Source organism: Callospermophilus lateralis, chromosome X, assembly GCF_048772815.1.
Source record: "Callospermophilus lateralis isolate mCalLat2 chromosome X, mCalLat2.hap1, whole genome shotgun sequence".
Classification (NCBI taxonomy): Eukaryota; Metazoa; Chordata; class Mammalia; order Rodentia; family Sciuridae; genus Callospermophilus; species Callospermophilus lateralis.
The window spans coordinates 104,755,545-104,827,633 of record NC_135325.1 but is presented as its reverse complement, the minus strand read 5'-3'; positions in this window follow the sequence as shown (position 1 = coordinate 104,827,633).

The window sequence follows — 72,089 nt, the reverse complement described above, 5'->3', positions numbered from 1 at the left end:
ACTGATGGACCTGAGTTGACAAAGGCCTGTTCTCAGGGTCCTATACCGGAGCATCCTTCTCAGGAACAATAGAACAGGCATCATGATAGGCCCAAGTCCCAAATAGAGTAGGTCAGGATTAGACCTGCAAAACCAAGTATAGAAATGAAGGGAAGTTGTTTTATGTAAGCAGATACCTGAGAGTAGGAGCTGAGGGGCAGTGGCATCTAAGATAGACTTGCTTATTGACTGATTCTGTTAGGACCAGCCATGCTCATAAGAGTCCCTTTCCTCATCTCAACTTTCTCTCCAAATGTGCTCAAGAAATGCCATCTAATTAGAATGAAAATGACAAAAATAATGAATTTAGATTAATTTGGGAGGCCCAGTTCCAACACAAGAACATGATATAGCAACATATCTGAGATAAGAAGAAAGTGGAGGAAAGGAAATAGAGAACATGAGAGAGGGAGGGAGAGAGACATGAAAGTATTTCACAGGCAAGCTATAAACATATAACAGAGAGAAGTAAAAAGCAGGCAGCTATATGAGAACAAAAAAAAATATTCTTCTGTTCCTTATTCTGCTTGCTGCCCAGATTCTTCAATTGCAGCTCCTACTAAATAATAATGTGGCCTCTCTCTTTGCTTCCAGCTCAAAGAGAATAATAAAATGGCAAAATACTCAAAGTTACAGTACAGCCACAGATAAAAGTCGATGACACAGATTCCCCTCCACCCACCCTCACTTTGGCAATCTTTACTACAGAAGCACAATGATACTAAATATATTGAACAAAGAAAGAGAAGACTATTGAGCTAAGATGGGGAAGGAAGCCTTTCTTTGGTTCCCTAATGGGGTGTTTTGATAACTGCTAATGTTAGTGGTGCTCAATTTTGCAGCAGAAAGTAGGAGTGGAAAAGAGGATGGTAACTCTGGTGTCTCAATTCTCAATCATCTTAGATGTGAAAATCACACACTGGATAGAATCAGATATTAACTTCTGGATTCTTCTACAGATTAGGAAAGTTAAAAAAACTGGATTCTGAATTTCCATTTATAGGAAGACATGAAATTGTGAAATGGTATTCCAGTTTTTAGAAAGGAAGTAACGAAGGATTATATGAGCAACAGATTGACAAGCTTCATGTCAACCTTAGACAATGATTCTCAAAGATGTTATTAAAAGAATGCTCATAATCAAAGAAAAGTTAGCAGTCAGCAGTTGGACACTTGACATGGGTTTAATGAGATGTGATGTAATACAAACATCATTCATTTACTTGATGCAGGTAGGTGAGTGACAGTCCTGGTGAATGAAGTGCTCATATATGTATGTATGTATGTGTGTATATATGTATAATCTTGTCAATAAGCAAAATGTTTTTTATGATATCTTTGTGGAATACTTGAAGATCTGTGGCCTCACTTATACAATTATGTCAATTAGTAATTTGTTGAATTAACACACTTAAAAAGTATGGGTACATTTCTGGACAGTGTTAATATGGAACTTTGTATTAACAAATAACAAAATTCTGTCTTCAACCCTGTCCTGCTAAATACTTCTATTAATGTCTTGGTTGAAATTATTTAAAATATCTCATCAGATTTGTAGAGAGATAGCAAACATGATGGATACTATTATATAACCTCATATAACAGGGAACTGACTTTGGGAAGAACTGATTTAAGGGATGAATTGATATTGTTTGGCTTGGGTCCTGTTGGCTCTTTGATTTGTTCTGCTCTCTCTATGTGGTGTCCTAGCAACCTCAGCATGAGAATTTTTTTCTGATACTTCTCAAAAAAGTTCTGGGAGAAACACTGATTAGCACAATTCTGAATGGGTGTATGTGGTTAGAAAGAGAGACAGCAAGAGAGCATCTGTGCATGTGTCTATCGGGAGAATAGTTGGGAAACTGAACACAAGAATATGGGCCTCAAGCATTGGATAGAATTGAGTAAGTGAAATACCTCCTGGCCCTGGACTTTTCTTTTTTTTTTTATTGTTGGTTGTTCAAAACATTACATAGTTCTTGATATATCATTTTTCACACTTTGATTCAAGTGGCTTATGAACTCCCATTTTTACCCCGTATACAAATTGCAGAATCACATCAGTTACACTTCCATTGATTTATATATTGCCATACTAGGGTCTGTTGTATTCTGCTGCCTTTCCTATCCTTTACTATCCCCCTCCCCCTGGACTTTTCTTATTCTTTGATAGTGTGGCCAGAATGCAGCAGTAAGAATAGAGCATGATGCTTTCTATGACTCAACAATCATACTTTATTTTCTGTAGTCAGAACCATCCATTCTTCATGTCCTTCCCTGTCTTAACATCTTTGGTTGTGCTGCTTAATTTTTCTGAAAATATTTGCATTTATTATACCCTAACCTAAGGCTTAAGACCCATCTCAAGCCATGCTTCTTCCTCTGTTGTAATTGTGCTAGGATACACTGATATGTTCCTCCTTTGAACTGCTATGTAACTCTGTACAGTTAAATATTTCCTCATATCTGGAGAAGGTAGAGTAGAGGAAGGGGATCGGATGGAGGGAGGAGAGGAAAAGGGGAGGTAATAGGGAATGAAATTCACAAAATATGTGCATGTAAGAAGATATAACAATTAATCCTACTTATGTATAATTGCAATGTACCAATAAAATGTTTCTTATATCATGCCTTTGAATTTTTTCTGTTGCTCAATATGGGTTAGTCTTGTAAACTGTAACTATTATAACTGAGTTTATTGCAAGCAAGGAAAATGACATTATTTTCTGTGTTCCTTGTGCCTAGCATAGAGTTGAGAACACTGTATGGGTTTACTAGAATTTATTAATTTATGATCATTTTGTATATACCCATCCCTTTATATCTGAAATCTGCCATGCAGCTCACAATGGATTGGATGGCAAAGATGAGAGCATTGAAATCAGAGGGGCTTTGTGGACAAAAATGACACTACTGAAGAGGTCATTGGAGCCTGTTTCCATTTGTATAGGCTTTACCTCATGCCCATGAGGCCAAAACATTTTCATGAAGTTTGGACTCTAGAAATGGGTAGGTTTTCTGGCTAGTGCCTTCACTCGTTTTTATCACTGTGACTAAAATATCTGATAAGAACAACTGAGGGGAGGAAAAATTTATCTTGGGGTTCATGGTTTCAGAGTTCTCAGTCCATATATGGCCAACTCCATTCCTCTGAGCCCAACATGAGGCAGCACATCATGGGGGAAGGGCCAAACTTAGAAAAACTGCTCATTTCATGGCAGGATCAGGTCAGGGGCCCCAGGAAAGATGCACCCTTCCAGGGCATGTCCCCAGTGACCCACCTCCTCCAGCCCTGCCCCACCTGCCTACATTTATCAACTAGCCAATCCATTCAAACTAGAATGAATTGATTAGATTATAACTCTCATAATCATTCCACCTCTGAACATTCCCACATTAACATGGGAACTTATAGGACATACCTCATATCCAAACCATAACAGTTTATTATAAAATACCTTATTAATAACAAACGGTATGCCAAACTCTGTTCAAAGTATGGGGTATACATAAGATCCTTGTTGTCAATTAGCTCCCAGGAAAAATAGAAAAGCAAAACTATATAATTATAATACATCATCAAACATGGGGTTCTGGTTCTGGGTTAGAGGGAGTGAGCATATTTTACTGTTTCATTTACTAGATAGAGCTGAAAACCTGATATGAATGAATGGAGCACTGAAGTGTCTGGCAATTAAGTAGTAGCAGATTGAGAAAGAACTAGAATTCAAAAGCACCACTGAATCAGGTACCATTTTTTCCTTTGGTATACCTTGGACTGAACTCAACAAAGTGGAAACCTGGAATTGGCTATCAGGGAGCAAACAGAACCTTCCAGGAGAAATTATTTAATTCTGACTCAAAGAATGGAAAAGGAAACCACTAATATGAGTGTGAAAATCTCTCATTTGTTTCCTCTTCATTTTAAAAATTTCTTGTTCTCTAGCTCCCAAAAGATTCCATGACAATGGTGACAACAGCTGATAATTGGAGCCTGAAGGAGCTAAAACTTTGAAGGCAGAGAACCTTCTCTTTTCAAGAGATTTGTGATTCAAAGAGGGTTGGGCCAATTTCCATTGCTTTTGCCCCCTCTATTTCAGTCCCCTACCACTTGGTTCTAAACAAGGGAACAGATGCAAATTGCATGGCAAAGCAATAAATTAAATTCTGCCTCTTGAAGTAGGGGAGTATCAGAGAATTTATAGATATACAGTTGTTCCTTAGTATCCATGTAGGATTGGTTCCAGGATCCCCAAGTCCTTGGACGCTCAAGTCATTTATATAAAAAGGTACATTATTTGCATATAAGCTACACATATCCTCCCACTTACTTTAAATCATCTCCAGATAAAACATCTCTAGATAAATATACTCTAGATAACAGATCAACACTGCTCAAACAATTAGTGCTAGAGAGAGACTGAGGTTCTGTGAAATGGCAGGAAACTATGGAAGAGTATCAATCAGTTATTCTCCTAGATTCAGCATTGTGCTCAGTGTGATGAATTCAAGTTTTGTACTTTGAAATTTCTGGATATTTTTCCCAAATATTTTTAATTTATAGCTATTTGACTGTGTAGGAGTGGAACCTGCAGATATGGAGAGGTGACTGTAGCTTTGAAACCACCACAGGTTGGGGAGATAATCCTAGGTAGGTAGAATCACTTACACAAAAGCACAAAATCAAGGAAAATAATACAAAGGAATATTTGTGACTATTTCTAACTGTACATTTCAGTCAGGCTGATCATTAAGCACTGGTTGATGTGAAGGTTCTCTAAGTGTCAAATTGCCCTCTGCAGTTTCCTCCTCTTTTTCTCCTTTCTGTGTTTTGTGGGCAGCAGATCCACATCAAGGCTGTCCTGTTTGAGGATGAATAGGACCTGTAGCCACCACAATATTTTGTGTTAGGATCTTGGAACAAAAGGGAAAACACACATAGATAATTTCTTTTACTTGTAGGTATATATACCTTTTATATAACACAGGAAGTTGGCCTGGAGATTTCATTAGAGGTTGAGTTTCCTTCATAATACTTCATTCTGCTGCTCCCTTTCACTTTCTTACTAGCTAAACCACTATAAGTTAGTCCTGCTATAATCTCTGCTTTGAAAATGTGAATTTGTTCCAATGCAATTGATACATTAGGGAACAACTTGAACATGACATGAATTTTATGTTTGCTTGAGCATGGTTTTATCAGCAAGAACCATAAGATGAATGCAGAAAATTGCAACCAGCTCAATAGAGCTATGTGATAATGCATAAAACACACACTCTAAACATCTACCAGCCACACCCATCCAAATTTAGTGTTACAGCTTTCCATCTGATTTCAGATCACTGTCTTTTTACCACTTCATAAAAAATTATAAACTGCAACGCCCATGACTACAAACAAACTTAAGGTCTTTTCAAAGTTTGTCACATAAATTGTTTCATTTATGTATTCTTTAACTATTAACAAATGCAAAACTGTGCTGCCATTCTTATCTGACTTTTAACATGTCATTGAAATTTTTGTTGTTTCCCTAACCCTATTTTCTCCATAAACCCTTGAGTTTTTATTGTGCAATTTTGCATACTGTAGTAAAATTTAAAGGATCAGTGTTTTGTATTATAACCAAACTGTATATGTTTTTGTACTTACCTAGCATAGTGAATTTGGGTGGACTTGGCAATATATGAATATCAAGTCACTGAAGATTCTTCATTGCAGAGGCAAAAAGAACAAGGAAAAGAAATATTCAATTACAGAGGAGATCCTTATATTTGGTGGAAGACCATTCAGAGCCTCTATCTAAGACTGACTGACCTTTAGTAGTATTTCTCACTATTTTCTTTTTGATTCTCTGTTCTGGGTCTCCTGCTTTTCTGAGTTCCATCATCCTCTTCCACAGCAAGACCTTCTGTTCCTTTGGAGCTTAGGGCAGTGAATAGGTAGTCGTGTATTGTTAATTTTTTTTTCTCCTGCTTGTCTGATTTTAAGCAAGGTTACTAGTTCCTACCACTTTCATATCCCCTCTGAGAATATACCTTTATGACCTTTCAGTGGCATGTGTCCTTGTGTCTGTGCTAAGGTGGTCACCATCCAGTTCTAAAGTGGTCTGGGATACATGGGATAGTAAATATCTTTCTTTTGCCACTGGAACCACATTTGACCCCATGGGAGAAAATGGGGGAATAAGCTTATTTATTTATTTATTTTTCTTTTGCTTCCTCAGCATTTTTTTTTTCTTCCTTCCCTTCACTGAAGCAGTGTTACACAGTGGTTGAGAGTTTAGGCCTTGAATCTACCACTAAGTGGAGTGTGATCTTGGGTCACTTGATGTCTCTGTATCTCAGTTCCCTCATCTTTAAAACTGTGAGTGTAACAGCACCTACCTCATAGGCTTGTTGTGGTGATGAATGAGATAATCCATACAAAGTATTTAGAACTGGGCTAGTTGCTTTACACACATCATCACAATCAATACTGAAGTCTGAGAAGTCTGTATCTATTTAAAATTAGGTGAAGATAAAAATAAAATTATTCTGAGTTATTAAATTCTCCTAGTGGGGAAATGTAGTTGCATTTATCCAAAATGTGTTACCACTCAACTATTGCATTAAAAAAGGTGAGACTGTGATTCAGTTTCTATTTATGAAGCTTATAAACATTGACCTACTTCTTCCATGTCTTATCCTTAGGGCCAAGGTTCTCAAGGTAAAGATGCTTCTAGATATCTTTGGGTAAAGATTGAATATTTAGGTTTTACACCTCTAACAACAGAAATGTATTTTAGGCCACCCAACCAGTATATAAATGAATGTTAAATAGGACTATAATTTCACTAAGGACAGAGAGTGTGTCTTTTCTCTAATATCTCCTCAACAGCTAAATCAGTAGTTCTTAATGAGGGGCTGTTTTTACCCCACCCAGGGGACATTTGGCAATGTCTGAAGTTATTTTTGATTGTCTTGACCTGGGAGAGGGATTGCTTCTGAAGTCTACTAGGGAGAGGCCAGGGATGCTGCTAAATTTCCTACAATGCACAGGACACCCACTCCTTACAAAGAATTATTCTCCAAATGTTAGCAGTGCCAAGGCTAAGAAACCCTGCTCTAATACAATTTTTAAACATTGAGGAGTATCAATAAATGTGTGTTGAATGAATGAAGTTTTCAGAATAAAAAGGTGATTCAGTATCAGAGACAGGGCTTGGTAGACACTGATATGGAGAAGGAATTGCAAGAAAGACTTGACATTCAGCTAATTGATGCTAGAAGAATGTAAAGACCAGTGTTTACCCTGTTTAGTCATCCAGTTATACTAGCCTGTGCCTGGACCATATGGTGGTTATATATTTTTAATAACATCCCTGAGAGGTGGTGTATTTTCTCGTTTCTGGAAATAACTTGTCTTAGAAACCACAGGAAGGGAGATAAACTGACTTTGGCCTTGGGGAATAAATAGAAAATGATATAGGGAGTGCCTGGAGATGAATCATATTATGGTAGCAATAGAAAAATGGAGTTCAATATTCTAGTGAAAAAGGGAAAATCAGAGCAGTTTATTTCAAAGTCTCTCAGTCAAGGTAACTGATGGTGAAATGGAGGGATTAGTAGGGAAAAAGCAGAATGTAGAATAAAGCAAATTAACAACTCAGAGGAAACCCCAAATCTATTCAAGAGCATATTATTGGAATATGATTTAAAAATTAAAGCTGTGGGACTGGAAATATAGCTCAGTGGTAGAGCAAATGACTGGTATGATCAAGGCCCTCGGTTCATCCCAGCACCAAAAAAATATGTATATATACATGTGCGTGTATAAATATATACACATATGTGTAAATATATGTGTACACACACACACACAAACTGGCTAGCAAGAATAAGAGGTGTGGGGCTGAGGTTATAGTTCAGTGGTAGAGCACTTGCCTAGCACATGTGAGGCACTGAGTTTTATCCTCAACACCACATAAAAATAAATAAAAAATACAGCTAATTTTTTTTTGAAAAAAATAGTAAGAGGCATTCCAATGGAGTTTTATTAAGCCATAAGTAAAAATGAAATTATGGCATTTGCAGGAAAATGGATGGAACTAGAGACCATCATGTTAAGTGAAATAAGTCAAACTCAAAGGTTAAGGGTCATGTGTGTTCTCTCTCATGTGGAAGCTACAGAGAAAAAGGAAATCAGAGGTGGGGGTGGATCTCCTAAAAATAAAAGGGAGATCAGTAGAGAAAAGCAACCAAGGAGTAGATGGCAGGGAGGGAGTGTTAAGTGCTAGGGAGTGATGTTGGTCAAATTAAATTGTTATATTGTGTGCATGTGCAAATATACAACAACAAATACCATCAATATATACAACTATAATGCACCAATAAAAATGTGGATAAAAAAGAATAAGAGGTATTCTAGGAAAATAAACCACAACTGAACCTATATAACAAAGGAAATTGTTATTTTATATAATAGGACATCTATCAGAAGTTGTAAGTATAGTTCAAGTGAAGAGAACATGATTTCCACAAAATATGACACATTAGATGTAGAATTTGGGGGTGTTAGAATTTCAGGCGCATGTGATAGGGAACTATGGTTCAAATATTGAGGGTTTCCTCCCCAACTTTATAAAAGACAGAAGATAGGGACCATGATAATCACAGAATCATTCTTTCATGCATTTCTCAGGCATAAGTTGTTTCTCAGGGATACTTACCTTTGGACTCTTCCTGACACTTGTATTTTGATGAAATCTGATTAAAATATGTTCAAAGTTTTGGACTTTTGGTTGTAGAGAGTTTGCAAATATAATGGAGGGTGGGTTTTGTCCTTGTCTGCTATAGCATAGGTATCATATACTTTATCTCCTTAGTAGGGCTGAACCTTCCTTTAAGCAAGTAAAACATAAGAGAATATTTACTGACTGCTAATAAGAGAAATGGACAGAAATGGACAGCAGTTAAAGCTCACTAGCTTTATGAAACTATATTAGATTTCAGTGATAATCAAGGAATTGCAAATTTAAAAACTGAGACATTATTTCACGTATCAAGCTGGCAAAAATAGTGTCCAATGTTAGTTGAGAGTGCAGAGAAATGAATTCTCTAGTTTACTGTAGGGGAGTATAAATTGGCCACCTTTTTGGAATATGTTTTCACTATATTAAAATCTAAAGTCTGGGTTTTCATTTCATTATATCAGTTCATATATATATATATATATATATATATATATATATATATATATTATATATATTATATATGTGTGTGTGTGTGTGTCCCCTGAAGAAACATTTAAAAAATATGCCCAACAAGGTATTCATAAGGATGGTTTTGGCAGCATCAGATTGACCCAATTCCCTTTCCTACTAAAGGTACCTAATTCAATAAACAAACAATCTTGCTATGAAATATTATGTAACAGTTTAAATATAAAATCTGTGCCTATTGATGTGGAATATCTCCAAAGCATATTGTTAAAGGGTAAAAGAAAGTGAAAAAAATCTATATAGCTTGACACTATTTCTTTTAAAAATATCAACAAAATAACTTCATAAATTTAGGTATGTACATACCCAAGAACAAAGATGAATAGGAGATGGCCTTGAGGGATGTAGAGAGAAATGATCAGAGTGATTTCCTCTGGGGATAGGAATAGAGTGTGGAGGTCAAGGGGCTCTTTTGCTTTATGTATACTGATTGCATTTTTAAAAGACCATATGCATGCAGTGGTTATATAATTAAAACACACAATAGAAAAATGTGTATTTTCCTCTCATTCTGAATTAATCAAAAAATCCATTATCAATTTCTCAATAATTCAGTCTTATTTTTTAAAATGATCTTCTAAATAGCACCTTCAATAGAGACTTATTGGCTCATTTTATACCTATTTGTTACCTAAACGTCATTTTCACACAACATAGAGTGGAAGCTCTTTGGTGTTCTAGTTGGGGACATGAGTGTAATTAATTGTCCGTGGAGGACAGGACTGATACAGTTATGGACTGAGAGCTATCAAGCTAGATGACTAACCTTGATGTCTCAGAGGTCTCAAGATTCTTTTTGATAGACCATCCAACTTATGGAGACTGACATTCCAATGGGAAATGAGTTCTTACACTTACCTGCCTTTATCTCTCTCCCTCTCCCTATCATTTCCTCTCCCTCCAATACTGAGGATAGATCCAGGGTCTCCTACATTTAGACAAGCGTTCTGTAACTGAGCTACATCCCTAGCTCCACTCTGCTCCCTTGACTTTGCTTGGACCCACATTGCTCCAGGTCAACTTTTACTTGTCTTTGATATGCTTAGGAAAACATCATTCAAGGAACAAGCATAGGAAATGTAGATTTTTTCATAGAGGCTACAGATTTTTCATGTACTTTATCATTGATGTATTTTAAGCACCTACATAAGTTCCTTTTACAAAGTAGGTACTCAACAAATATTCATTGAATAAACAAATGAAATCACCAGCCATACATATTATAATGTGTGGTGTATTCTAGTGACTGCAAAGAGACCAATGAATATAGAATGAATTAAGCATGGAAAGAAAAATAGGAAGTGAAATCAGAAGGTATATACGGTCTTATTGTGCATAGAAGGAACTTGGATTTTATCCTAAGCATGAAGGGAATCCTTTGGAGACTTTTGAGGAGGTGAATGACATAACTATAGCTAATATTTATGGTTCCAGGCACTATTTTAGGTGTTTGGGTATATCACTCATATAATCTTCAAACGTATTTATAATGTAACTACTAATAGTCACTTCATAGTAAAGATGAAGACAAATTATGTAAAGAGATGAATAAGTTCCTTGGCCAAGATTACATAGCCAGTAAAAGGTAGAGCTGGAATTTGAACTGCTGCAGTCTTGTTTCTAATGCTGCATTCTTAGCAGTTGCATTATACTGCTATTTTGTACTTGTAAATTGTGTGATCTATATCTTCCTCTGATTGTGTTTGGAGCAGATCACTGGGAGGCCCAAGTGGAGTCAGATAGATCAATTGGGAGGTTGCTGTAGTTGACTTGGCAAGAGATAATGATAGGCCAGGCATGGTGGTACATGCAAGTAATCCCAGGTGCTTGGGAGGCTGAGGCAGGAGTATGGCAAGTTGAAGACAGTCTAGGCAACTCAGTGAGGTCCTGGTTCAAAATAAAAAAATACAACAGTTACTATTATGGTATTATGTAAAAATGTGGATGTGTAACCGATGTGATTCTGAAATCTTTGTAATGTTTTGAATAAAAAATAAATAAAAAAAAAATAAAAAAAAATAAAAACACTGGGTGTAACTTAGTGTTAGAGTGTCCCTGAGTTTATTCTTCAGTCTGATGGAGGGAGGGAGGGACAGAAAAGGGAGAGGATGAGAATGATGCTTGGACTAGGGTGATTTCAAACAAGATGGAGAATAGAGAGGTTCTGAGTATATTTTAAGGCAGAGTCTTGAAGTCCTGGATATGGGGTATAAGGAAGAAAGAGATTTCATGGTTGACAATGAGATTTATAAATAATATACACATTATTTAGAAATGTTTACCTATTGTCAACATAAAAATTTCCTGTGCCTGGAAGCACTAACTTTTTACAAACTGGATTCCCACGGGAATGAGAACCGTCTAGTTCTTGAGAATGAGGAAAACTTCTCTGGTGATTCAGGCTGGTGTTGTGATTCACTCTTAATTATCCTCATGTACGTTTGCTGTTTCTTTATTTTTGGTAGTGGGGATTTAACACACAAGTGTTTAACCATGAGCCACATCCACAGCCCTTTATATTTTTTATTTTTGGAGAAGATCTAAGTTTCTTAGGGCCTTACTAAGTTGCTGAGGCTGGCCTTGAACTTGTGATCCTCCCAATTCAGCCTCCTGAGTTGCTGGGATTACAGGAGTGGGCCACTATACCTGACTTTTATTTGCTGTTTTGAGAGTAGCACTTTCCTCTCTTCTCTAGTGACTTTCTGGACTACAAACACTTTTATCTAAAATTAGGATTTTTTTTAAAGGATATTGTTCTTCCCACCCAAACTTTGTCATGTTATGCTTAAACCTACAGATCAGTCCTTCACTTGTTATTTAGCCTTTGAACCTTTTCTGTTCAGGCTCCAACTTTTGCATCTGGGTTTAATTGTACCAACTAAATCTGCTTTACTTCCTAGTTTTCATCTTCTCCACAGCTTGATCTTAGTACCTTATCTATCAAAGTGTACTTATAGTAAACTATTATGGAAACTACTGGAAACACAGGTCAACAATTTTGACACCAGTGGTTGAGGCTAGGTACTGTCCAGTCATCAAAGTTCTCGGCCTTTCTCTGTACTTACACATACAAATTCTGTGTCTTATTTCCTGAGGTTTCCCTGGGATGAATTTGATCCTTGAATCTATGTTAAGGTCTCATTGTAACAGGAACTTAAAAATTGCTTTTGCAAAAAAATAATTAACTCTACACTTGGACTTGAAGATTGTGTAATGGGTGACTAAAAACATGATAAAAGATAGGCATCTCTGCTTTCATATTGTGTTTGGCTCCTTTGCTAACTTGAAACTTTGGGTCAGATTCCTGTTCAACTTGGCACATAGACATGTTGATCATTTAAGGAGTGTCTGTCTAAAATTGGTGACACAAGGTTAATTAGCTCTAAATTTATCTAATGTCTCTCCTCCCCCTTCAATATAAGAATGACTAAAATATTTTCAAGATTTATTGGAACACATAGTCAACAGATTATCAACTACTAGTTTTTATAATGTCCTGATTCAGAACAGCTGTGTGGAACCTAGAAGTCTCTAGTCATTACACTAAACCTGAAGGAGGACCCAGTCATTGTCGTAACTCACTCCATTTTGTCTCTCTAACCTGTTCCTTTCTTTGAGTCATTTTCCCTCCCCTCTTATTTCAAGTTCCAGAAACAGCAAACTTTGCTGGCAGATCATCTTATGACAGGAAATGAATCCCCCCCCCCCCGCCAGATAATTATTTCCTTGGTGCCAACAGGATCAGATCTGAGATGATCAATCAGACCATCCATGATTTGACACCAAGACTATTTATGCCAAAATTTTACCCTTGCCTTAGTTCTTCCCTTATATAATTCTGGAATTATTGTCAGTATCCTAAAAATGGATCTTAGTTCACCAGAATTCTGTTCTTCACAGTATGGCCACACCTTAATAATTCTATTTCTGCTTCACTACCACTTCACTCATCTTCTCTGATATTTGGAATCATGGGTAATGGAAAAATTTGTTCTACTGGGATCCCAGAGTCAAACTCCAGGCCTAGGACATCATTTTTTCTGTGTGGTTCATTCCAGAAAGAATATTTACTTTTAGAAAATCCATAAATTCCTGATCCTAAAGTGTACATTAGAACTGTTGGATAAAGGATAGCATGCCTCATATGTTGACAAAGAATTACTCTCATTATCATTAAAACTGTAAGGTTTCATGGAACATCAATTTTTGGACTTTTAAAAATTGTGATAAAATTTTCCACTTAAACATTTAAAAAATATACTGTTCAGTGGAATTAAGTACATTCACACTGTTGTACAATAATTACCATTATTCATTCATCTTCAAAATGTTTACATCTTCCCAAAGCTAAACACTGTATCCATTAAACAATAACTCACCATTCCTTCCTACCTTCACACGTGGAAACTGAAATTTTACTTTGTTTTTATGAATTTAACTGTTCTACGTGCCTCAAATAAGTGGAATCATATAGTATTGGTTTTTTTGTGTGTGTATGTGACTGGCTTATTTCACTTAGCATATCTTCAAGGTTCATCCACATTGTAACATGTGTCACATTTCCTTTTAAAGGCCACATTCCATTGTATATGCATATCACATTTTCTTTATGCATTCATAATTGCCTATTGTGAATAATGTTGCTATGAACATAGGTGTACAGATATCTGTTCAAATTCTTGCTTTCACTTATTTTGTATATGTACCTGAAAGTGGAATTTATTGATCATATGGTAAGTCTACTGTATTTTGGGGGGAAATTACCATATTATTTTCTACGGCAGCTGCACCTTCTTACATCCCACCAGCAATGTATAAAGGTATCGATTTCTGCATATCCTTGCTAAAACTTGTTATTTTCTATGTGTCTCTGTGTGTTTTAGTTATAGATGGACACAATATCTTTATTTTATTTATTTTTATGTAGTGCTGAGGATCGAACCCAGCACCTCACATATACAAGGCAAGTACTCTGCCACTGAGCCACAACCCAGCCCTGTGTGTGTTTTAAATAATAGCCTTCCTAATGGATGTAAAGTGTCGCTTTATTGTGGTTTTGATTTGCCTTTGATTAGTGATGTTGATTACCTTTATTTGCCTATTGAACATTTGTATATCTTCTTTGGAAAAGTGTGTATTCAAATACTTTTCCCATTTTTATTTAGGTTATGTGTCTTTTTGTTTTTTAATTCATACACTTTCAAAATTCATGGAGCCCTTTGGAGATCACAATGTATTAAACAAATGGTTGCAGATATGGTAGGACAGGACCTATCCTGTTTTTACATCCATGGCAGCTCCTGAGAGGGCTTCTTGAAACACTTGGGGTTGTTTCTTAGTTCTTTGGAAAAACTACACCCTCCCTGGAATTTAGAAAGGGATTCATGCCTCAGAATATCTGAGGGGACATAGATATGCACAATAAAGCCTCACCCATAAGTTTAACTAGCTTCAAATATTGACCATGACAAGAGAAATGTGGTGCTTTTCATTGGAGCATGTTAGTGTTGTTTTGTCACTTCGTTCCCAAAGACACACTTGGATATTGATCCTTCTACATATCAAGGGAAACTTATAAATTATTGGGGAAATGTCAACAAAAATGAAGAAAATGACAGAAATTCTTCCAGACCCAGAGAAAGATAATACTTGTAAATTCACGTCCCCCTGTCTCAGGAAAATCCCTATAGGCAGTACGAATTTGTGAGAGCAAATATGCCACTGATCATATTGCTATTTATCACAGTTGCTCAATTCTATTTCAGCCTTCAGACCTTGTCGAATCAGGAGAATTTTGAAAAGTGGTCATTTGTAGGGTTTAAATTTTTTTTTTTTTGAAAAGTAAAGTTCAGAGAAAAGACCTATTATTTTAGGGGCTAACAGATGGCCCTCAGCCTCATGGCTAAGATCCACCTTTTGGGGTCCTCCCTAATTTTGTGACAGCTCTCCCCAAGATTTCCATGTTGCCTTTGGAATATGTAGGGTGTCCCTTACCCCTTCCTAATTAGAATTCCCTGCCCCTTGTCATCTTGAGGAGAAATTGTCTGATTATAAGCAGAGCACTTCTGATTATGAGCACAGTGCAGTGGTAGGGAGGAACCAATAGCACAACACTTTTACTTGCCTGAGTTCTAAGAAGTTGATGACTTCAAAGAAATGTGAAGATGGAGTATAAAATGTCACTTTAATATGGTTAAAGAGTAGGGTAGAGGACACAGCTTATATCTATGAGCAAGTGAGATTTCTAATATCATAGTGCTGAGGTGGAGAGACTTACCTCTTTGGTCACAGGCTGGGCTGTACCCCCACCACAGGACCCTCTTATAGGGTCAGGCCCCTTTTATCTATTTCACAGAAATCAGGGGAGAACACAACCTCTTTGTAGTTAGTCATATCATAAGAAGAACAGGTATGGACAGAATTTGGCATGCCCAGGTTCTTATTTTAAGCTCTCATTAACAAGGTAAATCCCTCTAACCTCTCCTCTCCATAGGAATATCACACTTTCCACACAAAAATAAACATATGGAGTAGGAATGAAGATTCTCCTCTAATATTCCTTAGTTGATTTTTTATTTATTGTTGGGGTTTTTAGCCCCCTGTTTCCTCCTGACCTGCGGGAGAGATGGGGAGAGCACATCCCGACCAGGAGGAACCAAGAGAGGTAAAGGCCGACTGACCGCCCTCACCCAGCCCTCCCCCGCTGGAGGACAATCAGAGGGGCCATGGAGAACAGTGCAAGCAGGATCTCGTTTATTGAGAAAACACACACAGCTAATATAAGGCACAGGAGCCAATCAGGATAAAGGTCAGTAGGTGGGGCGAGTTCACGTTACAGGCAGTAATGGGAGACACAAGCTGTCCTGTCCGTGAGGGCAGAAGGGTTCTGAGCCTATCCTAGAGGTGGTCTGGTTTTTCGTCACAACCCACGGCAATGCCTTCTGGCTGATCGCCAGGCGCTATCTTAGCCACATGTGGCCCCAGGACTGGGAAGCTGGTAGCAGTCAGCAAGTTAGGTTTTCCTCTTTTCTGATGCAACATTCCCCACATGTTACAATATGCCCTACAATTTATTTTTCTGTTAACCCACTGAATGTAATCATTGATTCTTCTCCATGAAGGGAGGTGGTCAAAAGTTTCTGAGGTCTCTCCTCCCTTTTTTCAGAAGGTGATCCCTCAACATTAGTCACTGGCACTGATGAAGGGCAGTGTACATGGGGGTGTACCCAGAGGCTTTTAAATATGCCTAAAGACTATATTAATTAAATTAATATTTAGACCATGCCTTGACGAAGGATGGAAATCCATTAACTGTTTCTCTTTTCATATGATTTCCAATTGTACTGTCATAATTAACCTGTCAGAAGGTATGCAGTGAGATCAATGGACAACATTAAGATGCTACAACAACAGTATACAGCAATAAGATGCTACTTGTTTGAAAAAAACTCTCCCAGTATCACATTTTCAGGAGGAACTTAGAGTTCAAATATTAAATTCCATTTTGTTTTTCAGTTAAAGTTCAGAGAAACGAAAGTCCAAAAGAAATTAAAGTTTAAAATGAAGTTTCACTTCCCTTGAGAAAGAAATTTCAAAGAAACTAAAGACCAAAATATATCCCTACTAGCTTCTTGCTATGCTCCATTTTAATGAGAAAGCTTTGCCAAGCCCGTGTACAGTTGGGATTCTTTAGCAATTTTACAGTGTTTGTCTCTCCTGGAATGGATGTGGTTCCTTCAGAACCTCAGAGTTTGTGTTAGTTCAATGTTAAGTCTCTGATGTTTCATATACTTCAAAGAATTAATAGAACCTACAAGATAATCATATCACCAACCCCACATGTTCCCAATGAAACAAATATGTGGTGATAGTTATGTCATGGCTCACATTGATTTTTGCCTCCTCGAATTCACCACTTGTGGAATCCCTTCTTCTAGGTGTGGGATGGACCTTTTTAAAAATAGAATATGTCTGAAATGATGGAGTATTCCTTAAAAAATTATTTTACTAAACATTGTGGCTTCTGAAAGATCAGTAGAGGGAAGGGAATAGGGAGTAAGGAGGGGAGAGAAAAGGGAAGTACTAGGGATTGAATTAGAACAAATTATATTCCATGCTTTTATAATTATGTCAAAATGAATCTATTGTTACATATAACTAAAAAGAACCAATAAAAAAGACTGTGATTTATATCCATGCAAATAGCATGCTTCCCTTCTCTGACTCTTCTTGATTTCTTGTGCTAATGGAGCTAACTACTAAGTGCTGTGTTGTGAGGTTCCCTACGGAGAAGACTATATGACAAGGAACTTGCCAGGAAGGAATGAGTCTGCCAATAGCCATGTTAGTTTGGAAGCAAAACCACCCCAAGTTGAAATGACTATAGTCCTGGCTGACACCTTGATTTCAGCTTGTGAAGGATCCTGAGACAGGATCCTGATGAGCTATACCAGATTCCTAACCCATAGTGACTTTAAGATAAAAAATATTTTCATTTTAAGCCGTTAAGTTTTGGGATGATTTGGCATTTAGAAACAATAGCTAATAAACAGGATAATTCATAGGCCTTAGGGAAGTGATCCTAGATAAAATTATATTGTCCATATCAAGTACTCACAATTGGTATAGATTATGGCAGAAATTCAATATTATCTAGAGTAAAGATGACAAATGGAAGATATCTTGGTTTTAGCCTTGCCAAGGATACTAGTCTACCCAATTATCTGGAGTCCATGACTCTGAACTTAAAATTGCAGAAATTTCCTACCAAGAGGTTAATTATGGCCTTATGCATTTAAAAGCCAATTGTTTGATCATATAAACCACACTCTTGGCTCAGTGGCAACTTCAGTAGACTACCAGGTTAAAAATACCGTGTTTCAGTTTTAAACTCTGAGGTCTATAGCCATGTGCTCCAGACCTACTCAGAGAGTCTCTTCTTGTTATTTTAGCCTTCTAATTCTAGTTTTTTTCTCTTTTTCTCTATTCTTGATCCAATTAATCATATGTTTGAACTTGTGAAAATTCCAATGAATAACACCTTAAAATCCAAACTGACAAGATATTTAAGAAAAAAAAAGAGCAAGACAGATGGGAAATTAAAATATCCCTTTTACATGGACAAGTGAGCTTTCTAATACTAGACAGGATCCATGGTAATGCCCATTTTTCTTGAGTAAAATTACTTCTTGTTTGGAAGGCTTGTACTACCTCACAGCCAAGATAATTCAAATTCTTTAGAAGTTACCAAGTATGACAAACACTTCTAGGAAAAATTATAAATTGAGGACCAGGATGGCTTTCTGCACTGTTGATTTCATTGGGATGAACATATGATATAACCCTTTTTTTCAAAAATCTTTATGAGCGTCTGAAATGTAAAAATCTACTGTAGCCAGATATCCCAGTTAGGATCTTCTGCTTCCGTAGAAAAGATCAACTCATATCAAAAAGACATTATCACTTCTTATGGGCCATCAGGGTGTTCAGAAATAGACATGGCAAATCCAATACTCTCAGGAAGAAAGGATTCTGACTGCTTTTGTTTTGTGCTCAATTCTGAGAAACACAGAAGTATTTTTGCATATTTCTGACAACACCTGTGCTCCCTTTTCCATGCATTATTTCTTATCAAACATGTTTGACTACAACACAACACAGCATTTACCCTTGGCCCCACTGTGACATAATATTATGATCATTTATGAAGCTTACCTGGTGTCCAGAGATACTTGCTTTATTTGTGTACTTGTGTTGAGGGGTGGAGGGCTAGGTTTCAGGGAGTCAGGGAACTGGGGAGGATGAGAAGACAAAGGCTTGTTTCTGTCCTTTTATTTTTCTCAAACTAACATGTTCAAATCACTTGGCTGATAAGTCATTTTCTGGAATACCTGGCAAAACACATCCTTTCCTCTTTCTTTTTATACTTGGAGCCAAACACAACCAGTCAGATCTGGGTCTACACCAAATAGAATAGTCTGCTTATAGAATGTGGAGTAGCCAAAATGAAACTAATCTCCGATCTTTTTCTTTGGGGGTTATTCCTTTTGCTTTTATTTTTTGTGATAAGTATTTCAAGCATCTTGTTAAAATACATGTATTAATTATCTTACATATATTAATTAAAACATATATTAATCTGCTGGGAGCCATCAGCCAAGTAGGTATGACAATTTCCTTGCCAGCGTACCCCCATGTTTCTTCATTAATCAGTTATTAATCATTTTGGGGTAGTCAATTACCAGGTCAAAAGGTAATTCAATAAGCAGATAGGGCCTTGAGGAGAAATAAAATATGTGTTTTGATCGGAAGTGGCAAGACAATGGTCTGGAGACTGTAATTACAATGATTGCTACCATTGTAATCACTAGTGTCTCCATTATACCATCATACATTATTGGATGATTAATATATGCTTGGTGTTCTTTAAACATTACTTCATTCCCTATAATAGCCCTGTGGCCCTGTGAAGTGGGCACCATTATTATTATAATTTCATCATTGAGGAAAGTGAGGCTCAGAAAAAGTTAAAGTAATTTTGCACAGTTTATCAGATAGAATGTGTAAATTCGGGTTTCTAACCCAAATCAAGCAGGAGATAAGTACCAAATCAAGCAGAAGATCAAGTTGGTCAACAGGTATGAAGCAACTATTATCTTTATGATGTGTTCATGTATGATGTAGCTTCCAGTCTTGGCTTGGAAAAATGAAACAAACTGATGAACTCAAGTTTAGAAGCCTTTCAAATTTGGGGAGTAGGCTAAGGATTCACAGAGCCCATTTTGGGTTGAGTACCTATTTTGACATATTTATATAAACATGGAATATATCTTATTCTTTTTTATCTTTTATTGATTTTATTTTTTCAATAGACAATAGCAGTGGAATGCATTACAATTCTTATTACACATATAGAGCCCAATTTTTCATATGTATGTATATAAAGTATGTTCACGCCAATTCATGCCTTTATACGTGTACTTTGTTTTTTTTTTGCGTTATAATTCTTAAAACACATATATACCACAATTTTTCATCTCTGTATATAAAGTGTATTGACATCCAGTTCATGTCTTCATACATGTATTTTGTATAATGATGTCCATCACATTCCACCATCCTTGATAATCCCCTGCCCCCTCCCTTTCCCTCCCACCCCTCTTCCCTATCTAGAATTAATCTAATCATCTCATGCTCCCTCTCCCTACCCCACTATGAGTCAGCCTCCTTATATCAGAGAAAACATTCATTTGTTTTTTTGGGATTGGCTTCTTGTTTGTTAGCATTATCTTCTCCAACACCATCCATTTACCTGCAAATGCCATGATTTTGTTCTTTTTTGATGCTAAGTAAAATTCCATTGTGTATATATGCTACATTTTTTTATCCATTCATCCACTGAAGGACATCTAGATTGGCTCTACAGTTTAGCTATTGTGAATTGTGCTGCTATAAACATTGATGTGACTGTGTCCCTGTAGTATGCGTTTTTTAAGTCCTTTGGGTATAGTTCAAGGAGAGGAATAGCTAGGTCAAATGGTGGTTCCATTCCAAGATTTCCAAGGAATCTCCATACTGCTTTCCAAATTGGCTGCACCAATTTGCAGTCCCACCAGCAATGTGGAATATATCTTATTCTAATTAGGACCCCCATTCTTGTGAATGTATGCAATATTGAGATTCACTGTGGTATATTTATATATGAATGTAGGTATGTTATGTCAGAATCATTCCACTATCTTTCTTTTTCATATCCCCACTCCCTTTCCCTCATTCATTCCCCTTTATCTACTCCACTGAACTTATATTATCCCCCCCACCACATTGTTGGGTGTTAGCATCCACACAGCAGAGAGAACATTCGACCTTTGTTTTTTGGGGATTGGCTTATTTCATTTAGTATGATATTCTCCAGATCCATCTGTTTACTGGCAAATATCATAGAGTCATTCTTTTTTATGGCCAAGTAATATTCTAGTGTGTGTGTGTGTGTGTGTGTGTGTGTGTGTGTGTGAGAGAGAGAGAGAGAGAGAGAGAGAGAGAGAGAGAGAGAGAGTTTTCTTTATCCATTCATCTGTTGATGGGCACCTATGTTGGTTCCATAGCTTAGCTATTGTGAATTGAACTGCTATGAACATTGATGTGGTTGTATCACTATAATATGCTGATTTTAAGTCCTTTGGGTATAAGCAGAGAAATGGGATATGTTGCTTGAATTAAAATAAGTGACACTGAGGACCAAAGAAATTAGTGTCTCTCACAGGTCTTCCTGCTCTGTTCGGCCTGTGCAAATATCTTTATCCTGTTAAGCACAGGTAATCATTCATGTAAACTTGTCTTAATTTAGTTTCTGATGGATGCTTTGTTCCTCCAGAACATGCAGGCATCATGTGTGGCTAATGAAACTGCAGCAATGTTATGGTATGAATGAAGATCATTTATATTCTTCTCCAACACAGTAAAGGGAGGATGTCAGGGTCTTTTCACTAGAGATATTGAGAAACTCTGGCTGATGCTTATAATCTAGAGGTCTAAGATAAATATATCAAACAGTCCAATGATTCTATAGAATACATTCATACAGTTTTTGTGTGGTGAAAGAGGAATATTTTCTCAGTGTCTTCTCTGAGATAGTTGGAAAGTCACTAAATTTGTCTTTGGCAATTATAGCCTCCTCTTTTTAACAATAATAAATGCCATTTATTGAGTACTTCCCATGTGCCAAGAACTGTGTTTTATAGTTTACAAAGGCATATGGAATCCTTGTCTCCTAAGCTATTTTTTGAGTATTTTTTGTTTGTCTTGGCACTGTCTTATGAACTTGCTATACTTTATCTTATGTAATGCTCACAGTAACTTCATGAGGTAAGTGCTGGTATTTTATCTATTTTGTAGAATGGAACTAAGAACTAGTGAAATAAAATTATTTGCTTAAGATCATATACATTGAAAACAGTGTTAATGAAATTTAAAATCAGACATTCAAGAAAGAATTTGAATCTTATTCAGACTAAGATGTAGGAAAACTAAGATGTTTAGGAAAATGGGGGTAGATAGAAATGCCTGGCGGAGATGGAACATTTTTCATCCAATCATTTACTGAACTCCTTTATTCAAGTTATTCAGGTCAAAACTCTTGGAATAATCTTCTAGACTTTCATATCCATATCCAGTCTATCAGCAAATTCTTCAAAATATAACATATGTAGAAGTAGGCCACTCCTTCCCATGACTACTCCCACCAACTTGGTCCTTGCCACCATCATCTCTCATTTGGATGACTATAGTATCTATCTTCTTTTGTTCTAGCTCTCTGCAGCAGATGTTGCTGGTTGTCCATCAAAACCCATTTGATCCTCCTATATCCAAAGAATTATACACAAAACACATTTTTTTTTTGGCTGGACTAAACACCCCAACCTTGCTCGGAGATAGATGTAGCCCTGTGACTATGTTCTTATCAGCAGAATGTGAACATGTACCATTTGAGTCAGGGACTTCTGACATTGTGCTTGCTTCCTCTATACCCTACTTTTTCTACCTGCTGGAAACTGGATATCTTGACCATCTGGCTTTGACCTTAAAGACTACTACAAAGAACCTAGGTGATAGCTAGAACAACAGTTTGGAAATAATATGGGCCTGTGAATCTCCAAGAAGAATATATGTTCTCTAAAGAAATGTTTACAGCAGGGCTATTAGTAAGAAACAAACTCTTTTGTTATTTAAGGTACCATAAGATTGGGCCTCTATTTTACAGTGCCCTAGCTGTACCCTACATTCCATAGCACACAGAGTTAACCATTTAAATAAAATCACAGAGTGTGGTGGCATAAACCTGTAATCCCAGCTACTCTGGGGACTGATGTAGGAAGATTTCAAGTTCAAGACCAGCCTGTGTAACATAGTGAGACCCCATATCATAATGTAAAAAAATATATAGGGCTGGGGATGTGGCTCAAGCGGTAGTGCGCTCGCCTGGCATGTATGTGGCCCGGGTTCGATCCTCAGCACCACATACAAACAAAGATGTTGTGTCTGCCAAAAACTGAAAAATAAATATTACAGAATTGTCTCTCTCTCTCTCTCTCTCTTAAAAAATATATATAATTTTTGCTTATCTGACTAAAACTCTATTTCCCACAATGTAAAATTCAAAGTCTTTAGAATGATGTTTTCATGCTCCCACATCTGTATCATAGTTTGAGTATCCCTTATCCAAAATGCTTGGGAGTAGAAGTGATTTAGATTTAGTTTCTTGGATTTTGGAATATGTTACATAGATTTTACTGATTGAGCAAAAATCTGAAAAACTCTTGGAGAATTGCAGATTTTGGATTTTTTGGACTGGAGAAGCTCAACTTCTACCTCGCTGACTTTTCTCCAGTCACTTTCCTGCTAACTGATCTCTTATCTATTTTTTTTAACCTGTCAAACATACTCTTTCCAAAGGACCTTTGCCTGTCTTATTCCTTCTGCCTGGAAAAGTCTTCCCCAGATATGTGCTTGTCTTATTCTCTTCTTTCACATCTCTGTTCAATTTTTACTTTTATAGAGAGAACTTTTGGGATCATCCTATATGGAATAGCACTGCTATTACTAACTAGCACTTTCCTGGCCTTCAGTTTTCTTCATAGCACTCATCCCTAGTTGCCATGTGTCTATTTGTGTCTACCTCCTCCATTTAGTATGTACACTCCATGAGAGCAAGGGATTTGGCTCAATGCAATATCTCTACTGCCTAAAAGAGTGCCTGTTGTAGGGCTCAATAAATATTTTTGATGAATAATTTTATTCGTTAGTCTAATCTATGAAGTCAGTGATTCTGTAACTTCAGTATGCATAAGAACCACCTAAATGCTGACTTCTTAGGCTGTATCCATTCTGATTCTTATTCAGCTGGTCTGGGATGAGTGCCAGGAATTTCCTGTTTAAAAATATAAGTCTACCCGTATAATTTTGATGCAGAGGTACTGCTTTAAGAAACATTACACCATACTTTAAGCTGCATGAGGGCTTTCTCAATAAGGTATGTGAAATGCCTTGCATAGTGCTTCACATATAGCTTTCAACAAGTCCTTTTTAATGATCAATGAACAAATACTTATTGTGATTTCTTAGTTTCCAAACACTCAGCTAGATGCTGAAACTTCACCAGTGGGAGCACCTTAATTTTTAAATCCATGTGCTCTACTATGTAAGTGCCCTAGGCCTGGTAGTTTAGTCATTACTGCTACAAAGTAGATTACTGTCCTTTAAGACAGTGCTTCTCAAACTCTAATATGCATAGGAATAGTCTGGTTTAGTGGGCCTGGAATTGGGTTGGGGTTTGGCATTTCTTACAAATTCCTAGGCAACGCTGATACTATAGGTCTATCAACCACACTTTGAGTAGCAAGGCTTTGAGCTAAAAAGGGATAGTGGTTTTAGCTAGCCAAATGGTTACTGTTTCTCTGGGGCTACTTGTTTCTTCTCTGCTACAGAGAAAAGTTTTTGCCTGTGTCCCAATGGTAGCTGCCTAATTTTCAAACTCTACTAAGAACTATACATGTTTTAATTAAAACAAGTCACTGAAACAATTAAGATACAACATCTAGAGTGACTGTAAAATTCATGAATCTAAATTGTGTTGTTGTTTTTCTGAGGGGCATGTAATAATGTTCCTATATCTGTTTAATTAAAAAATGAAACAAGCAAAGATTTGGAGGTGATAGTCAGATGTCTGGAAGTCCAATAGAAAACTTGGTTGAAAGACATTTTGGTGAATAAGACTTATTCAGGCATAGTACATCTCTTAATTTAAGTCACCTCTGTGGGATAACATGCTGGGGAGAATAATGTCCTTCTCACCCATTCTGGCCTTTCAGAAATTTGCAAATTCCCACTGTCACTTAATTCTTTTGCCTTAGTGTATTTAGATAACAAAAATCCACCCCCCAACAATGTAAATATCCTCCAATAGGAAAACATTAACTACTTAACAATCATGAATACCTTAGGGTATTTATTTATATATGCTTATATATTTTTCTTTTCTAGAGAGAGAGTCAATATTTACATAGGATTCTAGATGGGTTATGTGCTTCTCTGAAGGCTAATAATCTTAGATATGAAGACAACAGAATTAGGACAAGGAATTTTGAGTTGGGGGTGTGGATATTCAACACTTTATTGTAGTAGTACTTTTCTTTATATATTTTTTCCCATCCATTAGGTTGTGTCTTCCTTGAGAGAAAGTCATAGTCATCTGTTTATCTGTGATGTCCAGCACAGTGCCTTGCACAGAAATTGCATTCAACACACAGTTTTGAAGTAAGGAGTGAAATAAGCCAGGAAGTTACCTGGAAAACAGGGTACAGAGGGAGTTCAGGGGGAGACTGGGGCTGTAGCTCAATGGTAGAGTGCTTGCCTTGCATGTGCGAGGCCCTGGGTTCAGTCCTCAGCACCACATATAAATAAATCAATAAGATAAAAGTCTTGTGTTCAACTACTACTAAAAAATAATATTTTTTTTTTTAAAAAAGAGGGAGTTCAGGGAAAAGGGGACATTGAAACACTGGGCCCGAGGGCTGGAAGGGAACTCAGACATAACTCTAGTCAGTTGATATTTTTTGTAGGGCTCAACTTCACATACACACATTCTTTTTTGGGATCATTCTCCATGGGAGGTAAAATCCAAGTCTAACACCTCAGCTTTTTCTTTCTTGTTTCCTAGTTAAGACGTGCTGTTCAATCAATAAAAATGAATAATTTAAATTCAATATCCCTCTGTCACCATCAATAATACTTTTGTGAGTGATGTAGTGCTATGGTAATTCAATTTGTTAGTCGCTGCCACACTTTCACATGACAGTCTGCTGAAGCTGTAAACTTAATTTACTCTAGGCACTTGACACAAGTAACATTGATGGGTTTTATCTTTAAAAGTATTGATTCCAACCCCCACCCCCGCTGAAAATCTCTTCTCTGTTTGTGTTTATTGAATAAACAGGCACCTGTCTGGTTAAGGAAAACTTTTTTAAGCTAAGGAAACTTCCACTTTGTTTTTAAGCAGCACTTTGTTGAACAACTTAAAGCTTAGGGCTGAGAAAGATGTTGTCTTATCTCTTTGCCCACATTCATGGACAACTTTTTAATCATTTAGGACAGTAGAGCTACTGGGTAGCTCTGATGGTTAGAAAGTTCTCCATAGTGGGAACAGAACCTACTATCTTGCAACTTTGACCCATTATTGTCTTACCTGAGTGATATATTGTACATCTATCCATTAACTGTCAAACCTTTCAGATATTAGAGGTTGTTTGCATGTACATAAAGATTTTTCTTGTCCAGTTAAACATTTCTAGTACTTTTAACTCCTTTTCAGTTGAGAGGTTTTCTAGTTCACCTCACAGTTGTGATCATTCTTCTCTGGCTATACCACAGTTGCTGAACTACTTTTAAAATGTGGCATCCAGAAGCAAACATGGTGCTCCCAAGATCTGAAGGGATTGAACTTCACATAGAACTCTTTTTTAAAAAAATCTTTCATTCTTTCTTTTAATTTCTTTATTTTTTATGTGGTGCTGAGGATCGAACCCAGGGTCTCGTACGTGTGAGGCAAGTGCTCTTCCACTGAGCTACAGCCCCAGCCCACACATAGAACTCTTTAAATGATGTTATCAAACCATTGTTCCAGTCTCTAAAAGTGAAATTAATAAATTATATATTTCACTTTGTCTCTCTTTGTTTCCTAAGTTTAATACATCCATATGGTTCCATAGTGAATAACTTGTATGCAAATAAAATGACCAATTTAAGGAAAACAAAAAATATGGATCCACTAACAGTTATAAATGAGTGCAGAGCCCTATTTGATATAAACTCTCACTATACCCTCTTCATCTCTTTTGTAGGAAGCACTTATCATGAGTAAAACTAATCTTATCTTCAAGTTTCTGGGCATTCTGAGGTATATAGATTAATTGGGAAGAACTAGAAATTTTAATCTTTATTTTTCTTGTACCTTAGTTAAAAATTGTTTTATATTAAAAGAACCTTCAGTCAATTACCAAAGTAGAAAACATGCACTCCCATGAACGCATCATCCAGGTTCAATAAGAATCATAGGCAATCTACTCCCCTACCCAGGATTATTGTGAGGCAAGTCCAAGGCATCATTTCATCTTACATATTTCAGTACATATTTCTGAAAGATATAAGCTCTTTGCAAAAATCATATTCTCAGTACATTATCATCACAAAATATAGCCAGTATACACATTTCCTTAATTTTTCTCGTGAATTTTCTATTAATAATTTAGTTGAATAAAGATCCAAAGAAGGTCTATGTATTGCAGTTGATTGATATGTATCTTAAGTCTCATTTAATCTTTAGGTCTCACCCCCATAGGCTTTGCTTCTCTCAGTCTGTTTCTGTGACTCTGTGTCTGTCTCTTTCTCTAATTGAATCTGTAGAGTTTCCCACTCTGAATTTTGCCAATTACATCCTAGTAGAATCACTTAGTATATTATTCTGCTCTTTATTTGTGTGCATTTGTACTTAGAGGTACAGTTAAGATTTGATCGAAGAATTCTTATTCTGATAAGAATAAGAACACCTCACCAGTGGGGTCATGTACTTCCAAAATGAGGCATATGATATCTCTTTTTCTAATGTCAGCAGCTACTGATGTTTGTTGTCTAGATACATACAGGTTGTGAATGGTGATATCTTAGTAAAGCTATCACCACTGATAAGGCTAGTGAAAATGTTTTAATATTTTTAAAAGTATTTCTGTCTTTAAGATATATCCCAATAAGAATGCAGGGTAAATTACTGCATTTTAAAACACTAGAAATGCCTCCTCTCTGGGTTCTTATAGTACCAGTTCTATAAGAAGGTTCATTTATTTGAATTTTCTTTTGTTTGGTAGTGATTACTTTATAAAGTATAATTTCATAATTATGTAAAAATTAAAGATCCAGACTCCTGATTCTAAAAAATAAGGCATATTTAGGAGAAATGTAACTTCTGTCCTTGTCCCTTCTCTTGTGTTTCCTCTTTTCCCCCTTAGGTAACCATTCCAACAGCAATTTCTAAAATAATCATTTGTGGGCTGGGGTTGTGGCTCAGTGGTAGAGCGCTTGTCTAGCATGTGTTAGGCCTTGGGTTTGATCTTCAGCACCACATATAAATAAATAAATAAATAAAGTAAAGGCATTGTGTCCAACTACAACTAAAAAAAAATTTCAAAATAAAGGGAAAAAAAAACAAGGGGGAGAAATGAATTACAGTAGAGGGGGTAGAGAGAGAAGATGGGAGGGGAGGGGAGGGGGGATAGTAGAGGATAGGAAAAGCAGCAGAACACATCAGACACTAGTATGGCAGTTTGTAAAACAGTGGATGTGTAACAGATGTGATTCTGCAATCTGTATACAGGGTAAAAATGGGAGTTCATAACCCACTTGAATCAAATGTATGAAAAATGATATGTCAAGAGCTATGTAATGTTTTGAACAACCAATAATAAAAATTAAAAAAAATAATAATAATTTGTTACAGTCTAGTATACATACATAAAGAAAGAATGTCATGAGAGGATACACTATGGCAGACTACAGGGCATTCGGTGTCCCTCTGTGACCTGGGATTCTAGTAGTGGAAATAGTGTTTCTCTGGGAGTAATAGAGGATCCCCCACAGCTGCTACCACACAAGAATCACAGCCACAGTGCCTGTTCAGGGCTCCTGGGTGCCCAAGCAGGACCAGCGGCATCAGCACCGGTGCAGGACTCCTGGCCATACACCTGAGCAGGAATCCTGGTTGCTGATCCCACGTGCAGGAACTCTGGCCACCACTCCTGTGTGGACCACCATTCTCTCCTTCTGTTGCATGCTCACGGGCTGCCACTGCCCAACCCATATATCTATGTCCTCTATGTGAGGTGGCTGGAGTAGATGGTGTAATCCGGGTTCATTTGCCTTTCTCTTTGTCAGATCTTTCATAGATAGAAAAGCGGCTTGGGTCCTGTACTTCAAGTCCCACCACATATATCAAACAGTTTCAATATCTGACCCAATAATGTGATTTGACCTTTCATGGTGTCCATATGATCTTGTCTAACACCCTCCTGCCTGAGGAGCACAGGAGAGTTTGAGAGCAAGCTAGAAATTATGCTGATGAGGTATATCAGACCTCCCTTGCCCATCAGATTGGCACTGAAGCAATCCCTGATTGGGACCCCAATTGGGATTATAATTTGCCTGGAGGAGTAACTAATAGAAACCAATTCATTACTTTGCCTCATGGCTGGACTTATAAAGGAAGCCCATAAGGCTATCAATTATGAAAAGCTCCAGGAAGTCATCCAAGATAAAAATGAAAACGCTTCAGCATTTTTAGATTGCCTGACCAAGGCTTTATTACAATATATTAATCTGGACCCTGAGACTCCAGATGGGAGGCAACTAATGACCTACTTCTTCTCCCAGAGTTTTCCCAATGTTAAGGCCAAACTAAGGTGCCTCTAGAGGGGGGCCCCCTAACTCCCCAAGCTGAGGTTCTGGGAGTAGCCTTAAGGTATATAACAGGAGAGATGAGAAGGCCTGGAAGCAGAAATATCAGATACTTGCTCAAGCTACCCGTCCAGCCTCAGCATCTGTCCCTAGTTCCACTGGCCTGTGGAAGGGTCCCTCAGGACCACCTGGACCCTGTTTTAAATGTGGTCAGATGGGTCACTGGGCTTGTACATGTCCCAAGCCTCGCAAGCCTTTGGGCTCTTGCCTAAATGCCATCAGGAGGGACACTGGGCTGTTGAATATCCCAGAGCCCATAGTGGCCCTTGGCCATCCAGTCCTTCTGGTTTCCCTTTCCAACTCTTAGGACTGGCTGCAGAGGACTGTCAAGGCCCAGGTCCCCATCACCTGACCACTACCATCACTCCTTGGGAACCCAGGGTAACTCTGCCTATTTCATGTAGGCCTGTCTCCTTCCTCCTAGACCCAGGGGCTACATATTCAGTCCTCAAGGAATTATGGGGGCCTACTATCAACTCTTACAGACACCTAGCCTTGTTTGTGCTTTTGTCTCTCTAAGTTTTACCCACTCCTTTTTGATCATTCCACAGTGCTCTCTTCCCCTTATGGGAAGGGACATCCTCACAAAGTTGGGGGCTATGCTTTCCTTCTTGCCTCATATATGCTTTCATCCAGAATTGCCTGCCACTCCCCTGATCCTCACCCTTAGAACCATCCCCCTTCCTAGGTGGACTCTACTGTCTGGGATGTTTCAAGTCCTTCTATCACCTCACACCATAAGCCCATTCACATCTGTCTCAAAAAACCCCTCCATTTTCTGGCCCAATCACAATACCTGCTCTCCCTCCTTGCAGTTGCTGTCCATCTTTTTTTTGAAGAGCAGCCTTGATCACATTATCCCCTCAAGGATTTGAGCTGCTTTGGGATCCTGGCCTGAGGGCCCATGAAAATTACCATACACCTTCTTCTATTCACCTTGCACTCTTCTTCCACATCTACACTCGGCCTCATTTGGGTAAATTACTTGCCTTCCCTTCCCTTCCTCCTCTTCCCTTTGGTGAGTTCACTCCAACTCACCAAGGAGAATTCCCAGTCCCTTCCCCTTGGTGAATTCACTCTTGGATCTTGGTTCTCAGCTCCTCAGCAGAGCTCACAAAAGCCCTGGCCAGGCAACTAAGACTCTCTACAGGCAAAGCCCAGGACTAGGGAAGTAGCAGATGACTCCCTTCTCTCAGCCCCAGACTCCTCCAACACACCATGGGGAACTCCCAAATCTCATCTGACTCACTCCTCGGCTGCCTTTTTGCCCACTTAGCCCCACTCCATTTGGCTCCTGATCTAAAGGCCGATCAACCAATTCAACCTTCCAATCTTCATAACTTTTGCAAGCACTCAGGAAAATAGAATTCATTATGTGCAGGCTTTCTCCTTTCTCCACTCTAAGGCTTCCCTTTGTTGCTCTTGCTCCACTGCCCAGCTTCTACTTGCCATTAAAGCTCTGGATTCCTCCACAGACCCTACTTCTAGATAAACAAGGGACCCAGACCCTCCTACATTATAAAGCCCTAGGCAGCAATCTCCCTGGCCAAGGCCACACTGAAGCTAACATTGAAATACAAAGGACAGGGGGCTGGGATTGATCCTCAACATCACATAAAAATAAAGGCATTTGTTGTGTCCATCTACACCTAAAAATATAAATATTAAAAAAAAGAAATACAAAGGACAGACTCAGCAGGCTTGATAAGCTACCTGGTGGGGTGGAGGAAAAAAAGTGTTGATTTAACTTTTCCCTTGGCTACAACACAGAAGAATGACTTTAAAACTTTCTCTATCTCCCTGATCTCACACACCCATTTCACCTTTATGTGGCTGAAAACAAGGGATTTGCTTTAAGGGTAATATTATCTATTGAAGGGTCTTGACCCTACTGTTCAATGATGGGCCCCTTTCCTATGAATGTTGGCCGCAGCCTCTCTAATCATTAATGAGTCAAAAAAAAAACAACAAAACTCACCTTTGGGGCTCCACTAACCATCCTGGCTCCCCATCACCTAAAGGAACTCCTCACCTACAAGGGCTTACATTCCTTACACCCCTGTCGCCTTTTATCTCTACAGGTTTCCCTGGTGGAAGATCCCAGTCTTACTTTCCACACATGCTCCCCTTTAAATCCTGCTACTACCTTCCCTGCTCCTCAGGACTCTTCCACTTCTTCTCTTACCCATTCACTCATTAAAACTCTGAAGGAGTTTCTTCCACATTCCTCCCACATACAGGAAGACCCCTTGCTCCAGGCTAAAGAGACTATAGCAAACCTGCTATAGTCTCTCTAACCTTCCTTGTGGAAACAGCTCCCCTCCCCAGTAACACATCCAATCAGCAGGCTGAACTTGTTGCCCTCATCAGAACCTTCACTTTGGCAAAGGGAGCCTCCTTCAATGTCTACACTGACTCTAATTACGCTTTCCACATACTTCTCTCCCACTCTGCTATTTGGAAGGAGCATGGATTCCTTACCACCAAGGGAACTTCAATTACTAATGCCCCCTTTACCTCCAGTCTCCTTCAGGCCTCAAATCTTCCCACTGCCATTGGAACTGAAGGATGACAGCTAAGTAACCCCCTTCTCCAGTGGGCATTCCCTTTCCTGACCTATCTCGTTGTCATAGGCCTTTTGCAAATGCTGCCCCCCACCCCCCTGCGTCATTAGATTTACTGAAGATCAGATTCAAAGGATCTCTAACTAAACCATGAACCAGCTTCTGTTACATGACCATCACCATTGCCTCAAAGACATTCTGTGCCCCAAACAAGGGTCCAGATGCCACCCCTTCCCAGCATGAAGATGCTACAGAAGATTGATTTATGCCTCTGACCCTTAGGGGGCCCAATTTTAAAAAGGGAGAAATGTAAGATCCTTGCTTAGCATCTGGATGACCCTCTAAAGTGACAGCAGCCATTTTAAGACAAATTTCACTTTCCCGCCCAAGGGCATTTCAGAGAAAGGCTCACCACCCCTTCATACCAACCCAACCCTAACCACCTGCATTAGGACCTGCCCAGCTCTAATCTCTGAGCCTGCCCCATAAAAGCCCCAAACCCCAAGCCTGTTTTGCCTCTCTCCATCTATGGAGACATGTGCCTTTATTTGTTAGCTCTGACAAATAAACTCTTGTGTGTATCTCTGCCTGGTCTCTGTCTTTCATTTCTTGCTTGCCCACCTCCCAGTTCCTCACTTTCCTTTCACTTCCAAACTTATTTTCTGAGGTGAATATTACCCTGATTCCAAAACCAGGCAAAGGCACATCAAAGAAATAAAACTTCAGATCAATATCTCTAATAAACTTAGATGCAAAAATTCTCAAAAAATTCTGGCAAATTGAATACAAGAACATATCAAAAAGAAGGTGTGCCATGATTAATTGGGTTTATCCTAGGGATGCAAGGTTGGTTTAACATATGGAAATCAATAAATGTAATTCATCACATCAATAGACTTAAAGATAAGAATCATATGATCATCTCAATAGATGCAGAAAGAGCATTTGACAAAATACAGCACCCCTTCATGTTCAAAACACTAGAAAAATTAGGGATAACAGGAACATATCTCAACATTGTAAAAGCTATCTATACCTAGTCCCAGGTCAACATCATTCTAAATGGAGAATAATTGAAAGCATTCCCTCTAAAAACTGGAACAAGGCAGGGATGCCCTCTTTCACCACTTCTATTTAGCATAACTCTTGAAACATTAGCCAGAGAATTAGGTAGGTGAAAGAAATTAAAGGGATACTGATAGGAAAAGAAGAACTCAAATTAGCACAATATGCTGACAATATGATTCTATATCTAGAAGACCCAAAGAAGTCCACCAGAAAATTTCTAGAACTAATAATTCAGCAAAGTAGCAGGATATAAAATCAACACCCATAAATCAAAGTTATTTCTGTATATTAGTGACAATTCCTCTGAAAGAGAAATGAGGAAAAAACTACCCCATTTATAATAGCCTAGGGGAAAAAAATAATGGGAATCGACGAAAGAGTCAAAGATCTATATAATGAAAACTGCAGAATGCTAAAGAAAGAAAGAAGACCTTAGAAGATGGAAAGATCTCCCTTTTCTTGGATAGGCAGAATTAATATCATCTTGTAGACCAATGGTACAAAATAGAAGACACAGAGACAAACCCACATAATTACAGTTATCTAATACTAGACAAAGGCACCAAAAACATACGTTGGAGAAAAGATAGCTTCTTCAACAAATGGTGCTGGGAAAACTGGAAATCCACATGCAACAAAATGAAATTAAGCCCATATTTCTCACCATGCACAAAACTCAACTCAAAGTGGATCAAGGACCTAGGAATTAAACCAGAGACCCTGTGCCTCATAGAAGAAAAAGTAGGCCCAAGTCTTCATCATGTTGGATTAGGTCCCAATTTCCTTAATAAGATTCCTATAGTACAAGAATTAAAATCAATAATCAATAAATGGGATGGATTCAAACTAAAATGCTTCTTCTCACGCAAAAGTAACAATCTATGAGGTGAATAGAGAGCCTACAGCTTGGGAGCAAATTTTCACCATTCTCACATCAGATAGAGCACTAAAGAACTGAAAAAGCTAAATACCAGAAAACCAAATAGCCCAATCAATAAATGGTCCAAGAAACTGAACAGACACTTCTCAGAAGAGGATATATAATCAATCAACAAATATATGAAAAAATGTTCATCATCTGTAGCAATTAGATAAATGTAAATCAAAACCACTCTAAGATTTCATCTCACTCCAGTCAGAATGGCAGCTATTAAGAATATAAACAATGATAAGTGTTGGCAAGGATATGGGGGAAAAAGGCACACTCATCCATTGCTGGTGGGACTGCAAATTGGTGCAGCCAATTTGGAAAGCAGTATGGAGATTCCTTGGAACACTGGGAATGGAGCCACCATTTGACACAGCTATCCCACTCCTTGGTCTATACACAAAGGACTTAAAAACAGCATACTATAGGGACACAGCCACATCAATGTTTATAGTAGCACAATTCAGAATAGTTAAACTATGAAGCCAAATTAGATACCCTTCAGTAGATGAATGGATAAAGAAAATGTGGTATATATACACAATGGAATATTACTCAACATTAAAAGAGAATAAAATCATGGCATTTCCAGGTAAATGGATGGAGTTGGAGAATATAATTCTAAGTGAAGCCAATCTGAAAAAAGCAAATGCCAAATGTTTTCTCTGATATAAGGATGCTGATTCATAATGGGGATGGGGGGCAGGGAGCATGGGAGGAATAGACAAACTCTAAGTAGGGCAAAGGGGAGGGAGGGGAAGGGAGGGATATGGGGGTAGAAAAGATGGTGGAGACATGAATGGTGTGGCTCTACGTTGTGTACAAACAAAGATATGAAAAATTGTATTCTATATGTATAATATGAATTGAAATGCATTCTGTTGTCATAAATTACAAATTAGCAAAAATTTTTAAAAAAGCAAGAATAAGTCATAAAAATATAGTGCAAAGAAATTTTACAGAGTGAAAACATCAGGATACTACTGCCCACTTGTACAATACATATAACATCACCAACACTCTGGAAGCCCTATGTATGTATTCGTCTTGATAACTATTCATTCCTTCTTCCTTAAATTAAATATCATACTGATTTTAAAATTATTAATTTTCCTTGTTTTTTGGTTTCATATAAGTGGGATCATATAGTATGTATTCTTTTATGTTTGATTTCTTTCATTCAATAATATGTATATAAGATTTAATTATAGTGTTTCATAATTGAATTTTCATCACTGTAGTGTCCATAATTATGCATTCTAATATTAATGGACATTTGCACTGTTGATAACTTTGCCTATTAAAACCCATACACCTATGAATGATCTTGTAAATGTGTTTTGTTTCTTTTGGGTATGCACCTAGGAGTGGAATTGCTAAGTGATTTTTACAAACTGCATATGTTCATATTGAATATATATTTTCAGTTTTCCAAACAAGTTACATTAATTTAGATTTCCTATCAATAGGTATGAGACTTCTTTTGCTTCATATCCCATTTAAGAATATTTTATCTCTTAAATTATTTAGATATTCTCTTGTGTCTTCTGATAAACTTTCAATGTTTCTGCATATTTATCCTGCATAAAGATTGTTAAATTTTCTCTCTGAATTGAAAATGTGTGTGAATTATGTTACATCACATTTTATCATCTGTTTTCCATTACATATTTTATTTGAATTTAAATTATTTTAAATTTTGGATGATTTATTTCTGAACACCACAATGGCATTTGTAGTTATTTTGTCACTTGAGCTTTTCTGTTATATGGGTTCATAATCAGCAAAAGATGATAATATAAATTTCATTTTCAATATTTTAACCTCACCATTTTCCTTGTCCTACTGTTTTAGCTAGGACTTTTAGAACAATATGAACAAAAAATGCATTGATAATCATCCTTTCTTTGATGGGAATTACTTTACTGTTTGAACATTTAATATAATATTTACCATTCATTTTTGATGAAAAAATCTTGAAATTAAGGAAGCTCCCTTCTATTTCCAAATTACTTGGACATTTTTGATCATGAATTTGTACAATCTTTATTAAATGCCTTTTGGCTATTCTTGAGAATACTCTGAGTTTTTAAAATCACAGCTTAATGATGTACCACACTATAAACTATTTCACAAAACATAAAATCTATCCATTAAAGAATAAAATTAAGTGACTTTTACTATGTTTTAAGATTTGTGCAACTATCTAAATCCTAAATACTTCACTTACTAAAAAGAAATTCCATATTCATCAGTAGTTTGGCCCTTTCTCTTCTCCTTCCAAGCTCTTGGTAACTATTAAACTGTTTTCTGTCTTTGTGGATTTTCTTTTTATGGAAATTTTATATAAATGGAATCATCCATTATGTTCTTTATTGTGTCTTACTTCTTTCACTTGATATAATGTTTTAAAGGTTTATCCATGTGTTGTCACTAATCAGTATTTCATACCTTTTTAATCCTCAAATTACAGTGCATATTTCTTTGTCTAACTACCCAGTTGATGAAGATTTGTATTATTTCCATTTCTTGGCCATTATGAATAAAATACTGCTGTGAATATTTATGTACAGGTTTTTGTGTGGACATTTTTAAATTATCTTGTATATATGCCTCATAGTAGAATTGTATGTTTAATACTTTGAGGAAATGCCATATTGTTTTCTAAAATATGTTATCGGCAATTTATGAGTACCTGTAGTGAATACTCCACATCCTTTCTAACACTTGCTATAGGTTATCATTTTATATTAAATATTATTGTTTTATGTTTTATGGCCAATTGTGTATATTTTTGTGCTTATTGGCTATTTGTGTATTTTCTTTGGAAGAATAACCATTCAGGTCATTTCTTTTTATAATTGTGTTTTTGTATTTTTATTGAGTTGTAAAGGTATTTTATATATTCTAGGTATAAGATTTTATAAGATATATGATTTAAAATTATTTTCTCCAATCTTGTAGGTTTTTTTTCACTTTCTTGATGATGTTCTTTGAAGCACAAAATATTTAGTTTTGAAGAAGTCAAACTTGACTGCTTTTCTTTGTGTTTTACTTCTACTTTTGGTTTTGTACCTAAGAAACCATTCCCTAATCCAGTGTAATGAAGATTAATATTTTCTCAACTTTATAGCTTTTGGTGTTACATTTAGGTATTGAATTTATTTTCAGTTAATGTTTGTGTATGTTATTTGGTAGGGGAATACTTCATTCTTTTGAATATGGATATCTAGTTGTGCTAGCAACATTTGCTGAAAAGATTAGTCTATTCCCATTGAATTGTCTTGGCATCATTGTTGAAAATGATTGACTTTAATATATGAATTTTTTTCCTAGACTTTTAATTCTGTTCCATTTATCTGCATGACTATCCTTATATCAATACTGCACTGTCAAGATTACTATTACTTTGTAGTAAAATTCAAAACCAGAAATGTGAATCAACCAATTTTATTCTTTTTTTATTAAAATTATTTTGGCTACACAGAGTCCTTCCACTTCCATATTAATTTTATTGTCAGTTTTTCAATACTAAAAGTGAACTGGCTTGGTTTTGCTTAAGCTCATGTTGGATTATCAATCAGTTTGAGGATGATTGGTATCTTAATTATATTTAAATTTCTGACCTATGAACATAAGATGTTTTTCCATTTATGCCTTATTTCAATGTTTTGTAGTTTTTAGTGTACAACATTTTCACCTCTCTTATTAAATTTATTCCTAAGTATTTTGATTTTATAGTGTAACAGTTTTCCAAATTATAATTTCTAGTTTTTTGTACCTAGTGTATAGTAACATGGTTGACTTTGTATATTGATTCCTGTGTTGATCTTGTAGCCTGGAACCATTATGAAGTTGTTTATCAGTTCTAATACTATTTTTAGTGGATACTGCAAGCATTACAAGGCGCAGATACATTTACATTATATTTTATATTCACCCATATTGTTATCATTACTGATTTTTATTCTTTTTAGATGTACATGACAGTAGAGTCTATTTTGACATATTATACATACATGGAATATAATCTATTGTAATTAGAATCCCATTCTTGTGGTTGTACATGATGTGGAATTTCACTGGTTGTATATTCACATGTGAACATAGGAAAGGATTATGTTTGATTCATTCTACTGCCTTTCCTATTTCCAACCACCTCCCTTCCCTTCATTCCCTTTTGTCTAATCCAATGAACTTCTATCCCCCCTCATTGTGTGTTAGCATCTGCATATCAAAGAGAACATTCAACCTTCCATTTTTTTGTTGGGGGTGGGTATTGGCTTATTTCACTTAGCTTGATAGTCTCCAGATCTGTGTATTCACTGGCAAAAGTCATAAAGTCATATTTTCTGCCAGAATATGGAGACTTGAAGATATCTGATCTCCAACAGAATATTTTCTTTATTTTCCATTGTATTTATGTGTGTGTGTGTGTGTGTGTGTGTGTGTGTATTTCAGCCTGAATGAATCATTTTATTAGTATTTCTTTGAGAAGAGATTGACTACTGATAAATTATGTGTTTTTGTTTATCTGGAAATATATTATTTTCTTCATCATTTTGAAGGATACTTTTTGTAGAGATAAAATTATGGTTGGCAGTCTTTTTCTTTTTGAGCTTTGAATGTCATTCCACAATCTTTTGGTCACCACAGTTTCTGATCAGAAATCAGCTGTTAACGTTAACATGACTAAGTATTTCTTACATTTGATAAGCTTCTCATTGGCTTTTTAAAGGATATTCTATTTGAATTTTCTGGGTTTTTCCCACTTGGAGTTTGTTGAGCTTCTTGAATATATAGATTAATGTTTTCATCAAAGTTGAGGAATTTTTGGTCATCATTTATTCATTCAAGCATTCTTCTAACTTTTTGTATCCTTCAAAGTCCACTTTGGATATATTCTTCTTCATCTTTTATTTGAAGTATTTTTTTTTTTTTTTTGGTGGTGGTGGTGGGGTCAATTTTTTGTTTACCCACCTCTTGCCAGCTTAGGAAGTTGTGGTGTTAAACAGATGTCTCTGATTGTTGATGACAAATGTCCAGTGGGAAAAACTGTTCACACTGAATAATCTCTGGGTTAATAAAGAAGACAAGCTCTCCAAGTAGGGATTTACAGGCTTCCATCAGAGGCAGTTAATGACAATTTTCAGGAGATGGAGCTTTTGGTAGTCCGAAACCCATTCTTTCCACCTATAGTAACTACAAGGCAGAGGATTTTTAGGGTTACCATGATTTCAAGGCTATTGGTCTTCAACAATACTAAAGAGTTGGAAAAAGGAAGCTATGAATAGGGAGTTAAAATGTTGCAAAGTGTACTGTTCTTCCTTAGATCCAGCCATTTTTCTCGAATAAGGGTTTCTTATGGTGTTGCAAGTCTTTGGTTAATTCTGAAAATGTTGATTTGATTTGACCTTTTTTTTTGCCAGTATTTTCATTGCTTTTAAGGAAGATAGGATTTTCAGAGATTCTTCTTCTAACACTTCTATAGTACTCTTTAATGATATGAGTTTCATATGCTTCTGATATTATTCTTTGGATCAGGTGTATCTTGTAGAAGAAGCCTATGTTAGATGAAGTATAAATTCATCCAATGTACTATATTTCTAAATATTTTATATTTATAAACCAAGTTTAAAAGACTATTAAATATAATTTGGTTTCTTCCTACCTTAACAATTATACATTTTATGCTGCTTTTTAAGGTCTGGTTTGAATTTAGAGTTCTTAAGCTTCTCAGATTCCTCTGCCAGAATATGGAGACTTGAAGATATCTCCAACAGAATATTTTCTTTATTTTCCACTTATTGTACAGAGCAGAGAGGAGAATGTGTGGAGGAGTGTCAGAAGAGAATGCTCTAAAGCTCAAATCCAGGAGAAGGTCTTCTTGCTTAGTTTAATGTTGAATTGCCTGACATAAAGTCTACTTGTAAGATATGATTTTCTAGCATTTTATTGAGAATTGTTATAATAATATTTGGCAAACATTAAATATTACTTTGTACATAATTGAAGTTTCTTGATAATCAATATTACTCTTATTTTTGATTATTTAAAAAACATTTCCATGAAAATATTTTTATAATGAACCTTACATTTCTTTCATTAACCAAGACTATTAAACATAACTTAATTTTGGTCTTTTATTTTAAGTTTTAAAACTTCTGTTACTTTTATGAGAGCTCACACTTCTAATGAGTTGTGATATAGAGATGGTCCCACAGTTTATAAAGGTAAATAGTATATAATGAATAAAACACTATTAACAGAATATTTTCTGATTTTAAAATTATATAAAAATAATTTTAGTATTAACATTTAATATTGTTATTGATTTTTAATATTAATGACATTTAGATCCATGGAATGCTATTGTATATGGTCAGGTAATATGTTGTATTGTGATGCATATGCAATGTGATATACTGTACAGATTTCTCTTGACAGGAAGCAAAGGTATCCCAAACTTTTGTGGCTTTGTGGATATTTGTCTTTGCTTAAGTTGAATGAAGACTAAGTTGAACTATGCTAAACATGAAAAACAGACAAATGTTATGCATAATTTGGTTTCACTTTGATTTTTGAACATGATGGGCCACAGTTATGGTTTGGATGTGAAATGTCTTCCAAAAGCTCACTGTTAAAGGCTTGGTTCCCAATGCAGCAGTGTTCAGATATGGGGCCTTTGAGAGGTGATTGGCATGAGTGCTTTGACATCATCAAGGAATTAATCCTTTGGGGGATTGATAAATAAAATAATAAGATTCCCAGGGAAGGACTTTGTTATAAAAGTGTGTTCTATCTCACTTTGCTTCCTGGATAACATGAGTGAAAGCTCTGCTCCATCATGGGCTTTGTCATGTTCTGCCTCACCACAGATTCAGAAAAAATGAAACCACATGACTACAAACTGAAACTTCTGAAAATGTGAGCCAAAATAAAAATTTCCTCCTTTAAATGATTTTATCAGTTATTTTGAGATAGGAACTGAAAGCTGACTAACATAGCCACAAATATGAGTATACAGAGAAGGAGAATACAATAATTTGATAATTTGTTGAATGTGTTCAAAACATTATGAAGAAAATATTTTAGTAGCTGAGTTTATGAATATGTTCTTGGGGCTGGGGTTGTGGCTCAGTGGCAGAGCACTTGCCTTGCACATGTGAGGCACTGGATTTAATCCTCAGCACTACATAAAAATAAACAAAATAAAGATATTGCGTCCATCTGTAACTAAAAAAATAAAAAGAAAGATATATTAAAATGTCAAAAAAGAATATATTCTTGAACACTTTATGAATGCATTAAATGCATCTTAACTATGTCTTTTGATATATTTTTGAATATTTCTAAATGTACTTTTATTTGGGTACTGGCAATTGAACCCAGTGGTGCTTTACCACTGAGCCACATCCCCAGCCCTTTTTATTTTTTATTTTGAAACAGGGTCTTGGTATGTTGCTTCGGGTCTTCCTAAATTGCTGAAGCTGGCTTTGAACTCTAGATCCTCCTGCCTCAAACGTCCAAGTTGCTGGGATTATAGACATGCACCACCATGCCCAACTCTGAATATATTCTTGAAAATATTCTTCAGTATTCTTGAATATAAAGTCACCCATCCATATCTGTGAGTTAAACAGATTTACCTAACCAAGGATAAAGAGCATTTGAGAAAAATTGTTTCTGTACTGAACATGTATTCACTTTTTTCTTGTCATTATTTCCTAAGCAATACAGTATTGTAGCTATTTATGTAGAATTTACATTTTTAGTATTAAATGTATCTAGAGTTGATTTAAAGTGTAAGGGAGGATGTGCTTAGGTTCTATGCAAATAATATTCCATTTTATCTAAGGGAATTGAGAATCTGTGAATGTTGGCATACTGTTCCGGAATCAACGGCCTGAGGAACTGAGGGATAACTATATTTAGAATATTTTCTTAGAGATGTCTTTGACTACATTGATGACTACATGCTTGTATATGAAGCATTCTTCTGTATATAACCACATTAAGATAATATTCTTTAAAAAGGCTTCACAAGACTTCTTTAAGTATAATTAAATATTAATGTGAATGCTTTATACTTATACCCTCCATTTCTGCCTCTCCTCCAGCTGTAGCAATAGGGAGCTGAGGCAGAATTCAATTGAACATTTCTCAAAATACTGCCATGAAGACAAAATTGAAAATGAACTACATATATTTATTTAAAAGAACAAGAAATTTAAATATGTTGTTCATTCAGCAAGTTGACCAAGCAACTGATTGGCAAATTCTGGTTATGTGATTTAGATTTGTGTGGGGAAAGTATGACATGTTCTCATACTGGTGTTTGGGAGTTGATCCTCTTTCATGGCCTCTGATGTTCCCTAGGGAATTTCTTGCTGTTGTCAATGCACAGACCTCAAACAAGTTATCTACTTACTCCCTCTTTGCTGTGGGATGAGAACCACTAAGCCATAATTGTTAAAAATTATTTCTAAAATGGTATCTGAATATCAGCTTAGGGAGCTATCAGATTACAGGATAGACATTATGACATCCATTTTTGCTTCTTAAAAAATTGTTTTTTTTTGTTGGTGGTTTTCTTTAGCTATGTGTTTGTTCATTTTACTTTTAACCCCCTTGTTGCTGTTAAATGAGGTTTATGGAAAAAGTGTCTCTGATTGAATGAAGCTTGAGACATTACTGTATTTCTGTGGTTTTAATTTATGGAATAACTTAGTGTATAATTCAAAGTTAGAGAAATTTTTAAAAAATGTTATAACATGCTAGAATCATTGCACTGTTTGATCCACAGCTATACTTTTATTTTCAAAACATTGATTAATTTTTTAAATTGTATTTATTATCCTAGGGAATTCTGAATCCTTGACATGATTTGCAAAGCATAAAGTGGACATTGGAATTTTTTTTAGGACATGGCTATGGTTTTGGGTTCTGTGCTTCAGAAAACATTCTGGAGGAGGAATAGGGATTGAAAGGCCAAACATCAGAATACCTGGTAATCTGGGTCTCCAGCTGGGGAGAGAGAGGTCAAGACATGAATTCCAGTGAGGGGAAATGGGAGATAATGATTAGGAATGTGTATTACTAAGCCAGTGATCCTTTAATATTAGAGTTAATCAAAATAACCTTCAGGGCTTACAAAATGTTGGCTATATTTTTCTAGTTTTAATAGTTCATATTCTCTGTATCTATCAACTTCAATTATATATGTCTCAAATATTTTACTAAATACAAAAATAAATCAGTAGGAATAAATAACCCACTAGTCCTATAATAGGGGGAGAGCAGTGGATATTAGTATTTTGGTTAAGTGGCCTTCTACACACTTGCATGCAGGCTCTGATTTCAGAACTCCTCTTCCACTTTAATTGGGGAAGAATAAATGTCATCAAAGCATTGTCTGCCTACTTGAGTGGATTTAATGTGTCTGTTTGTACAGTAAATGTTACTTGTTATATATGACTCCTCCAGTCCTTTGCCTAGGGAGGAAAAGGGTCATGAAATAACTCTCCTGATTATGAATTTTAAAAGTACTTAGATTGTACATGGGCCTGATTATTCTAGATATATGTTATTTCTTCTATTTATGGACATTAGGTTTAGGAGACAGGGTTGAGGGAGACTAAGAGGAACACATTTCAGAAAACATAATATCTTGTTTTACATAGAAGAGCTCTACATAATCAGGGACAATGAAAAAATGGCTTTACTCAAAGACAGCTTTCTGTAATACCCTGTAAAGCGTTGGATGCTCTTTAAAATTGACTTATTGATGTTGAGGGAGTGAGCATAATGAACACAGCCCAGACATGATCAAGAAATGTAGCCTATGTAAAAAAATCCTAATTGCTACTTGCTGAACCCATCAAATAAGATATGTTGTCCCAGTAGGCAGGCTTATGGAAAGAGCATTGCAATAAGCCACACGATGCCACTTATAAAAGAAGCTGAAATGAAACTTGCAGCATCCAGCACAAGACATATAACTGTATACTCACCTATATCTTCTATACCTTCATCATCAATATCTGTTTCTGGACACTGAGACTTGGTATTTGTTATGGTTAAGATATAAGGTGTCCTCTAAAAGCTCATGCATGAAACAATGAAAGAATTATTTGGAGGTGGAATGGTTGAATTGTGAGGGTTATAACCTAATCAGTAGATGGTAACTGTAGTCAGTTTGGGAGTAGCTGGATGAGATGGGTCACTGAGGGCATGCCTTTGGTTTATATATTGTCCCCGGGTGCACAGTGCTCTCTTTGCTTCTTGTTTGCCATGTCCTGAGCTGCTTTCTTCCACCATGATGTTCTGCCTCACCTTAGTCAACTATCTATGCACTAAGAACTCTGAAACTGTGAGCACCAAATAAACTTTTCCTTCCCTATAATTGTTCTTTCCAGATTTTTGGTCACCATGATGAAAAAGCTTGCTAAAATAGTGTTTAACATGGGCCATTCTCAATTCCTAAAATTGAAAAGAACAAAACATTTGATGCAAATATTATAAAAAATAGAGTCTTGAAATTTAAAGTGAGGTTAGCTAGATTTGGTAGGGTACCCTGGTTTGTGTCTTACTCTTAGAACGCAATATTTACTAGTATCTATTGTGATCAAAATACAAGCTAGATACTTGAAGGGATACAGTGTGTGAGGACAGGAATTTTCCATATATTATATACTAAACCTGATGTCAGAATATGATAAAGGGCTTATGAAGAATACACAATGTTATGGAATTCCATAACAAACCATATAAGAACTGATTGGGGGAATTAGGGAAGGCTTTAATAATTTAATTTAAATAAGCAGAAAATACAGTTTGGTAGAGTAAGGTAGGGGGGTGGTAGGGGATATCCAAATAAGAGAGTAACAAATTAAATAGGACTCCAGATATCTCCTCAAAAGAATGTTTTAAAATTTTGGTTTTGTAGATTACATACTTTCTTTCTTCCTTATCTTCTGAAAAACCCATGTAAATATAAATATAAATAAATAAATAAATATATATATATTTGTATTTGTATTTATATTTATATTTATATATTATTTAAAGTAGTGCCTCAAAAATGTATGTGCAGTGTTACCCCAAGTTTGTTATATTTGTATATAGTACATGGCACAGTGTATTTTTTTTACTAGTCATGTGTTTAATTTAATACACAGTTGAAAAGCAGTGTAACCTCATAATTTAATTGTATATTGTGGCTTATGTGGAATAAAACAGTGACTCAAGTTGAAGAAAATGTTGATCGAATAATAATATAGTTTTAGGGAATTCCTTTTCATAACTCTGAGTATACATCTATTTTTTAAAAAACATTTATTTTTTAGTTGTAGTTAGACACAATATCTTTTATTTTATTTTATTTATTTTTATGTGGTGCTCAGGATCGAACCCAGGGCCTCATACGTGCTAGGTGAGCACTCTACTGCTGAGCCACAACCCCAGGCCTCGAAGTATACATTTATTTGAAAACTTTTTGGAAGCCAGCTTTGCATGCTTGCACATGCCTCAGATTCCAACTTGGAAGGCAGAGGCAAGAGGGTTGTGAGTTCAAAGCCAGCCTCAGCAACTTAGCGAGGGCCTAAACATCTTAGTGAGATCCTGTCTCAAAAAAAATTTTAAAAAGGCTGGGAATGTGACTCAGTGGTTAAGCATTTCTGGGTTCAATCCCTAGTACCAAAATAAATAAATAAATAATACATAAATAAAAAGTAAATGGCTGTGGATGTGATTTAGTGGTGAAACACCCCTGAGTTAATCCAAAAAGCCTATAAATTATGTGATAAACATGTAATTATGAAAATTAATACAAGATTTGGCCCTAAATAGAATGTACTATTTCTGCTTATTAAAATGCTTATAAATTTTTGTTTTAGAGAGGTGTGTTGTATAGGAAATACTGTATAAAGAAGAAATGTACAATTTTCAGTCATATTTTCCCTAAATTCCCCTAGTGTCAGACTCATTATTGGGAAGGAACAATGCTACTTGATAATGAACTATTTTCTATTCAAGGCAGCAAGTCAAATATTCGTTCCTCATTAATAATTCAGTGTGACAAATTTATTACCTTGAAGGTGCTACAAGTCAATTAGACAATGGGAAATTGTATCTTCCTTTCAGCCCACATAATTGGCTTCCAAGTGTGACATTCATCAAAATCTTGACTTTTAATGTAAACTTTATTACATGAGTTGGTGTTTAGGTTGACACCGATCACACTTGTCCAACCCTCAGAGTTTGGGGCCTTGTTGACATTTGGCCATGGAATATTAGGGCCTGGCTCTGCAGTGTCACTATTGCTGTTGCTAGGCATGGAAATACTGTCCTTAAAATCTTTTCAAACTGTGTACATTTTTTGAACTGTGTCTATTTTTCTCATTGATGAATCTCACCATCTTCAAAATGATGTGACTAGACTAGTTCAGTGTTTTTTAAATATATTTTTATCAGAGCATAGTAAATATACATGGTAATTGGGTTCATTCTGACAAAATCATACATGGAAGGAATTTGATTTCAAGCCACATCCCTTCCTTTTTCTCCCCTCCTCCCTTCCCTTGTTCTCCCTCCTTTATTCTATTAAACTTTCATATATATATATATATATATATATATATATATATATATATATATATATATATAAATATAATTTCTTTCGTTATCTTTATATGTGAATATAAAATGCTTTTGTTAAATTCATTCCACTTATCTTTCCCTTCCCCATCCTTCTTTCCTCTCATTCTCCTACTTCTGTTCCTCCTTATATCTTTTGAATCCCATCCTCTCTCCCACTACCTTCTTCCCCTTATTTCTCTAGCTTCTACACATGAAAGAATACATTTGAGTTTTGCTTTTCTGAGACTGGCTTATTTCTCCAGTTCCATCCCTTTACCAGCAAATGCCACAATTTCTTAATTTTTTTAAATATTTATTTTTTAGTTGTAAGTGGACATAATATCTTTACTTTATTTATTTATTTATTTTTATGTGGTGCTGAGAATGGAACCCAGGGTCTTGCATGTGCTAGGTGAGCACTCTACCACTGAGCCACAATCCCAGCCCCAAATGCCACACTTTCATTCTTCTTTATGGCTGAGTAAAACTCCACTGTATGTATATGTGTATATATATATATATATATATATATATATATATATATATATATATATATATATATATATATAATATTTTTTTGATCCATTCATCTGTTGATGGGCATCTGGTTGATTCTACAACTTGGCTTTTGGGACTTGTGCTGCTACAAACATTGAAGTGGCTATATCACTACACTATGCTGATTTTAGTTATTTTGGAGAAATACCAAGGAATGGGATAGCTAGGTTATATGGTGGTTCCATACCTAGCTTTTTGAGGAATCTCCACATTACTTTCCAGAGTGGTTATTATCAAATTCATTACCCCTACTTATTGTAGTAATAAGTAGGATCTGAGAAATAGAAACATAGGATAAGCAAGATCTTATATTGGGATGGGGAAGGAAAAGTGTGGCGCATGAATTTCTATTTCTAGTCTGCCTATATATTTGAATAGGATGCTTCAAAAGGAGGCGTTTTGCTTTCAAGGATCCCATGAAATTGCTTTAGTCATACTCTATCAGATAAGAAAGAACACCTTAAGAAACTACTCTACTAACCAGACCTGAGGAAACATATAATTTAAGGATAGATTATTGCTATGACAAAATAATAATCTGGCTTAGTATGATTCAATGCAGGGCTATTTTAAGTGTAGAGACTCCTTAGCATATGTTATGGTTAGATATGAGGTATCCCCCCAAAAGCTTATGAATGAGACAATGAAAGAATGTTCAAAGGTGAAATTATTAGGCTATGAGAACCTTAACCTACTAATAAGATTAATCTACTGATAAGGATTAACTGGGTGATAACTGTAGGTGTATGAGGGATGGCTCGAACCAGTAGGTCAGTGAGGGCATGACTTTGGGTTTCTATTTTATTCCTGCTGAACAGAACACTCTCATACACACACTATCTCTATTTCTCTCTCCCCCTCCCTTTCTCCCTCTCCCCCTTCTCTCTCTTTCTCTCTCTCTCTCCCCCTCTCCCTTATTGCCCTGTCCTGAGTTTCTTTCATCCACCACACCCTTCTGCTATGATATTCTGCCTTACTCAGGCCTAGAGCTTTGGAGTTGAACCTGTGAGACTATGAGACAAATACATTTCTCATCCTCTATATTGTTCTTGTCAGGTCTTTTGATCATAGCAATGAAAAATCTGACTAAAACAGCACATTTAAGCATTTGTTTTTAGATCCTAAGTAATTGAGTAAAATATCAAAGGGGACACCCAAAATTTCAAACAAGTGTTAGAATCAAATGTCTTTAGAAGTTCTATCCAAAATGAGAAGAACATGTCCTGGGAAGCTAATTGAAGAAAATAGTTGGCTTTCAGTTCAATTTACTAGCAACATATTAAGAAACTTGTTTCATCAAGTGAAACTCATTCTATAGGTATTTCATTTTCTTCTTTCAAATTTTTATTTGTTCTTTTTAATATATATGACAGTAGAATATATTTATACAAATGTGGAATATATTTTATTCTAATTAGGATGCCAGTTTTGTGGATGCACATGATATTGAGATTTGTTGTGTTGTATTCATATATGTACATAGGGATGTTATGTCAGATTTATTCCACTATCTCTCCTATTCCTATAGGTATTTGATTTTCTTCCACCACATGTTCCCAATGTTTCCTATGAAAAAAATGACCTGTAAAAGACTCCTTCAAATTCTTTGCATGTCAGGAGCTGCTTTACTGGTTATTTAATTTTTGCCTTTGCAGTTTGTTTGCTCATAGAGATTCATTCTAGTCTGTTGAAATTGGTGCTGGTTCTTTCCTGGATTTGCTAATATCAGGTCTTAATCTTTTCAAAACATTCTTATGAAGAAGTTCTTCAACACCAGAGGTATTTCTCAAATCTCTGAAAGGAATGTGACTACCCTGTCATCATGGGATACATTTAAGTAGCGAGTTCCCTTGAAGTAAAATCCAATGTCCAGTAGCCAACCATAAGACCCTTTGTCCCTCTGTTGTTGCAGTTCGTCTCCTTACTGAATACAACTTGCAGCAAGGTTCAAACTCTTTTCCTCCTAATCTGACAGCTGTTGGGTATATGAACATGAGGTACCTAGTGTGATACAGTGTGGAGGTTGTGAACTAGAATGGGAGGCAATCCAGGGAGTGGAACAGAGGGGAAATGTACACAATAAGGTAAAGATGGATATTTATATATCTGAGAACATTTGTTTGAAGCTATGGAGCCCAATTGATACCCCTGCAGAAACCAAAATCCAATTGAAACTATCTTATTCATTTTTTCTTTGTCTTTCCAATAGACCTCTATTTTTTAATTTGTTCTAAGTAATTATACATGACAGTAGAATGCATTTTGATGCATATATGGAATATAACTTCTCATTCTTCTGGTTGTACATGATATAGAATCATACCGGTAAGTCATGTAGTCATATATGTATATAATGTCTAATTCATTCTACTATTCTTTCTACACTCTAGACTACCTCCCTTCCCTTCAATTCCTTTTGCCTAATCCAAAGTAATTCTTTTTTCCCTACTCCTCCCCTCCTTTATTGTGAATTTGCATCTACATATCAGAGAAAACATTCAGCATTTGATTTTTTGGGTTTGGCTTATTTCACTTAGCATGATATTTCTCTAGCTCCATCCTTTTACCAGTAAATGCTATAATTTCATTCTTCTTTAAGGCTAAGTAATATTCCATTGTGTGTGTGTGTGTGTGTGTGTGTTTATATATATATATATATATATATATATATATATATATATATATATATATATATCACATTTTATTTGTCCATTCATCTGTTAAGGACATCTAAGTTGATTCCATAGTTTAGCTATTGTGAATTGAGCTGCTATGAACATTGATGTGGATGTCTCAGTGTAGTATGCTGATTTAAAATCCTTTGAGTATAAACTGAGGAGTGGGATAGCTGTGTCAAATAGTGGTTCCATTCCACTTTTATGAGGAATATTCATTTTTTTCTGAAATAGGTAAAGATCATTAGTCCCTTGCCACCCCCTTTCTCAGATCCCCCTAGTTGGATCTATGGTTTTATTAGGATTGCCACAATCCAGAGCAAATTCTGTCAGATTCAAGGTATTTTAAATTATTAGTGTTTTTCATACCCCCTGAACATGCCTAAATTTTTTGAGAAGCTTGGAATTAGCTTAGCCCTCATCCCCAAGGTTCTTGTTCCACTGTGTGATACTACTGTCCAATTTTTGCTTCCCTAGGAATAGAATCACAACCTGAATACTGGCTCTAAAGATGCTTCCATCAAAGGTCTAGAGCCATTCTCCTTTAGATGCCTGTCTTATTGATATTATCTCTGAACCCAGAATATAATGTTGAGTTGTATGCCAGGTGAAAAATCTTTGAGGACTGTATCTACTTGGTATAACTGTCTTTTGCTCCCCCACCAGTTAAAGAACCCAGTATGTTTAGTGTTGTTCTCCCAAGCTATAACAAAGAGAAATAGAGGCATGGGCTCCAGATTTATCCTATTATTCAGAAAGAGAAATATTATTTGAAGTTAGGTTTATTTTATCTTTGCTTACTTAATTGCTGTGTGAAGATAGATGGATAGATACATAGTACCCCTCAGTATTCATGGGGGATTGATTCCAGGAACCCCCGCAGATACCAAAATCCACAAACGTTCAAGTCTCTTATTTTAAATGGCACAGTATTTGTATGTGACCTAAGCCATCCACCCACATACTTTATTTAAAAAATATTTTTATGAGTGCATTATAATTATACATAATTTTCTTATATACTTTCAATCATCTCTAGATTACTTGTAATACCTATGGCAATGTAAGTTTAATTCTATGTAACTAGTTACAATACTGTATTATTTAAGGAATAATAGTAAGAAAAGTCTGTACATATGGAATTTTTAATTTATTTTTATTTTTTTTTAATTTTTATTGTTGGTTGTTCAAAACATTACATAGTTCTTGATATATCATATTTCACACTTTGATTCAAGTGGGTTATGAACTCCCATTTTTACCCCATATACAGATTGCAGAATCACATTGGTTACACATCCATTGATTTACATATTGCCATACTAGTGTCTGTTGTATTCTGCTGCCTTTCCTATCCTTTACTATCCCCCCTCCCCTCCCCTCCCCTCCCCTCTTCTCTCTCTGCCCCCTCTACTGTAATTCATTTCTCCCCCTTGTATTATTTTCCCTTTCCCCTCACTTCCTCTTGTATGTAATTTTGTATACCCCTGAGGGTCTCCTTCCATTTCCATGCAATTTCCCTTCTCTCTCCCTTTCCATCCTACCTCTCATCCCTGTTTAATGTTAATCTTCTTCTCATGCTCTTCCTCCCTACTCTGTTCTTAGTTACTCTCCTTATATCAAAGAAGACATTTGGCATTTGTTTTTAAGGGATTGGCTAGCTTCACTTAGCATAATCTGCTCTAATGCCATACATTTCCCTGCAAATTCTATGATTTTGTCATTTTTTAATGCAGAGTAATACTCCATTGTGTATAAATGTCACATTTTTTTTAATCCATTCATCTATTGAAGGGCATCTAGGTTGGTTCCACAGTCTTGCTATTGTGAATTGTGCTGCTATGAACATCGATGTAGTAGTGTCCCTGTAGTATGCTCTTTTTAGGTCTTTAGGAAATAGACCGAGAAGGGGAATAGCTGGGTCAAATGGTGGTTCTATTCCCAGCTTTCCAAGAAATCTCCATACTGCTTTCCAAATTGGCCGCACCAATTTGCAGTCCCACCAGCAATGTACAAGTGTACCCTTTTGCCCACATCCTTGCCAGCACTTGTTGTTGTTTGACTTCCTAATGGCTGCCAATCTTACTGGAGTGAGATGGTATCTTAGGGTGGTTTTGATTTGCATTTCTCTGACTGCTAGAGATGGTGAGCATTTTTTCATGTACTTGTTGATTGATTGTATGTCCTCCTCTGAGAAGTGTCTGTTCAGGTCCTTGGCCCATTTGTTGATTGGGTTATTTTTATCTTATTGTCTAATTTTTTGAGTTCTTTGTATACTCTGAATATTAGAGCTCTGTCTGAAGTGTGAGGAGTAAAGATTTGTTCCCAGGATGTAGGCTCCCTATTTACCTCTCTTATTGTTTCTTTTGCTGAGAAAAAACTTTTTAGTTTGAGTAAGTCCCATTTGTTGATTCTAGTTATTAACTGTTGTGCTATGGGTGTCCTATTGAGGAATTTGGAGCCCGACCCCACAGTATGTAGATCGTAGCCAACTTTTTCTTCTATCAGACGCCATGTCTCTGATTTGATATCAAGCTCCTTGATCCATTTTGAGTTAACTTTTGTGCATGGCGAGAGAAAGGGATTCAGTTTCATTTTGTTGCATATGGATTTCCAGTTTTCCCAGCACCATTTGTTGAAGATGCTATCCTTCCTCCATTGCATGATTTTAGCCCCTTTATCAAATATAAGATAGTTGTAGTTTTGTGGATTGTTTTCTGTGTCCTCTATTCTGTACCATTGGTCCACCCACCTGTTTTGGTACCAGTACCATGCTGTTTTTGTTACTATTGCTCTTAGTATAGTTTGAAGTCTGGTATCGCTATACCGCCTGATTCACACTTCCTGCTTAGCATTGTTTTTGCTATTCTGGGTTTTATTTTTGATCTTTGGTTGGTTATGGATGTTTAACCTGTGGATGTGGAGGACTGTGTGTGTGTGTGTGTGTGTGTGTGTGTGTGTGTATGGGAGTGAGGGAAGGATGAGGAAGGAGAAAGAAGAGTGGAGGGGAGCTGGGAATTTAGTTCACAATTTTCTGTATTTGGCTGAACTCCTGAAAATTTTATCTTGAACTCTGTGTAAACAAAGCAGATAGGGACAGACAAAAAGTGAGAGGACAGTGTATATTAGCAGAAATCATTTAACTCATAGTCAAGAGACCTTTTTTTTTTTTTTTACATGGCTTCAATATATTCTCTGACAAACTTTAGGTAGAAGGGAACTTTTTGTATCTGACAAAGGCTACCTATGAAAAACTCACAACTAGTATTTAACATTATACTTAATGTGACACCCAAGAGGCTTAGCCTCTAACATGAGGAATATTACAATGTTATCCAACTTCACAATTTTTATTCACCATTGCATTTGTGGTTCTAGCAAGGGAAATTAGTTTAAAAAAAAGAAATGGCATCCAGATTTGAATGGAAGGAATAAAAATATCCATACATGCAGATGATATGATCTTGTATAAGGAAATCCTATAGAATCCACAAAATACTATTAGAGCTATTTAACAAATTCAGTCAGGTTGCAGAATACAAAATCAATATGTAAAAATCAATTGTATATCTAACTACTAATAGTGAACAACATAAAAATGAAATTAAGAAAGAGTTCCATTTATAACAGCATGAAAGAGAAAAAAATATTTAGGAATAAATCGAATAAAAGAAGTGAAAGATTTATACATTGGAAATTAAGAACATCCTTGAAAGTAGGGCTAAATAAATTATAAGAAATTCCATGTTAATAGAGCACAAGACTTAATATTGTTAACATGATAATACTACTCAAACTGATTGACAGATATAATATGATCCCTAAAAAATCCCAGCTAGCTTCTTCTCAGGAATTCATAAATTGATCAAAAAATTTATATGAAGATATAAGAGACCTATAATTGCTAGAATATTCTTTTCAATCCAAGAATTTTTATTGCTTTGTAGTTATACATAATATTGGGATTCATTCTGATATATTTTTACATGTGCATTACATAAAGTGGTCAATTTCATTCTCCAGTACCTCCTGATTCCCTCCCCTCTTCCCTCCCCTTTATCCCTTACCTCTACTCATCTCCTCTAATAGTCTCCCTTCTATTTTCACGAATTTCCTCCTTTTTTCCCCTTTATTCTCTCTAGTTTCAATATATGAGAGAAAATATCACCCTTAACTTTCTGAGTCTGGCTTTATGTGAGATATACTCAACCCTAAAGAAGAAAGAAAATTTCCTTTTCAGGAAAATAGGTGAAACATCATGTTGGGTAAAATAAGAAAAACATTTTTTGAAAGAAAACATAGTTAGAAGACTCACATTTTCTGATATCCAAATTTACTAAAAGTTGGAAAACTCACATTTTTTTGAACCCAGGGGTTGAACCCAGGGGTGTTTAACCATGGAGTTTCATCCTCAGCCCTTTTCATGTATTTTTTTTAACACTGAGACAGGTCTTGCTAAGTTGCTGAGGCTGGCCTTAAACTTGTCATCCTCCTGCCTCAGCTTCCCAAGTTGCTGAGATTACAGGTGTGCATCGCCGTGCCCAGCAAGACTCACATTTTCTGATATCAAAACTTACTACACTTTTTCTGTTATCAAGACAGTGTGATACTGGCAAAATTATAGATATTTAGGCTAATGGAGTAGATTTGTAATCCAGAAATAAATCTACACATTTATGGTCTATTAGATTCAAAGATAATTAAGTGGGGCAAAAATAGTCTTTTCAACAAACAGTACTGACACAACTGAATATCCTCATGCAAAAGAGTGAGGTTGTCCCCCTGCCACATGCCATTTACAAATATTAATGTAAAAGTAGTTAAATTACTAGATTCAATATTGTGAAAATCTTATGAGAAAACATGACTAAATTTTCATAACTTTCAAGTAGGCAAAGCTTTCCTAGATATGAAAACAAAACCAAAGGCAACCAAAGGAAAAAAAACAGATAAAATTTGACTTTACTGAAATAAAAGCTGGGTGTGGTGGTGCACATAGATAATCACAGCACCTTGGTGGTCTGAGGCAGGGAGATCATGAATTTGAGGCTAGTCTCAGATGCATAGCAAGACCCTGCTTCAAAATTAAAAACAAACAAAAAAGGGCTGAGGATGTAGCTCAGTGGTAGAGCACACCAGGGTTCCATCAGCAGTACTGAATAAAAATATAAATCTTCCATGCTTATTTCAAGTGCATTATCAAGACACTGAAAAGATAATCCACAGTCTGGAAGAAGGTATTTTGAAATCATGTATCTGACAAGAGACTTTTACACAGAATATACAAAGGCTTTTATAACTCAATAATTGAAAAATTAATTTAAAAAATTGTCAAAAATTTTGATAGATATTTCTCCAAAGAAAATAGATAAATAATCAATAAGCACATGGAAAGATGTTCTATGTCATTTTGAGCTATCAATGAAATGCAATTCAAGACCACAATGAGAAACCACTTCATGTGTACTAGGATAGCTATAATAAGAGACAGATAATGACAAGCATTGGTGAAGATGTGGAAGAATTGAAATTCACACTCATTCCATTGTGGGAAAGTAAAATGGTACAAGCCACTTTGGAAGACAGTTCATTAATTCTTGAAAACTTAAACAGTTACCATATGACCCAGCAATTCCATACCTAGGTTTATGCCCCCCAAAATGGAAAACTTGTATACACAAAAACAAGGACATGAATGTTCACTGCAGCATTAGTCATAGTGGCCATCAAGCTGAAAAACAAACCAACTGTCCATCAATTAATGTATACAAAGGCATGCTAAGTGTCTACAGAGGAATATTATTTGGCTATAGAAAAACTTGATGAATGCTACAATATGGATAAGCCTTGAAAATATTATGCTAAGTGAAAAGAACTTGACATAAAAGGCACATATTCTCTGATTTCATTTATATGAAATTTCCAGAATAGAAAAATCCATACAGACAGAAGTTAATGTTTTCCAGGGTCTGGGAAGAACAAAGACATAGACAGTGAGTCCACATGGATATGAGGTTTCTTTTGCAAGTGATTAAAATGTTCTGGAATTAGCAGTGGTGGATGTGCATTCTTGTGAATATAATAAAAAACCTCTGAAGTGTACACTTGTGAATAGTGAATTTTATGGTAGTGAATTATATCAATGAAGCTATTTTAAAAGTGTATACGTGTATATACACATGCATATAGCCTTTGCGGGATCACTCAAACTTACTTCATTTTAGTTATTTCCTCTGTCAAATAAAAGAAAAAATGATCCCTTCTCTTATTTCTATCCATGGATAGGGTGCAGATCAAAAGTGATAAAATTAAGTATGAAATGTGTCTTGAATTCAAAGGCTTATTTGTTGCTTACTGCTAATATTTCTTTGCACTTATTCATAAGTGCCTCTGTCACTTATTGCTACAGAATCTGAAAGGTTTATGTGTAGTTAAGTTTGGGATCATGAGGTTAGAAAAGTCAAAGATTTCATCTTCTTTTCCCCCATTGTCTCCCCCACCCCCACATGCACACACATACTTCCAGCTCAGCAACATTTTCTTTATTACCTTATAAGAAAAGTCCTGTTTTTTTTTTCTTTCCCAAGGAGAAACGTAAGCAACTGTGTTAAAATGTATGAGACAAGGTTTGAAGAAGCTTGATTTTAGAGTGGAAAAAATAAATACAGCCTACAGTTGAAAGCACAACAGGGGGACCAGTAAAGTATCTACATGACTAATCTCTTCTTAGAGCATCACTGTGTCATATGGTTGTTTTAGATAAAATAATGGGCAATAAACCTGTATCCTCCAAATTGTTATGTTGTGTTAATTCTGCCTTCCTGATTGAAGCCAGGAAAACTGGGATGTGGGTAGAACCTGGCACTCCTAACAGAAGCATAGTCAAATGTAGTTGAAGAATGTGTCTATAAATATGTATAGACACATGCAAACTTGTGCACATGTGTCTTCCTTTATTTTATTTGATTGTGGCCATTTGTGTATAACACTTCAGGGTATAAATCAGTTTAACATTAATTAAAATGTATGAAGCCTCATAAAGTGATATTAAAATGCCAGGCTTCAGTTGCTACCCCTTTAGGAAAGGACAATAAAAAAGATAAATCTTGTCCTGTTCATCTTTTTTCACCCTGTCTCTTACATTAATTCATACAGATCTCATAAACCCCTTTCCTGTTGGACTTTGCTTGAGTCTCTATAATAGCTCCCTGTTGCATTTGGATGAACTCCAAGTGCTTCAGACTGTTTTTTAAACAGCCTGTCCTAAACTGGCTGGACCTTTCCTACACAAACATGCTTAATTTTGCTCTGTAGAGTCTTTGTTCGGTTTGCATCCTCACTGCTTCCGGCCTACTCCATGTTTATTCTTCTGTAGCTTTCCTAACTATTTTCTAAATCTTTCTTTGTTTGCCTGCATTAAGACCTTTGGAACTAATATTTTAGCCCATGTTTTCACTGAGCTTCTATAGCACAGTCTCTGATAAATCTTAATCATGTTATTGTGTTTACCAATTATGAAGTGTGTTTTAATTTGGTAAAAATAATATATACATATACACATATATGTATTTATGCTTTTCCTATATATATTTAGCTGAATTAAATTGAAGTGGATATTGAATATATATGTAATATGTATATTCAAGTGGATTATTTCTATAATAGGCATCTCATTCAATCATTTGTAATCAAATGAATGTGATTTCTTGGGAGGGAGAGAAGACTTTAATTTTTAGAATCCTAGATACTCTTATATAAGATTATCTCAGTCATGTAAAAATTAATTCATACATTTATTTAATACATACTTATTGAGAACTTTATTCCAAGTGTAAGGAAGGTAATTCATTGTATGCATTGTAGAGGGGAACTTGGTTGAGAACTGCTGGCTTACCCACACAATTTAGTACCTGATTATATATTGTTTGATATCTGTCTCTAATTGTTTCTTGAGGTTAAATTTTGTTTCCCCAGTCCCAACTCCCCAACTGAAGCTTTGTGAACTCACTGAAGTCTATTTCAATCCCCTGCAGTAACTAACACAGGAATGAGGATACAGTAGTAGATGCTTAATAAGTATCAGTGATTGATTAAAATATGATTAATGACAGTCAGAGACACTGGGAAAATTGAAGTGCATAAAATCCAGAGAAACTCATATTCATATCTGACAACTTAAAATTATGAGCTATTAAGTTGTCATCACCCCAGGTTTTGTTTATTTCATTTTTTTAAGTCTCCATCTGAAATTACACTAATTAATGAAAGGGTAGTTAGCTTAAATGTTCTAGTGTGCTTAATTACTTCTCTTTTTATGTGTTTAAAATTTGATAGTTTAAGATTTTGAAATATATATTTAGAAAATAGAATAGATATAGGTAGGAAAGGGATTTTAAACTCAATTATACAATTTTATAGTAATTTAAATTACAATGTAAACTAGAATCAGATAATTTTAGAGTTCAAAGGGGCTTTAAAAAGTCTAACCACTTATTTTAAAGTTGAGAAAAGTGAGGTGTAGTCAGGATAAGGACTTATTCAAGGTCACACACTCTGTGGACAAAATGAATGTTCTCTGATATCTGGATGCACATGGACTGTTCTTGTACCTGGTTTTATTTGTTAAGGATGGCACAAGTGTAGGAACATAGAATAAATGCATGTCTATTACTGGGGAAATAACCTGAAAAATGACAAAGCTGACACACTCATTGACATGGTAAATTGTAAGTGACTTAAAGAAATTGTTAACAATTTTTCTGGCCACATGACATGAAATGAAGACAGATAATAAATAATCCCGAAATGACTGATGTGGTGATGGTCTCCTGAGGAGGACAAAGGGCTAGCTAGTCTCATGCTTCTCACTTAATCACATTTAATCATGGATTGTTTCCTAAGCTTCTGGCATGATTTCAGAATACATGAACAAGGAAGTGTTCTAAGTAAGAAAATATGCCATTCTTATGATTTTCAGCATACGTCTGTTTCAATTGATTTTTTGTTTATATCATCCCTCTTAAACTTCAGGAGAAAATGTTCTCTTCTTTATTATCTGGTTCCTAATCACTTATCTTTTAATTACAGCATATATTCCACATATATACTATATTATCCAATGTTCTTAGAATAGTATGTATTGAAGAATAGCTTTTAGTATAAGGTAGAAGAGGATTGTACCTTATTTGAATTATTTTTGGTTGAGATATGATTACATATATGAGTCACATTGTTTATAGAAAATCTGGTACCAAGAGGGTCTCCCTTGAGGTATCACAGAACCTTTGCATCCAGAGCATCATTTCCCTGAGTGTCAAAGTATGTTACTGGGAATACAATTTCTGGAATATGAGCAGTGAATGGAGGCTTTTTGATCAATTGAGTTTTAGAAAAATACAAGATAGACTCTTTCCTTCAGAGAGTTTACCAATCTATGCAAGTATACTTCAGGGCATGGAGAAGCCCTGCAATAAATTATCTGCTTAACTCCATCTAGTACTACCCTCATTTTTGTTTAATACTAACATCAAGCTAATGAATTTTGATTGGATACACTTTAGGGAAAAAACTGATCTTTTTGATTTTTTATTTACTGATTTAGAAAACTAAGAATCTGTGAGGGAAAGTATTTTACCCAAGGTTGTTAGCTCCTTAGTGGCAGAGCTGGGACTGCATGTCAATCGTTTGTTGCTAGGTGAAATTCACATTTCAGTGGAGGAACTTCTGTGACAGGACAAAGTGCTAGTATATTCCAGTTTTATCCTTTTCCTTCTGTTTTTATGTGCCAAATATTTCTTTCTTGTGGCATCTTTCCTTAAGGCACTTGCAATGGCATGTGTCATAGAATCCCTTTTGATCTCGTAACTTTTCTCATCAATGTTATAGTCAATAAAATCTGATCTCTTCCTCTTGGTTATGTGATTTCTTCAGTTCTTAATTGGTGAGGTTTTTCTCACCTTTAGATTCAAGCCTAAATAACACCTCTTCAGTGAGACCTCCCCGATAACCCCATGTTATTCCTTTGCCTCCTGCACTACCGTTCTCTGTTGCAACACTATGTTCTTTTATGCCACTGAAGATTCATAAGTTTCTCAACTGTTTCACTTACCATATGACCTTAGCACAGTGCCGGACCTGTAGTATTATTCAATAAATATTTGTGACTGGATTAATGAAGAAAACAAGAAATTAAAACTCTCACTATTGTTAGTTTCTATTTGATAAAAGTGTCTCCCCTCACCTTCCTTGACCTTTGGGTTCTTTTGAACTTTTGATTAGTTGGAGGATCTGCTAAGTAATTTGTGGGATTTCTAACTGATCAGTGTGACACATTTTCTCTGCATATTCTACCCTTGGACCCATTCCTATGCAAGTCAGACATCATTATTTATCTCCTTCATTACAGTAAAGATTTGATTAACTATCCTTTAAGAAGAATCTTTTACAATTTCTAGAAGTTTAGTGAGGAGATTTAGTGGAAACACTTGCCAGGAAGGTTATAGATGAAAGACAGATCTCCAGTACATAATTGACAGACACTTTGATTGATGTGGTCAATTAGATTGCTGTTCAAAAATATCTACTTTCTCCTCCCAACTTCATGAGTACATGTTCCCACCCCTAACTTTGATTACAACCATGTAATTTGCCTTGGCCAATGGAATATTAACAGAAGCAGAAACATGAAAGCTGTTCATGTGGTTAAGCTTGCCCTCTTGTGTCTCTGCTATAATCACAAGAAAGAGATGCATATTCAGCCTGGTTCCCAAAATTATTTTATGTAACCATACTTGAACCCATCTTTTATCAAGGAGCCAAGTCCAGCTGGATTTGCAGCTAGAAGGAGAACTGCCTTGTCAAACCCAATCTAAATCATCCAAATGCCTGTGAATTGGTAAACTTATGACAATAAAGCTTTAAAGTTTGTTAAAGCACTGAGTTTGAGATTTTTTTTACTTTGTTTAGGTTTTTTTTCCCCTCCAGCAATAGCTGACTGATAGAATGGACTTCTGGGCAATCTGTTAATTTTATCAGGGTGTTTTAGGCATCTTTGAATACTTCATTATGTTCTCTTTAGGATAATGCTTGCTAATGTCTTTCCAGTCTGGGGACAAAGTCAACTTCCTTGAAAGTTTTGTTGAGAGAGCTGAAAACTTATCAACTTAGCTACTTCTAATAACTGGGAGGTAGAATACAATCAAGTTAGTTTGGATAAGAGGAAAACAGGAAGAAACTGGCAAACTGATTGTTGGTTGTGGAAGAGGAATTTTGGGGGTAATAATGACTAGTGAGAAATTTGAGTAGTTGCTTGATGTCTATTATAAGCATTTTCCTCCTCTTGGCCATGAAATATTCAGCAAAATCTATACTATCCACTATTTTCTTATAAGGTTTCTTTTGATGTGATGTATTACTTAATCCTTTGAGATGGACCTGGGCAGCCATACTGGATACCCAAGGGCTCATGTTGTAATTGCTGAACTATTGAAGCAATGGGATATACAGATAAAATGCAGGAAGGTGAACCATTTGTGGAGAAAATAGTTCTTCAAAAGTTAGTAACAACTTTGTAAGCACTAGGTGTCCCAGGTATTCATTTTTTCCTTACCACTCCCCACCTACCATATTGCATTTTCACTTCCTTTTACTTTCTCTTTTCTTTTACCCAGAGTTTGGTTAGCATTTGAGAGATTCCATGAAGGCTCCTCATACTAGTTCCTACATCTTAATTACTGGCCTGTTCTGGTAGGTGAAACTCTGAGATTAGAGACTTAATCATCTGGATTCAGACATTGTTTGCCTTGAAATGCAATTGATGGGTATGTAATGGGTACTAGGTAAATATTTGCTGAATGGATAAACATGGCATTAGAAATTTACTTGTAAAATAAGTACATTTCATTTTGGGCAAACTGTTTTAAGACCTTCGGGGATAGGATGCAATAGAATTGTTTTATTTTTGGATTATGAAATAGTTTAAACATAAGAAATAAAGACTATCCATAATCCATAACCCCAAGTTAATAAATAGTAATATCTTTCCTTTTTAAGAAAGAAAGAAAATGTAATGGACTTGTATTTCCTCCCCCCACTCTTCTTAGAGTTAGCTTGAATCCTACAGTTGATATGTATGCTTTCCATGTATGTTAGATTATTTAAAATATATTAACATGTAATATACAATATAATATTAAAATTTAAAATATATTCACAATAATGTACAGTATTATTTTTAAAAAACTTTTTAAATCACTAATTTTACCTGCTTCTTTGTATTATACTCTATGAAACAATAAAACAATCCATTTTTATTTTGATGAATACTTAGATTACTTACAAACTGTAGCAACATAGTTGAATGTGCTCTTTATTCATGTGTACCATAGTTTTCTGAGATAAATGACTAGAAGTGGAACTACTAGGCATTAAGTAATATACAAATTGAAGTTCACTAAACATTGCCAAGTTGCTCTCCTACATGATTTCCCAAAGTATATTCCTACCACCAGTATATGGAATTCTCTTTACTTTCTTGACAATGTTTAGCATTTTCAGACTTTGCATTTTGCTGGTAGTAGAAATGGTACCTTACTTTTCTAATTTGTAATATTTTGATAACTATTGACATTGGACATACTTTCATATGTGTATTGGGCATTTGTATTTCTTCTGTGAAATGTGTGGTCAAATATTTTGCCTATTTTCCTATTGTATTGTTTTTCTTAGACTTGTAGAAATTTATTTTATATTTTGGATCCCTAACTTTTATTAGTCATATGTATTATCAATCAGTGGCTAATTTATAAATATGTTTATAATATGCTTTATAATGCAGAAGTTTTATATTTCCATGTAGTGAAACCTGTCTATCATTTTATTTATAGCTTGTATGTTTGGGTTTTGTTTAAGGATGCCTGACTATAATGAATACCTGAGGGAAAAGAGGACTGAATGGGCAGATGATGGAGGATGAAAACAAACATCCCTTTCATTGTTCTTTTTCTCTTCTTTCTTTTCTCATAATTTCTCCTGGAAATTGATGCCTTTAACGAGCAAGTTAGGCAGTTTTTTGCTGTATTTTTTCCATTTGAAATCTAGATATCTTTGGCTTTATTCTGTTGGGCTGTTTTCTTTAAAACTTTTCCACTTATTTGGTGTTACTAACAAACACCAGTGTAGACAACTGGTTTGTTCCTTTGCATAACTACAAAGCCATAAGTTAAAAAAATACCTAAAAAAAACAAACAAAAAAAATCAATAAATATACCTCAGGATTGAAATAAATGTCCTTGCTGAATTACTTCGTATAATTAAAATAATGAGAAACAGATATTATTTGGTGAATCTTGATTGTTTTTTGGCAAAGAAGGTAAACAATCATTATCTAAACCTTTCTTGCTTTAAATTACTACTGTAGTAACATAGTGCCACCTCTGTCAGCCCCTTCATGATACAATCATATTTGTTGTAACCTCAGTAGAGGATCAGGTGAGGACTATGGAAATTGAAGGGCAATGTTGCATCAAGTTTTCTCAGACTTCCCCTAATCCTCCCCCCTCCCACCTTCTACCACATATTGCAGCCTGAATTATTTAGTTACTCAAATCAATCCATTTTTCTCTGTTCAGTGGTTGGACAATAAAAGTAAGATTTACTGCAGCAAGTGAATAATAAAAAACGAATTAGCTGAAAACAAACAAAAAGCTGCTTACGTGGCAATCTTCTGTGTTAATCAAAACCTTGAGGACAGGTCGGAATCAATATTTGACTAGAAGATGAAAAGAAGCAGTGCTTCCATTGAGAGTGGGAAAAGAGGGAGACCTAGTGGGGAAAGACTTAAGGGCAGGGATCTTCAAAAGTGGTAAAAGGGCAAAATTTCATCTGCTCCTTTGGTGGGCTGTTTTAGGGAAGTCTCTTCTGTGTTAGAGAAATAAGTGCTTTCTATGCACATATCAAAGTTCAGCTTGATTGTCTCATCTGGGGAAGAAGGCCATCTGTCAGTATTCTCCAAATAATCTACATAATTGACTTTCAAACAAGCCTCAAAGAAACGGGCATTTATCACCCTAATTGTGGCAGGTGGAGTGTGTGTCACTGCCATTTTATCAAGATAATGGTAAATGGCACCCAGGTTTCTTCTTTCCTGTCTTCTCCTAGATTTCCTTCAATTTCTATATATAGCTACATTCCCCTTTGAGTCCAAATTTAGAAAAATATCAGTTAGTCTGCCAGGGCCTAGAGCAAGGGGAAACTTGTTTGAATTTTGACAAACCTTGGAGTTAGCCACCTGTCACCTTCTACCCTGCCCCTAGGTACTCAATACAGGAGTAGTTAGTAGAAGAGGGTCACCAAGACTCTACAGTATCAAAACTGGACTCCTGAGTAGCTTAATTCTGTGAGCCTGCATCTTCTAGTTAAGCATCACATGGCTTGAGGTTCCCTTTGGATCTTGGCAGGACTGGGAAAAGACCCAGGACTAGCTTCTCTGTAAATCTAGCACAAGTTAAATGGGTTACATTGGCCTCTAGTACACAAGTGAAATTTATTAAGGAATGGTACCCTTGTTCTTATAGACCCAAAGTAAGACTGAAAAGGTGCTGAGATTATCATGAGGTTCTTTCTTGCACAGCTTAATCCAGTAACTCATATCTGTGAGAAATTTTTGCCCCACAAAATATATGTAAGTATATTAATTAGGATCTTCCCTCAAATTCAAGATCTAAGACAAATCTGGCTTGAATAAATATTTTTTTGGTAATTTTCAGGGCAAACATCACTTTTTCCTTTACTTTTCCAGATTCTGAACTGTACTTCTTAATCAGGTTAAGTTTTTAAATTTATTTTAATTAGTTATATATGGCAGTAGAATGGACTTTGATACATCATATAAAATGGAATATCATTTCCCATTCTTCTGGTTATACATGATGTAAAATCCCATTGGTTGTATAGCTATATATGCACATAGGATAATAATGTCCGATTCATTCTAATATCATTCCTACCCTTATACCCCCTCCCTTCCCTTCACTCTCCTCTACCTAAAGTAACTCTATTCTTCTCCAGCCCCTCCCCCCCATTGTAAATTAACATCCACATATCAGAGAAAACATTTGCCCTTTTAACTAAGTTAACTGTAGGCTTCCCTATCTTTCCTATGTGAAAATTGAGATGAAAGACAATGCTGCCCAATATTTAGTAGGGGGAACAAAGAACAAATTCCTAAACGGGGTGGGGATTCAGTCAAACCCTGTCCCCCTGGGAAGGCTACAATTTTAGCCATAGAAGAAATAAATGGAAGTGCTTTTAGGTTTCTAAGATAGTTTGAAAGTATCAGTTTGCTTAAATTAATCAGTAATCCATTAAGGAGATGATACAAGTCCAGGCAGGATGTTCTTGTTAACAAATAAGTTACTGAGAACAAGATATAAAGAAAAATAGCAATCACCTGAAAGTTCTTTTCCATTCATATGATCTTGAACCGCTTTTGGTTCCTAGCTATATGTTCATATTTAAATTTATACACATAGTAACTCTGTGCTTCTGTATACATGCAGAATATCATACGATGACAACTATTTCCAAGTGTTAAAATGAGGACTTATTCCATAAGACTTGAGTTATAGATATGATGAGGCATTTTTCTGTACTCAATGCCATTATTGAACACTCTTTTCTGGTCTGTTTTCTCTCTGATGCAAACATGTGTGGCATTTTGTATTCTGATTAAAGAGTAGAATATAACAGCATCACCAGGGCTAAATGGGCTGAGACTGGTTATGACAGGCAGTGTAATTCATTGACCTACTCTTACCATGTGAAACTGTTACACTGAGAGGGGAAGACAATGGGATTTACTGCTTACAGCTCCATCAAAAACTTGGGAGTCAGGTTTGCAGGATAGTAGGTTTTATTTAGAGCTTTGAAGGAAGATAGAAAAATTTTATTTTGAATCATCATCTGCAGAAAACTCAAAGGCAAGGAAAGCTTTTGTAGAAGAAAAGGCAAAGTGAGACAAAAGGCAGGAAATAAATATATGCAGATTTAGCAAGACTGCGTTAGAGGACACATCAGTGGTGCATGGCTAAGTGTAGGAGAGTATGTTTGACTAGGAAGGAAGTGAAGGTAGAACAAAAGCTAGTATAGAGAGACAAATGTGATTGTTTTGTTTGGTATGGATGTCTCTTCCCAGTGTTTGTCACTCAGTGTGCTATGGTACAGTGGTGTCCTTGAAGGAAGACATAATAGGTGTAATGTATCAGATTGGCATTGAGAAAAGATTGAAGTGTATGTTCTGGAACATAAGAGAATATTTCTTGTGGGGGAAAACAGGTTGACTCAAATGACTTAGGGCTAAAGGTCAACCAAAAGAATCCATGACTATATTTTTAATAAACAGTGAAATTTTGAAACACTATAGTGGGGATTGTATTTATTACTCATTTATTTAAAGGTTTTTAAAATCTATTTAAGTGTACTGCCACAAATGTTGGTGTGTTGACTTAGATGCAAAGAATTTTATAAATAAAATAATTATATAATTTTATAAATATGAAATCAAGAATAGGCAAACCTAATCCATAGTGATAGAAGAATTCATAACAATTATTGTCTCTGAGTATGTACATGGAAAGGACTCGAAAAAGGCAAGGAAAATTTTTGGGGTGATGGGCATATTCTATATCTTGTTTTGAGTGGTGGTTATAGGAGTATATATACATTTATAAAAATTAATAAACTGAAAACGTAAAACCTGTGCACTTTACTATATGTTAATGGTCTCTAAATAGAAACAGACAAATGCATAAAATGGAGCATTTGATCACAGAAATACTGAAAGTTGCTGCTGTTCTCTTTATTTCAAGATTCAGCGGCTTTCAGGGGCTATTTGTTATGCGTTTGTTAGGGGTTCCGTGATAAACTTCCTTTACATGGCAAAACTCACTTCAAAGTAGAGGATGGCTCCCTTCATATTTTTACACAACTTTTTGTTGTTGATATTAAGTGATATACTTCCCAAACTCAAGATTATTCAGTCTTAAATGTGACCCCATGTGGAATTCATTCCCTCCACAAATCTTTGTAGTGCTTTTCTGTGGCGCACAGTGCCCTCAGGGTCTTGTGAGTTTCTGCTTCACTGATCGTCTCTCCCACCAGAAAGTCCACCTGAGGGCTGTGCCTGAGTCTGATTTATTGCTGTATCTCTAGCACCTAGCATTCTGGCATAGAGGGCAAACCGTTCAGCCAATCTTTGTCAAACAAAGTGTTCATTACATGAATGGAAAACTCTATCTTTGAATAACTAATTCAGTAAGTCAGAAAATGATCTCTGCTTTCTAGGAGCTCAAAAAAAAAAAAAAAAAGATCTAGGGGGCTGGGATTGTAGCTCAGTGGTTCAGTTCTTGCCTGGCATGTGTGAGGCACTGGGTTCAATTCTCAGCACCACATACAAATAAATAAAATAAAGGTCCATCAATGACTAAAAAATATTTAAACAAAAAGATCTGGGAAGATGGCTCTTATGTGGTTTAAGTTGATCTACCTTTTAGGGATTTATAGCTTGTTCCAAGTATTGTCCTTATTACCCACCTCTCCAACGTGTCTTGAGTCTCTCTACAATAAGCTAAAAGTAAACTAGATGATAAAGGTAGGGATACTTCCTCCACAGGGCCACAGAGAAAGTAGAATTATGCACTGTAGTCTTCTTTAGTTCTCTTCCATTTTTATACCAATATGGATTATCATGCAGATTTAGTTATAGTATATGGAGATCAGAAAGTATGATCTGCAGGAAATGAAAGATTTTAGGAGTTTACACATTTCTGTTTAGTCACTTGGAGTGGTGCACTATTCATGTGTTGGGCTGAAGATAGTAAGCAGAGGTATTGTGCTGTTTGGGTAGTGGAGTACAGGATGTTAAAGACCTGTTTCAGTAATATGATTTATTAAGAATCCCTTCTTGAATATGTGCAAGAGGAAAATTTAGAACAAAGAAAATACCTCAACATACAGTTTTTGGAAAGATCCAAAGCCATAACTAAAAGAACCCATACTGAGTTAATGAGGGATGTTTTAATGAGTGTTTTTGCTGTGACCAAAAGACCTGAAAAATAGTTCCCCAACTCTCTCCTCTGACCCGGCACAGTGCTTGCAGCTATGTGGCTGGTCCATAGCTTGCAAAGCCTGGTCCTGATCTGCCCAGTATAAGACATCTCCAGAGAACAGCCCACAGGACCTCCAAAGAGAGAGGTTCCTGGTTGGGAAGTAGAAAGGGAGGAGGTGAGTGAGGTACAGTTTAGATACTAGAGACCAATAATTGTGAGGTCCACAGGTGATATAAGGGTAAGACCAGGCACCCACATCACAGGAGTGGGGCCCAAAGGAGATCTTTAGGGTACAAGTCTTCCAAAGGGGATCAGCAAGTGCTATACCCCATCTGTAGGAGTTCTTCCTCCAAGTACAACCCCCTCCCCACATTGATAACCTTCACCATCCTGAGGGTGGAGATAGCAGCAAACAGCAGACAACCCTACCTACTGGATGAGAAGGGAAGCAGGAAAGATACTGATCTCCAAAAGAAATAATCCTCTTATATTCCTTCAAGTTTTTTTCTTTTTTCTTTCTTTTTCTCTCTCTTTTCCCACTCTCATACCCCCAACATTTGTGAAACCAAATACTTTTCATGCATTAGGCTACTGAGTACTGGGATGTCTCAATAGTATATTAGAGTTGTGTTGTATATTATTTTATCTTCTATTTTTATATTTTATTAATTTTATATTTGCTTCTTGTACTCTCTCGATTGTCTTTCTACTTACTTGTCTCCCCAAAATCTCTCTTTTCCTGTGCTACTAGCCAACCTCTTTTTTTAGATTAATTTTTTATTTATATATGACAGCAGAATGCATTAAAATTCTTATTACACATATAGAGCACATTTTTTCATATCTTTGGTTGTATACAAAGTTATTCACATCAATTTGAGTCTTCATACATGTACTTCGGATAATAATGATCACATTCCACCATCATTTCTAACCCCATGCCCCCTCCCTTCCCCTCCAACCCCTCTGCCCTATCTAGAGTTCGTCTATTCCTCCCATGCTCCCGCTCCATATCCCACTATGAATCAACCTCCTTATATCAAAGAAACGATTCCTAGCCAACCTCTTTTGATTCTTCTTTCATGCTTCCTAAGATCTAATAACGCTATATCCTCACCTCCTACCTCCTTAACATCTCATCCTACATCCTACCCCTGGTTCTCTCTTTGTCCACTATTAGAAACTATAGTTTTTGCAAATCTATTGTTTATATTGTACATAATAATTGAACTCACCATTTCTATATATTGTAACAAAACCGTAAACATCCTAATAGGGGCTATTTGGTTTAAGATTGTATATTGTTTGTATTGGGATCTGTTAATATCGATCTCCCCCTTAAAGGAGAGGTATTGGAACCCTACAGGGACACTATAAGCCTAAAGGGTTAAAAACTGTAACACCTCAGATCCACAGTGCTAGAAGGGAAGACACACAAGGAGTATGAAAAATCAAGGGAAGAAAGTGCCCCAAACAAATCAAGATATCACATTATTAGAATCTTTGGCCAGCACAGCAGAAGAAATATCAGAGAAGAAGTTCAGGATGTACAAAATTAAAATGTCCTGCAAATTAAAGGATGATATAAGAGAGTAAACACAAGCAGCAAAAGATCATTTTGATAAAGAGCTACCTAAGCAAATACAGGAAGCAAAAGATTACTTCAATAAGGAGATAGAGATTCTGAAAAAAAAAAACAGAAATCCTTGAAATGAAGGGAACAATAAACCAAATTTAAAACTTAATAGAAAACATCACCAACAGATTAGATCACTTGGAAGAGAGACCCTCAGACAATGAAGATAAAATATATAATCTTGAAAATAAAGTTGATTACAGAGTGAAGATGGTAAGAAACCATGAGCAGAATATTTAGGAATTATGGGATAACATGAGAAGACCAAATTTAAGAATTATTGGGATAGAGGAACTCATAGAGTTACAAACTAAAGGAATGAACAATTTATTGAATGAAATAATATCAGAAAAATTTCCAAACCTGAATAATGAATTGGAAAATCAAATATAAGAAGCCTACAGGAACCAAATGTACAAAATCACCACAAATGTACAACAAGGCACATTATAATAAAAATGCCTAGCATATAGAATAAGGAGAGAATTTTACAAGTCACAAGAGAAAAGAATCAGATTACATATAGGGGGAAACCAACTAGGATATCTGCTAAATTCTCAACCCAGACTCTGAAAGCTGGAACATCATGGAACAACATAAACCAAGCTCTAAAAGAAAATGGATGCCAACCAAGAATCTTATATCCAGCAAAATTAAGCTTCAGATTTGATGACAAAATAAAAACCTTTCATGAGAAACAAAAGTTAAAAGAATTTACAACTGGAAAGTCTGCACTACAGAACATCCTTAGCAAAATATTCCATGAGGAGGAAACGAAAGACAATGAAAATCAGCAAAGGGATGTATTAAACTAAAGGAAAAACCAATAAAAGGAGAAACAAAGTCAAGTTAAAAAGAACCAAAATGTATGGGAATATAAATCACGTCTCAACAAAACTCTGAATTTTAATGGCCTAAACTCATCAATCAAAAGTCATACACTGGGGCTGGGGTTGTGGCTTGCCTAGCATGTGTGGGGCACTGGGTTTGATTCTTAGCACCACATATAAATAAATAAAATAAAGGTACATCAACAACTAAATATATAAATAAATAAAAATAAAATATTATATAAATAAATAAAAATAAAATAAAGGTACATCAACAACTAAAAAATATTTTAAAAACTTATAGATTGGCAGATTGGATTTAAAAAAAGACCCAACAATATCCTGTCTTCAAGAAATTCATCTTATAGGAAAAGGCATCCACAGACTGAAGGTGAAAGTTTCAGAAATAACATATCAAAAGACCTGAAGAGAACAACATAGAGAAGGAAAATTTATCTTGGTTCAGGATTTCAGAGGTTTAGTCCATAGTTGACCATTCCATAGCTCTGGGACCCAGATGAAACAGAACATTGTTACAGGTGTTTTGGAGGAAACAGTTCAGGACATGGCAACCAGGAAACAGAGAACACTGCTCACCAGCAACAACATATAAACCCCAAAGCATGCCCCTAGTGATCTACATTATCCAGCTATACTTGTCTACAGTTATCACTCAATTAATCTATATAAGTAGATCAATCCACTGATTAGGTTAAAGCTCATAATCTAATCATCTTACCTATGAACCTTTTTGCATTGTCTCACACATGATCTTTTAGGGGATACCTCATATCTAAACCATAACAAAGGGCATTTGAATGCTTGAAGAGCCTCAAACTTCTCTAAACTTGGGGGATGACAGGTTGAAATAAACCAGGTCCTTTTATATACTTCTCCAGTACACAAGTCTATGAATACAATAAATATGTGTTATATAGCTGAGTTGTTGAATGCAGGCATGTTTTCTAATGGTAAGAATTTTTGGTAAAAACAAAAACAAAACAAAACAGAACATAAGGCTGCAGATCACTGGAGCAGTACTTCTATGGAAACCTAGGACCTTGAAGGATAGTTTGCTCTTTAAGGCTATTATGAACTTATCCTCCTCATGAGTGTCCCAGCTCTCAACTCCATAAAACCTGCAATAACTGCTGTTTTATGACCTACACCTGGTCATAACACAAAAGATTGATTGGGCTCCCATCCTACAAGGAGGGAAGACAGCACTTTCA